This window comes from Piliocolobus tephrosceles, chromosome 21, assembly GCF_002776525.5.
Source record: "Piliocolobus tephrosceles isolate RC106 chromosome 21, ASM277652v3, whole genome shotgun sequence".
NCBI classification, from domain to species: domain Eukaryota; kingdom Metazoa; phylum Chordata; class Mammalia; order Primates; family Cercopithecidae; genus Piliocolobus; species Piliocolobus tephrosceles.
In genome coordinates, this window is record NC_045454.1 from 1,825,471 (window position 1) to 1,876,228 (window position 50,758).

A 50,758-nucleotide genomic window follows, 5' to 3' on the forward strand; every position below is an offset into this window, starting at 1 on the left:
GGGTAGGGGGGGGTAGAGCGAGACCACGAAAAAGATGAAAAAACCCACTCCCAAAAAAAAAAAAAAAAAAAGCCGAGTGTGGTAGTGCATGCCTGTAATGTCAGCTACTTGGGAGGCTGAGGCAAAAGAATCGTTTGAACCTGGGAAGCGGAGACTGCAGTGAGCCGAGATCACTCCACTGCACTCCAGCCTGGGCAACAGAGCGATACTCTGTCTCAAACACACACACACACACCCCCCTCAAAAAACAGCACCTACTCTGTGCCATGTATTGTTTTAAGGGCCCACTATTTTTTTGTGTGTTTGTTTGTTTTTGTTTTTGTTTTTTTGAGACGGAGTCTCGCTCTGCCGCCCAGGCTGGAGTGCAGTGGCCGGATCTCAGCTCACTGCAAGCTCTGCCTCCCGGGTTTACGCCATTCTCCTGCCTCAGCCTCCAGAGTAGCTGGGACTACAGGCGCCGGCCACCTCGCCCGGCTAGTTTTTTGTATTTTTTTAGTAGAGACGGGGGTTTCACCGTGTTAGCCAGGATGGTCTTGATCTCCTGACCTCGTGATCCGCCCGTCTCGGCCTCCCAAAGTGCTGGGATTACAGGCCTGAGCCACCGGGCCCGGCCAAGGGCCCACTATTTATAGTTATACAGGTGAACCGCATGTCTGACAGTGATCCTATAAAACTGAAATACCGAATTTTTACGGTACCTTTTCTATGAGTAGACACACAAGCGCCTACATTGTGTTACCGGACAGTAACCTGCCGCACAGCTGTGTGGCCCAGGAGCCGCCGGCCACCTTACAGCCCAGGTGCCCGCAGCCCTGCCACGTAGGTGTGAGTGATGTTGCTCTAGGATGTTGGCAGGATGACGACATCGCCTGAACACGCACTGCCCAGATGGTATCAGCGTCGTTAAGCGAAGGATGGCTGTGGCGAAACAAACAAACAAGCAAACAAAGACCGCCTGTTCTGAGTGTGGGGCTTATTACTCTGGGCGTAACTATGATGAATTGTTAGTTACGTTTGCCTCCAGGATTGAGGTAGGGGGTGATCCCAATTAGGGGGTGCCCCAGGGGAGCGCCCCAGGAGTCAGGACTTGTCTCTAAAGTCCCCACTCCTCCCTCAGCCTCCCCTCCATCCGACCCCGTTCATATCGCGGGAAGGTCCCACAGAATGGCTGTGGATACTCCCGAAACGCAGCGGTGTAAACGGGGAGGGAGGGAGAGAGACGGTGGTCTGGGAGGGAGAGAGACTGAAGAGCCCTTTGTAGCCAGGCAGAGCTGTCAATAAAGTTTCGTCGCCTTAGTAACCGCAGGCTTCGCCGGGCGGGAGGGGAGAAGGATGGCGGTGCGCGCACATTCACCGCCTTCCTCCCGCCCGCTCTGGCTTTCTCCCTCCTGCGGCTGAAGCTTTCCTCGGAGAAAGAGAATAGGGAGGCCGCAACTCTATGGTGATGGACGGATGCCTTACCCAATGGAAAGAGGAGCTGTCCCAAGGCCAGCCAGTCATATACGACTACTGGTGCTGGCAGAGCCCGCCCTCTTTCCACTTGGACCTGAATAACCCGACCCAACCCAAGTTTCGCCCCGAGCGACTGCGCTTTCGGCCAATGAGTGCGTCGATTTCAGGCCGCAGTGGGAGAAGAGGCGGGACATGTCTCTATGGCAGAGACTGAGGGACAGCAATGTGAACCACTGACAACAATTCGCGGCGTTTGACGGCGGCGGGGGCGTGGCGGGGTTTTATCTGGGTACTGACGAGGACTGGGCGGGGAAAGAGTGGGGCTTGACCAATGGGAGCGCCGGAGCTTCGTAGCAACGGAGGAGTGGCGGTAGCCGTGACCAATAGAAAGCCTCAGTGGCCTTGGCGGGGCGGGCCTGGCGAGCAGATGGGAGGTGCGGCGACAGTGTTTGACGAGAGCTGAAGGAGGCAGTGGGAGGTGTTGGCGGCGGCGGCGCGGGCGCCGGAGGAGGAGGAGGAGGAGGAGGAGAAGCGGGTGAGGGGCGGCGCGGGGCCCGATCTCTGAGCCCCTTCACGGCCCCAGCCCTGCGCCGCCTTGGCTCCCAGTCGTCCCCTGCCCCGACTGCCCCCCACCCCGCCCGGCCCCTCCTCGTGTCCAGGCACCCAAGTCTCCCGTCCCCTCGCCGGGCCTCGGGCTTCGCGGCACCGCAGCCTCCTTCCTGTGCTTCCTCACCCGGGCCCTGACCCCCTTCTTACGTCCACGGCCCTCCCTGCGTCCTCAGGGCCTCTCCCTGACCTCCTGTCACTCTCCAGGCCTCCCCCTGCACCCCCAGGCCTCCTCCTGCACCCCCCAGGGCCTTTCCCCGACCTCACCCTCCAGGCTTCTCCCTGCACCCCCAGGCCTCTTCCTGCACCCTCAGAACCTCTCCCTGACCCCTCTCTCACCCCTGGGCCCTCCCTGCACCCCCAGGGCCAATCCCTGATCTCCTCTCACCCTCCAGGCCTCCTCCTGGACCTTCTAGGTCTCTCTGTGCCCTAGAGCCTCTCCCTGACCCCTCTGCCCCTCTCCTGGCTCTCCCTGGACCCTGAGGTTGGCCTCTGACCCTCCAGGTCCCTTGCCCTGGGCTCTCACCGCCTACCCAGGCCCCTCCCTGGGCCCCCAGGCCCTTCCCTAGGGTCTCCCTTTCCTGGATTCCCCAGGACCCCACCAAGCCCCGTGTGGATCCCTAGGCCCTTGTCGGCCCTCTCAGGCCCCTCACTCACTGGACACCCAGGATCCTCTCCACCGTCCCTGGGTCGCCCCCCGACCCACGTCTCCCGTCTGGCTCCTCCCGGGGTCCCTAGGCCTTTCCCCGCTCTCTGCCCTCCCTGGCACCCCCTTCCCTTCCTCACACCCCTCTGAGCACCCCCAGGCCCGGCTGCAGCGTTCTCCCCCGCACGGCCCCCTGCCGTGCCCACCGCTGTGCGTTTCTGTCCTTGCCCCCAGCCCCCTCTCCAGCTTCCCCGCCGTCCCTGGCGCCCTCCCGTAGCGCCCCCTCTTTCTCTTCCGCAACCTCCCAGTCTGTCCCCGACCCCTCTACAGCCGTCTCTGGAGCTCCCGCTCCTTGCCCTGCCCCATCTCCTCCCCTCCCAGGCGCAGATGAGCCTGGGGCGCCCTGGTGCGGGGACGAGGCTGGCCCTCCGTCTGGGTTAGGGGTTTGGATGGTTTCCTTCATCTCTCCATTCTCTCCTGGCTCCGCTTTAAAAACATGTTTTTGTCAATGTTGACCTGTGCTGCCTCCCCATAGTCTTCCTTTGCTCCCCACCCCACCCCTGCTTTTGTCCTCTGAGGCCCCCTCCCCTGGAATCCTTGGAGAGGGAGCAGGTGCTGGGATCCCTCCCCTGCCCTCCCTCCCCTCACCCGCCTCCAGGCTGCCTGGGGCTTCACCCAAAGCCTCCTGACCACTCCCGAAGGCTGCTGGGGAGGCAGGGGGCGGAGACCGAGGCTGGGTCGTGGTGGGGGTGGAGGGCGGGACCTCGGGCTGGCGGGAAGCTTTGACTTTTCCTCCTTGAGGGCTAGACGTGAAGCAGCTCCCCACCTTGCTAAGCCTTTGGGGTGATCCCGGCTGCCACTCAGTCAGCCTTCCCCGGGCCCACAGAGATGTGGTGGGGGGGGGGGGGGGAGTCTGTGCACATGGGCAGGGGACTCTGCGTGTGTCAGTCTGAATGTGCATGGGTGTGCCTGGTGCCCGTGTGCGTGTGCACGTGGGGGTTGTGTGTTTACCGGGCCTGTGTCTGCCCTGCAGAGCAAGAAGGGATAGAGATGCTAAGGTGATGGCTGACATGGCCTGGGTTTCCCTACTCTCAGAAGTACTTGTTGAGTTCCATCTTCGCCAGCAGCCCGGTGAAGTCAGCACTGCTTTTCTCCCCATTTTGCAGATGAGATTGTGGGGCTCACCAGCATCCCCCACAGCTTCTGAGTAGCGCAGGAGTGGAGTCAGCACCACGCCAGGCTCCCCGCGCCTGCCTTGCCCCCACCTGTTCCTGCTCTCTGCCAGAGGCAGCATGGTCCGCAGGGCACCATGGGGCCGGACAGAGTGACAGCACGAGAACTGTGCGAGAACGATGACCTGGCCACCAGCCTCGTCCTGGACCCCTACCTCGGTTTCCGAACCCATAAGATGAACGTCAGGTGAGGCGGCCTGGGGGCGAGGGTGGGCCCGAGGGGTCAGGACCCCTCCCCTTGCACCACTGCCGCCCCTCAGCCCTCTCCTCAGCCTGGTCCTCCCCTCAGCTCCAAGTGGGGGTTGGGGCCGGGGCCCTGGAAGGCCCTGGGACCCAGGCATGCCCTCTCCCCCAGCCCTGTGCCCCCACTGCGGCGACAGCAGCACCTGCGCTCAGCGCTGGAAACTTTCCTGAGGCAGCGGGACCTGGAGGCTGCGTACCGGGCCCTGACGCTGGGAGGCTGGACGGCCCACTACTTCCAGAGCCGGGGCCCGCGGCAGGAGGCTGCCCTCAAGACCCACGTGAGGGCGCCCTCCCCTCCCCCGTCCTCACCGCGTGTCCTCCCTGCTCACCGGGCTCGGTCCTGCCTGGCAGACGCTCTAGAGTCCCTCAGCGCAGCCCCTGGGGCCCCCTGACTTCCTAGCCCTTGGGACCATCTGAGGCAAGGCTCAGAGAATCCTAGGAGAGGAGAGTTGGGGGGGCCCTCTGAGATGTACTCCAACCTCTTCATTTGACGGATGAGGAAACTGAGGCCCCGAGAGGGAACACGAGGCCCCCAAGACCACACAGTGAGTCAGTGGCAGAGCAGGCCTAGATTCCTGGAGAGAGAGGGCCAAAGATGCCCCTGCCCGCCTCCTCACCCCCACCCTCACCCTCACCAGGTCTATCGCTACCTCCGTGCCTTCCTGCCGGAAAGTGGCTTTACCATCCTGCCCTGCACGCGCTACTCCATGGAGACCAACGGGGCCAAGATCGTGTCCACTCGTGCTTGGTAAGAGGGCAGGACTCCCTCCGGGTCTCCTTGGAAGAGACAGGGCTCAGAGGGCACCAGAGAGACCCTCTGTTCACGGACTGGCCGACCGGGGAAAAGAGAGGTGCCTGGTCCTCCGGGCATCCTGGGAAGGTAGTGGGGCTAATCCTGGAAGACCTCTGTGGCTACCAGGGTGCTGCTGGAGCAGGAGACCCCAGATGTGACCCCAGGGTTCTTGGGGCTTCCAGGAAAGAACTAGGCTTCTGCTTAGGGGTACGCTGTCCTTACCTCATTGTGACCTGAGCCCCCACCACATGTTAAACACCCCTGAGTGCAGTGAGGAGACCCTGCCCCTGCGGGGTTCACAGTCTGGTGAGGAGGCGGGTGGCAGACAAGTCAACATGCAGTCACTGGTCCCGGCTGGTACACGCTGCAGGGGAGCTGCGAGGAATGAGCAAGCGCTCCCAGGGCGAGGCTCACACTGAGAGGGGAAGCACCAGCCTGAGGGTCTGGTGGGGCGAGTAGCGGGGAGTCCACACAGGAGGGAATTGGGAGCAGGTGCTATGAGAGTGAGGGGAGGGAATGGGGGCTGTATCTGCTGTGTGATGCTGTCCCGAAGGCTTTCAGTAGCAGGGTCCTGTGAGGCTGGGGGCTGGAGCAGGGAAGCCCACCCAGGCGGGAGGGGAAGAGGAAGATGTGGAAGACGGATCGCCAGTAGCCAGCACCAGCGCACAGGAGTCCCTGCTTCCTGGGTGCCTCTGTGCCGGAGGCCCGAGTCCCCTGAGCAACTGCAGGAGGCCAGGCATTGCCCACAGCCCCGCCCCCTGGCCTCTTGGCAGGAAAAAGAATGAGAAGCTGGAGCTGCTGGTGGGCTGCATCGCAGAGCTGCGGGAGGCGGATGAGGGGCTGCTGAGGGCCGGTGAGAATGACTTCAGCATCATGTACTCAACCCGCAAGCGAAGTGCTCAGCTGTGGCTGGGCCCAGCCGCCTTCATCAACCATGGTGAGGGTGGGATGGGATGGAGCCAGGCGGAGCTGGAGGGAGGTAGTGGGAGGGTTTGGCGACTGAGCTCTGAGCTCACCCACCTCTCTTCTCTCTCCTGCCCCAACTGGCTCCAGACTGCAAGCCCAACTGCAAGGTAAGGCCCTGGGACCCGGGGCCACGTGGGAAGAAAGGGTGCCTGTGGCCTGGGGAAAGGGTTTTTGGTTCAGTAAAGAGCCAAACGCTGGCCAGGCGTGGTGGCTCACGCCCGTAATCCCAGCACTTTGGGAGGCCGAGGCAGGCGGATCACGAGGTCAGGAGATCGAGAGCACGGTGAAACCCCATGTCTACTAAAAATACGAAAAATTAGCCAGGCGTGTTGGCGGCACCTGTAGTCCCAGCTACTCGGGAGGCTGAGGCAGGAGAATGGCGTGAACCTGCGAGGCGGAGCTTGCAGTGAGCCGAGATCGCACCACTGCCCTCCAGCCTGGGCGACAGAGCGAGACTCTGTCTCAAAAATAAAAACAAAAAAAGAGCCAAATGCTGCCCCCTGTCTCCATGGCTTCCCACGGGTCCTGGAAGGAGCAGAGTGGGTATTTGGTCACAAGGCTACCAAAAACGAGGAAGGGGCTCCAGCTTGGCCAGTGTTGCCTGGCTGTTTGTGCAGTTGCGCTGGAACCCTGGTTGCCAGCTGCTGGCCATCTTTCTTCTCTGAAAACTGAGCTGGGAGCCGTGCCAGTTTGGGCAGGGAGTGTGGCAGTGAGGCAGGGCCCTGTGGTGGGAGCTCCCAGCCTTGCAGGGAGCAACACAGGCAGCTGTGGTGTCAGGAGCAGGGAGGCCAGAGAGCCCCAGGGCTCAGGGGTCAGGACTCAGGATGCTGTCCAGACGTACTGAGGAGAGGCCGCCGGTTGTCCTATAGCCGGGAAGCGGAAGGAATGAGGAGGGTCGGCTCCAGGAAGGCATTGAGGGTGCACCCTCTGGAGCACAGACCTCGGAGGGGCGCCCCGGGAGGCATGACAAACGGGTCCAGATCTTCAGCTCCAGGGTCAGAACTGAGTTGGGGTCCTGGCTATGCTACCCCTGGCCTTTGGTTTTTCATCTCAGATGGGGTTGGTTGCCCAGGAGCTCTGCAGGCTGGTCAGGTGTGCCAGAGGGTTTTGGACAGCGAATGCGCGGCCCTGATCTGGCACCACACACAGACGCTGGGCGGGATGGAAATGAAAGGCGGTACCTGGAGAGGCTGTGCAGGGCGAGTGTGCGCTAGCCACCCTGAGCACGGGAGAGGGCGGCCAGCTCGCCGGCCATCGGGGACCATCTGGCTTCACACAAGCGATGCCATGCTGGGCATCGACAGAGAGGCAGAGTTTCCCTAGGTGTTAAAGGAAATCAGGGGCAAAGGAGGGCGTCTAGCAGGACACGGCACACCGGCGGGCTGGGGGTGCCCAATGACGGCTTTGGTCGGGCAGCAAGGCCTTGTGGCCCGGGCCAGGGAGCCACGGAAGCTCCCCCCAGGATGTATAATGAGAAGCTTGGTTTTTAGGTCACCCTGGAGGCCCATGTGCAAGAGGCTTGGCAGGAAGGGGAGAGGCTGGAGGCAGGGTGGCCACAGAGAGCTGATGAGGGGCTGACTCCAGTAGGGGTTTCAGGGAGGCAAGGAGGACGAAGATGTGGGAGGTGGCGCACTTAGGAGGTACTGGCCGGTTGGTCTGGGGGCCGTCAGGCAGGCAGGTGGCGAGGGCTACTCCCAGGCAAATGTCAGTCATGAGTGGATGGATCAATGGACAGTTGGGTGGACAGTGGTCATGCCCCTTCTAGACGGGGAACAGGGAGGGAGGCACAGCTGTGTGGGGCCCGGGAGGAGCCTGCGGGGCAGCTCCTGGGTGAATGATCCCAAAGGCAGGGCCAGAGCACACACGGATTGGGCTGTGGAGTGGAGGCGGGCCTCAGAGAAGCGGGGGCAGCCCATGGCAGGCAGAGCTCAGACCTCAGCTGCCTAGGAACAGTTTGTTGGGGGGCAGGCAGCTCAGGAGGGGATGGGCTTGGGTGTGGCAGAAGAGGTGGGGCTTGGCACAAGGCCACAGAGGCTGGAGGGAGCGGTCACCACCGCTGGCACTGCATGCTGCCAGAAGGTCAGGTTAGATCATCGTCCTGCAGGGAGGGGTGGAAACCAGCCAGTGGGTGGATTGTCCAGGGGCTACAGGCAAAGGACAGGCCCTGGGCAAGGCAGCCGCCTCAGAATGCCACTTTTCGGGGCTCGGCTGTTGCCCCATTCCAGAAGAGGATGCTCAGGGCCAGGGTGTCCGGCCAGGCGTGGGGATGGGTGAGCCCTCCCCTGTGCCCTGGGCCAGGGCGCTGAGCGGGCTTTGCCCTCAGTTTGTGCCTGCAGATGGGAACGCCGCCTGTGTCAAGGTGCTCCGGGACATCGAGCCTGGGGACGAGGTGACGTGCTTCTACGGTGAGGGCTTCTTCGGCGAGAAGAATGAGCACTGTGAATGCTACACCTGTGAGAGGTGGGGACCAGGCAAGAGGCGGGTGGGGTCAGGCCAGGCTGGCTGCCCCGGGGATCTGGGCTTCTTGAGCCCAGAAATGCACCCTCGGGGCCCATCCCTGAGCGTGTCCGACCCCAGCCTCTCATCTCCCCTCCACCCGATCTCCCAGGAGAGGCGAAGGAGCTTTCCGAACGAGACCTAGGGAGCCTGCATTGCCACCGCGGCCCCTGGACAAGTACCAGCTACGTGAGACCAAGCGGCGGCTGCAAGGCCTGGACAGCGGCGGCCGACAGGGCCTGCTGGGCCCTCGGGTCTGCGTGCACCCGTCCCCACTGCGCCGGGACCCGTTCTGTGGTGAGCACCCCTCCCTGCCATCCTGGCAGCCCCTACCCTGTGTGCTCCTGGTCATCTGTCTCCTTTCTTCTGAGCTCTCTGCCTAGCCTGGCACCCTCTCTCCCACCCTCAGCCCCTGGCAGGCCTCGCTGTTGAGCAGTTCTGCCTACATCGTTCCTCTGGGGAGTGCAGGGCAGAGCCGCCTCCTTGTCCAGAGGAGGACCGGCCCAGCTTGCACTGACTTCACCTCTCCTTTGTTCCTCCTCTCCCTGCCACCTGGACCTTCACAGCCGCCTGCCAACCCCTGCGCCTGCCAGCCTGTAGTGCCCGCCCAGACACCTCACCCCTCTGGCTCCAGTGGCTGCCTCAGCCCCAGCCCCGAGTGCGGTCCCGGAAGCGCCGACGCCCCCGGCCCCGGAGGCCCCCAGCGCTCTCCACCCACCACGCCGCCCGCATCTCCCTGCACCGGTGGGGAGGCTGTGGCCCCCACTGCCGCCTGCGAGGAGAGGCCCTGGTGGCCCTGGGCCAGCCCCCCCGCGCCCGCTGGGTCCCCCAGCAGGACTGGCACTGGGCCCGGCGCTATGGGCTGCCTTACGTGGTGCGGGTGGACCTTCGGCGCCTGGCCCCAGCCCCACCAGCCACCCCAGCCCCTGCTGGGACCCCAGGCCCCATCCTGATCCCGAAGCAGGCCCTCGCCTTTGCCCCCTTCTCCCCACCCAAGCGCCTACGGCTGGTGGTCAGCCACGGTTCCATCGACCTAGATGTCGGCGGTGAAGAGCTGTGACAGGCCAGACGGGGAGGCCCAGCAGGGAGAGGGGGTCTCTCTCCTGGCTACTCCCCAGGACCTCTAGAAGGAGTCCTTGGACCTCTGGGAGGGAGCTGACCCTTGACTCCAGCATAGCTCCGACCCTGGAACGGGGTTGGTTTGGACACCCCCAGGGATCTGACCCCTGACCCTTTGTGACTGCTGACCCCTGAGCCACCCCCACTCCCACAGGGAGCCCTGGCCATTTGCTGCCCTTCCCAGCCCCGCCCCAGCCTCAGGACTGCAGGAGCCTCCCTCAGCCCCTTCCTCCCCAGGGAGCAGAGCCATAAGGGGCAGGGGCCAGGCCTCGGCATCTCCCCGGAAGTGCAGGCCTCAGGAGGAGGGGGACTGACGGGGGGTGGCGCTCACAGAGACTGCCCTCACGAGGGGACTGGGTTTGCTCTCAGCTCTGCAGCTGTCTACGGTGGGGGGAAGGTTGGGGGTGTCTGGGGGCATGTTCCTCTCACCACCCCCTGTGGGTCTCAGGGAGGCCGGGTGCGACCTCATCGTTCTCATGGTGCTATCCTGGTGCTATTGGGGTGGGGGGCTCCCTCCCCTCCCCCACACCAGAAAGGGGTATGTTGGGGGATTGGAAGCACTTGAACTTTTTATTTTATTAAAACCTTGTTATAAGCAGCACCCTTGGCGGTTTTTTGTTTTGGCTTATGTTTTGAAGGGATATAGGGAGGTTGAGACCTCAGCTGTGCTGGTGAGAAGGGGAAGAGGCAACCCAGGCCTGCGGCCCTGAGAGCTGTCGGGAGAGGGATTTGGGAGGGTGACGGACTAGGGGGACTGAGGCTGGAGCCCCATCCCCACTCGGGCTGTGCTTATAAAAATGCCTTCAGACCCATCCTCTCCTAGGAGCGGGTCCTCCCATTTTCCAGGCGAGGTCAACAAGGTTTAGCAAGCAGAGCGACTTGCCAAGGCCACATGGGGACTTGAGGGCCCTTCTTTCTCCCTTCTGGCACTTCTCAGTGAGAGGCCCCTCCCACATCTCAGTCCAAACAGAGAGAGACTGGTGGCGGCTGGCTGAGTGGGGGTGTGGGGGCTGCCCAGGACACCAGAGCCAGGCCTGGGGGAGGCGGCGCTGACGGGGCCTTCCTCAGCTGTGGCATCTTGGACTTTGCTGTGTCTGAGACCAGGATGATGAATCTTGTTTCTTCAGGTCCAATCCAGGATCTGGATTTTGCCAGGGCGTCTTAACTCTCCCTGCAATCTTGTTTTGCAAAAGGACTAACAGCGGCTGACCGTGAGCACTCCCTGATCCCAGGTACCTCCAGCTTCTCACAGACGCTTTTCTCATTGGGGCCACTGAGCCCGTCTTACTTGGGCAGCTACAGGTCACCTGCTGGCTCCAGGACCCCCCTGTGCACCTCCACATCTGCCAGCCTTGAACAAGCTTACTGTGGAGGTGGACGAGGCCAGGCCGCAGGTATCAGGAAACTCTCCTTGGCCCTGGTGGAGAGGGAGCAACGGGGGAGGAGAGGCCACAGCGAGACCCATATGAGCACCTCAGCAGTGGTCCTGGGAGCTGGGGACAAGGGGGCAGTTGAGAACGGGTCAAACCTTGTTTACTTTAAAACTCGTTTAGATACATTGGATAATATGGCCTGTTCTATTTCTTTTGCAGGGAGAAAATTCCTCTTTCTTATAGTGCAAATCCTGCTAAACCCTGTTTGTTTTCTTTCTCATGTTAAAAATAAGGATGGAGAGAGCTCCAGGTCATCAAACGGCAGAGAGATGGCTCCAGTGGCAGTCCCCAAGGATTTGTCTCTGAATAATGAACTGAAGCCATGCCGTTCATTTCTTTCCTTTTTTTTTTTTTTTTTTTGAGACAGGGTCTCACTCTGTGACCGAGGCTGGAATGCAGTGGCGCCGTCTCGGCTCACTGCAACCTTCGTCTCCTGGATTCAAGCAATTCTGCGGCCTCAGCCTCCCGAGTGGCTGGGATCATAGGCGCACACCACCCGTCAAGCTGATTTTTAAAATTTTTTGTGGCGATTGTGTCTCACTGTGTTGCTCAGGCTGGTCTCAAACTCCTGAGCTCAAGCAATTCTCCTGCCTCCGCCTCCCAAAGTGCTAGGATTACAGGTGTGAGCCACCGCGCCCGGCCTTTTGTTTCTGAAATTCAGGTGCTGTTGCAACAGCTCTTAGAAAAAGAGGACAGCAGAGCAGGGGGTCTTTGCTGAGGACTCATGGGTGGACATTGGAACTTCCAGGAACCTTCTGAAATCTTCAGTGTTGAGAGTACATACTCATATGCACGTTTTTTACTTTACAGGGGGTTCAGAGTGTTCATCACATTCTCACAAGTTTCTATATCCGCCCCACCCCACCCCACCCCCAACAAAAAGGGCTAAAACCCAGGGGCAAGCCGGGTGCAGTGGCTCACACCTGTAATCCCAGCACTTTGGGAGGCCAAGGCGGGTGGATTGCCTGAGATTGGGAGTTTGAGACCAGCCTGACCCACATGGAGAAACCTCATCTCTACTAAAAATGCAAACTGAGGTGGGCGTGGTGGCGGAGGCCTGTAATCCCAGCTACTCGGGAGGCTGAGGCAGGAGAATCGTTTGAACCCTGGAGGTGGAGGGCATTGAGAAACTGGCGATCAGGGTTTCCCGGCCTCCACGCTGCTGCCGTGCTGAGCTGGTGTTTCTGGGCAGGGCGTGTCCTCTGCATTGCAGGATGTTGGGCAGCTTCCCTAGTCTTCACCCACTAGATGCCAGGAACATCCCTCCGTCCCAACCAAAAATGTCTCCAGACCTTGCCTGATGTCCCCGTGGGGGCCAAAGTCAGCTTCTGGTGTGAGCTGGGCAGCAGCTCAAGGGGTGCTTGGGGAGTGGTGGGGGAGGGGAGACGCCAGGGCCATCGTGATCATTCCCTATCCTTGTTGCAGCGTGGATGGTCAGGACAGCCTTAGGGGCTTGGGTGCTCTGAGTCATGTTGCCCATACAGACAGGAGCTGGCCTGGGGAGGGTAGGTGTTCTGCTTGGGGTCCCTCAGCTGTGGGGGACCCTGGCTTCCACGAAGTTTGAGGAATTCATGCTGGCACTTCCCAGCTGGCAGGACCTGGGGGCATCCTGGTGGAGCCGGGGCCTGGGGTCATGAGTTCACCAAGGTAGCTCAAGGACGGGAAGAAACGGTGGTGGCGGAGGGTCCTCTGGTTGAAGCCTGGGCCTGAGAACCCCATCATACACTTGGAGGCCAGAGCAAGGGAAACAAGGAACTCGGAGGCTGGTGGCTGTAGGTGAAGGTGGAAGGAAGTCTAATGAAACAGGAAACACAACCAGGGCTGACCTGGGTATGTGGCACTAGAACTGCTCTCAGCGTTTGGCTGGTAGGCAGGCAGGGCCCTAGCCAAGGACTCCCCACCCTGACCCCATGTCTCCCTGTGCGGGCGGGCGCTCTCTGACTGCAAGCTAGTCAACCAGACGCCTCCAAGAGCTCCAGCACTGGTTTCTGGGGTCATCCCTGGGCTGTCTGTCCGTTCGATCAGTCCCTCTGTCCAGTACAAGATGGGGCATCAGAATTGAGCCGACATGCTCATTTGAGTGACTCAAATCGTCTCTCTGGCTAGAGACCCCACACACTGAGAAGAGCAGGGCCAGACACTGTTCTGCTTTGTATGTTTTCATGTCGCCATCCTCCCCACAACCCTAGGAAGTGGAGGTGTCATTATTGTGTCATCGTTACCGTATTTCAGATGAAAAGACCACAGTGCGGAGGGGCTAGCGAACTTGTCCCAGGCCACGTGGTTAGTAAGCTTCAGGGCCTAGACCGAACTCATTTTCAGAACCGTTCGGGCTCTGCCACCTTCAGGATGGGGAAGAGGGAAACCCAGAGAGAGGAGGCAAAGCTGTGCCCCTAGGAGCCAAGGGACAGTGAGTAGGAGAGGCAGAGCAGGTGGCCTTCAGGATCCTTGATCTGGAGGCTGGGAGGATGGATCAGGTTCTGAGGGAAGAACTGCAGAGGGAGGGGAAAGTGGATGATGGAAGGATTGAGGAGATGGGGCTGGAGGAGGAGAAGGAAGTGGGGAGGAGGAGGTTGAGCCAACAAGGATGCAGGTGTTCTGGGTGGGGGCAGGAATAAGTGGAGTGGCCTCAGTTTTCTGTGACCTGGGAGGTTGCCGAGACTGTGAGGCTGGCACTGGGGGTCTCAGGACGCGGCTACTAGACACCAGGGAAAGCCAGCCAGAGCACAGGTGTTCAGCGTTTGCACATGTGATGGTCCACCAGGCTGTAGGCCAGGCCGGGCAGGTCTGCCCCTGCCCCTGGCTCAGGCATCAGTGGGGCAGTGGCAGCCGCAGAAGGGGTCGGGAGTGTGAGAACGTGCTGAGTGAGATGAGGTCTGGAAGCAGTGAAGAGAACATGGGAGGAGGAGGAAGGAGGAAGGCTGGCCAACAGCGCAAAAATGGGTTCTAGACACGGCTCTGGGGAGGTCACAAGGCTGTTGGGGCTGCACAGGTGTGGTGCCCTGTGCTTGGGATGTTACCTGGGTGACCTCACAAACTTAGTTCCATTCTGTGACTCAGAGAGGGGTCCTGCCCCTGTGGTTCTACCAGCGCCTCTGTGCCTGCGGCAAGGCTCTGGGCACGTTGCATGAACAAGAAGCCCTCCTGTAGCTGAGTCCACACCCTGTACCCTCACCCCGTTCTCGGGTTGTGGTCAGAGACGGAGTCAGGAGGCCAAGATCTCAGAGGTGGCGTCATCCTGGGGGATGGCCCGCCTAGGGTGTGTCCTGGGCAGTGTGGAGGGCAGGTGATGGATAGGTCATCACGGAGCAGGGAGCAGGATGGAGTCAGTCCTCTGAGCTCACCCAGCTCCATCTCCTCTGATAATGGGGCCCTGAGCCATCTTAGTTTGCCTTGGGGAACCTTGGGTTCACACAGGTCAAGAAGCTTGTCTAGGGTCACCCTGCAAGTTGTCATGATTAGTTGTAGTCACCTTTGAACCCTGGGGTTGAACAGGGCCTCAGAGGACCGCTTCAGTCAGAGGTTGGGACTTCCCCCTCCTAAGAGCCCCTTTGGGAGGCTGATAGTTCAGGGAGCACCAGTTGGGAAAACCAGCACCCCAGGCTGACTGGTCTCACGGCTCCCTCAGCAGGACCAGGCTAGAACCCTAGGGCTCTGTGCCAGGATGGGGAAGGAGTAGAGAATGATTCCGAGGGAGCTCTGAGCATCCTCTGGGTGCTGGCAGTCTGGCGGGGGTCACGGGAGAAATTGCGGTGATATGTGTGGTCGGAGAGACCAACAGCGGCCTCTGTGTGATGGGGGTGCGGGGTGAGCCTGAAGCACTGGAGAACTGAGCAGGCTGCTACTCCTGGCTGTGGGTGTGGGTGCCAAAAGGGTGGACACCAGGGGACTCTGTTGGGAATAAGCTGGCTCACGTGATGGGGATCTCGATGTTCTGGTAGGGGAAATGAGCCAGGTGGGAAGGGAGTCGTGATGGAGAGTGGTGGAGAGTACAGAGAGTGGGGGAGGGAGGGATGGAGTCAGCTTTGGGTGGTACAAAGAAGACCCGTCAGGACCCCAGATGGGATGCATGGGGGTGGGATGGGGAAGGAGCCTGGGGAGATGGGGCAGGCAGGAAGGGAGTGGGGGAAAGACTGAGGTGAGAGGTAGGTGTGGTGATTGAGAGGCAGGCACACCTTGGAGCCATCTAGATGGGACAGTGTTGAGAACTGGGGACCCTGAGCTGCCTCATAGCTGTCAACATGAGGCATCTACCTGCTGGAATGGAGAGGGAGAAGGACAGGAGGCACTCGGCTTCCTATCTTAGGGCCCTGACTGCCGTCCCTGCCTGACAGAGCAGCAGTCCTTCACCTGCCCCTTATTAGAAAAAGCAGTGTTAGCCCGGACACAGGCACAGGGAGGATCCCCACCACCACCACGACGCACCGCTGGCTGGGCATGAAGAAGAAACATCAGCAACAGCATAACATTATTCGTGGCTTAGACACTGGGAGGTAGGGGTGGATAACCAAGGCCAGCCCTCCACGAGACAAAAAGATGCAGGGTCACTGCATCTTCAGAGGAAGCCGCGCTGGGGCAGTCAGATTTTGCCCGCGAAAGTCCCGTTCTTGATCTGCTCATTCCAGCTCTCCACCTGGGTAGCAGAAAGGCAGGGAGCGGGACACCGGCTCAGCCTCAGCCGAGCTCTCCCCACGCCTGGCCCGGCGCCCCCTCTGCCGACTCACCCAGCTGGTGGGGCACAGCGAGTGGTACACGCGGTAATAGTACTCGCAGGGCTGCGTGCTCTTCCCACGGCGGGTCCTGGTCTTGAGGCAGCGGTGGTAGTCTGTGGGGGGCAGGGTCACGCGACAAGCCACGCCCATTCCAGGACAGGACCCGCCCTTCCACTACTCGGTTCCTCCCAGTTCTTCCCTGCTTCGCCCCGCCTCCCTCTACCCCCGCGGCCTCCGTCCCGCCCCCCCCCGCCCCCCCCCCCCCCCCCCCGCCCCCCCCGGCTCAGCTCCGCCTTTTTCCGGCCCGGCCCCGCCCCTACCAACCTCTCCCCGCCCCTCCCAGCTCAGCCCCGCCGTTTCTCGGCCAGGCCCCGCCCCCACCAACCCAGGCCCGCCCTGCCTCCCACCCTAACGGTCTCCACGGGACTTCGGGTGGGAGTGCCCCTCCCCGCCTTCCCTCGTCACACCCTGCTCCCCTCATAACCTGGCTGAGCAGGTCTCACCCAGGAAGTTCTGGTAGCAGTTACGGGTCTGGTTCTGGTTGGGGAAGCGCGGGTCGAAGGGCGGCGTCGACCACTTCCCCTTGGGGGGCTCCTGGGCTTCCACATCCAACATCCTAGAAGGAGGCAACTTCTGCGGGACGCGACAAGGACTCCGTGGGGCCGAGGGGGCGCCCTCGCTCCGACCCGTCCCCCCAGCCTGATCCCCGCCCCTCAACCCCACCCGTCGTGCCCTCACCTGCCTGACGTCGGCGACCACTGGATCTGCAGTACGACGGTCCGCGGGGTGCCGTCCCACCCGGCTCAGGAGTAACGCCCCCGCGGCCAGATCGGCTTGGACGCCCGAGCCCCAGCCAATGGGAGCAGCCGTGCGCCGCGGGGCTGGTAGGGACGCCCCCACCCACCCCTCGCTCCCTGACGCCCCCTCGGGGACCCGCGCGCGCACAGGCACTGAGGTGCGACTTGCTGAGTCTCAGACTCAAGCTTTAATCTCTGCGAAGTTGGGCGGCTCCACGGGCTCGCCCCGCCCCCGCCCCCCAATATATAAAGGCATATCGATAGTTCTGGTATCTACCAAACGGGGCGAATCCCCCCAAGCGGCCTTTCAACATTCCGCTTCTTACAGTCGGTGCGCACAGAACCCTGGGGGCCTGTGGAGTTAAGAGGAAAGAGTGGCGGTGGGGTCAGGGCTCCTGAGACTCCCCGCACCCCCCCTCGTCCTCCCCCTGTTCCTCCCCTCCGCCCTCCCCCCAGCCCCCCCCCCCCCTCCTCCTCTGGGTTCCCCCCTTCCCCCCCCACCTCCAGGGTCTTAAAGGGTACCTGGCAGCGCTGGGCTCGTCTGGACAGTTTCCCACTGGGGTTGAGTCCCCCCGCATCCGGCTACTCAAAGTGCTGGGAGTGCTGCAGGCTGCAGGGAGAAAGCAACCAGAGAGAACTTTGGGGGACAGGGTAGGGAGAGAGTGGTACCCAGGGCTTTAAGAGCTGCAGATGCCTGGCTTAGGAGAGCGTCCCCCAGGGCGGGTTTTGCTGTGTGTTTGGTTCACTGTTGTATCTGCCTGGGGCAGAGCCTGGCAGTAGTAAATGCACAATAAATCCGAGGTGGAATCAGTGAGTCCTGGCTCTAGGGGCAGGCAAGTAACTGGAATCTGGGCAGGTGGTTTCACCTCCAGAACCCTGCTAAGCTTCTCTCCCTCCTGCCTGGTTAATATCAGGCCTGACTCAGGATTGGTCACACTGACAGCCAAATGTAGGAATTAAGAATCCCGGCCAGGTGCAGTGGCTCATCCCTGTAATCCTAGCAGTATGTGGGGCGGAGGCGGGAGGATTGCTTGAGCCCAGGAGTTTGAGACTAGCCTGGACAACATGGTGAAACCCCATCTCTACAAAAAATACCAAAGTTAGCCAGGCGTGTTGGCGCGTGCCCGTGGTTCCAGCTGCTCAGGAGGCTGAGGCAGGAGAATCACCTGAGCCTCGGTAGGTTGAGGCTGCAGTGAGCTGTGATGGCATCACTGCACTTCAGCCTGGGCAACATGTGAGACCTCAGGGTTTTTTTGTTTTTTTTCGGTTCTTTTGAGACCGAGTCTCACTCTTTCTCCCAGTCTGGAGTGCAGTGGCACCATCTCCGCTCACTGCAAGCTCTGCCTCCAGTTCACGCCATTCTCCTGCCTCAGCCTCCCGAGTAGCTGGGACTACAGGCGTCCGACACCATGCCCGGCTAATATTTTGTATTTTTAGTAGAGACGGGGTTTCACCGTGTTAGCCAGGATGGTCTCGATCTCCTGACCTTGTGATCCGCCCACCTCAGCCTCCTAAAGTGCTGGGATTACAGGCTTGAGCCACCGCGCCCGGTCCCAGAGACTTCTTTTCTACAAAAAATCAAAAACTTGGCTGGGCTTTTGGAGGCTGAGGCAGGAGGATCACTTGAGCCCAGGAAGATCGAGGCTGCCATGAGCCATGATCCCACCACTGCACTCTAGCCTGGGAGAGAGAGCGAGAGACCGTCTCTAGAGAGACTGCACTCTAGCCTGGCGATACAGCTCGCCTCCAACCCATGAGTAGCCACGCCCCTTCCTCCACACCAGTCCCCTGGCCTCCAACCATTCACTTTCTGTCTCTACGGGTTGGCCTGTTCTGGGCATTTCATGGAAATGGGGTCTCTGTGGCCTTTTGTGTCTGGCCCCTTTCACCTGGCGTGGTGTTTCTGAGGTGTTGCGGCCTAGAGACGCCCCTCTCTCGACACTCTCCTGACTGCTCCCATCAGGACTTCAACCCCAACCCCCACATCACTTCCACACTGGTAAATCCAGAGGTCTGACCCCAGGCCCCGCTTCCCTCACCTGACCACAGCGTTTGACACCAACGTTCCCTCCCCACCTTGTCGCTGTCTCCACATGGTGCTGACATGCCCCGGTCTCTGGCTGCTCTGCTCTCCCTGACTCTGGCTCCTCTTTGCCCAAACACCTCAGACTTTTCTCCATCTCCACTCACTCGGTGGTGAATTGCTCCAATCTCACAGCCTGAGCTAACCTGTCTGTGCACCAGTGACTCCCCAAATTGCTTCCCCTGAGCCCCAGACTCGTGTCCAACTGCTTACCCTGCATCTTCCCTGACACCTCAGAATCAAGGTGTCTGAAAGAGAGGTTTTCCTGAGCGCCTTCCAGAACCTGCTCCCCTGCACTGCCGCCGCCTCCTCCGGGCATCTCGAACCCACATCCTCCCAGCCATCTTCAAGTCAGCCTCTCACAGCACCAACCCCAATCCGTGAAGCAATCTATTGTCTCACTCTTCAAAGCATCTCCAGAGTCCCCCGCTTCTGCACACCCCCATCACCTCCCCTCTTGTGCAAGCCACCATCATCTCCTACCTGGGTTCCTGCAGCCGCCTCCACCCTGTCCTCCAGGCGCCCACTCTTGCCCCCTCTACATCCTCCACGCCCCAGCCAGAGGTAGCCTCTTCACACAGAAATCAGTCCCCATTATGCTTCTGCTCCAAACCCTCCAGCTCGCTCAGAGTCAAAGTTCCTAAAATTGTCTGCAAAGTCCTCCATGAGGGGCGTCCCCCCACTGCACCTCTGACCGAGTTTCCCACCCTGGGATCCCCGTGGTCCAGCACATTACAAACACTCCTGCCTCAGGGACTTTGCAGTGGCCATTCCCTCCGCTGGGATGCTTTCCCTGCAGATGGCCTCATGGCTTCCTCCATCCTCTCCTCCAGGTCTTCACACAAAACATTCCAGCTCAATGAGGCCTCCCTAGACCACCTGGGCTGTGGTGGGGGCTGTCCTCTGCACTATAGGATGCTGAGCGGCATCCCTGGTCTCTACCTGCTAGAAGCCAGGAGCACATCCCACCACCACCAGCCCCATGGTCGGACGCTGTATCCCCACTGCCTAGAACAATGCCTGGCACAGAGTCGGCACTCACTATATATCAGAGTGAAAGGGGGCCTGGTGTGGTGGCTCACGCCTGTAATCCCAGCACTTTGGGAGGCCAAGGCGGGCAGATCACTTGAGGTCAGGAGTTCAAGACCAGCCTGGCCAACATGGTGAAACCCCGTCTCTACTAAAAATACAAAAGTTAGCCGGGCATGGTGACACACGCCTATAATCCCAGCTACGCAGGATGCCAGGAGGCGGAGGTTGCAGTGAGCCAAGATCATACCACTGCACTCCAGCCTGGGTGACAGAGTGAGAACCTGTCAAAAAAAAAAAAAAAAAAAAGTGAAAGGAGGGAATGATCGTCTCTATCTCATAAATAGCAGAGGTCACAGTAAATGCTAGCTGCTAACCCTCGCTACCTGGGTGGAAGGTTTAAGACACCCGATTCCTCCTGTATTTCCTCTGCCTTGGTGGTCGTGTTCCTCACAGTTTCAAGTTCTAAGAGCATGGGCAAAAGAATTTCTGAAGACGACCCCACAGTGGCCAGGGGGTGCTGGGCTGGCATCTTCACGGGCTCCTGCGACAGTCTCTTGGGCTGCTGGGACGCCTTGGCTGTGGCCTCCGTCTTTGAGATGGGGGTCTCTGAGAGGGGGGATGGCAGTAAGCCCTCCCACCGTGAGGCGGGCAGGGGGATAGGCGCCTGGGAGATTCCTTCCCTCTTCGGACTGGCAGAGGTGGGCTTGGAGCGAAGGGGCACCTTGGGCGGCCCCTCGGGGTCCCAGGGTGACCCTTTACTCTCGCCCCATTGCCGCTTGCCCTCCTTCACCCAAGTGTGCGACTCTGGCTGTTCTCTGACCACCACTGGCTTCCCCTCCGGTGAGGACAGCTGGCCTGGGTGGAAGGGCATGGAAGCCATCATTGACGTGGCAGATGCCTGCGAAGTCGCCAAGAGCCAGGAGGGAAGTGAGACCAGAGCGGGTTTCACGCGCTGGTCTTTGGAGTTGGCCATGATCGTGAGTTTGGCGAGGCTGAGCGCTTCCACGGAGAAGGGCCTGCTGTGCTCCTGGGAGGGGCCCTCGACGGCCAGCTCCTTCGCCTTGACCCATCTCTTCCGCTGCTCCAACTCCTTGGATCTCACGCCAGGCAGGTCCAGGGACCTCTCTTCAAGCTTCGCCAAGTGGGCCGGGTCCTCCAACTTCCCCTGGCCCCTGAAGGCCTCCAGGGTCACCTCCTGGGTTTTGCTAATCAGGATGTCCTTGGACTCCTTCTTGGTCATGGTGAAGGGCGACTCCAGGGACTTGACCTGACTCGTCATCTCCACCACGTCTGTCTCCTGGGTGCCCACCGTCACCGCTGGCTCCGGTTTCCCTCCAGACTGGCTTCTCTCCAGCACAGCTCTTCCAGGACTTCCTGCTGGCAACACGTCAAAGTCACCAGGGAGCCTCCCCCGTGAGGCAGGCGAGCCCAGCGCCATCTGGTATTGGGGAGGCGAGGTCGGCAGAGCCTTTTGGGATGGGGCAGGGAGAAGCAGAGATTTCCTCTTTGGAGCAGTGGGGGACACAGCCTTCTGGGGACTGGTAGGTACAGCTGAGGCCTTCCAGGGAGGAGCTGATGCAGCTGGGGCCTTCTGGGATGCAGCAGGTACAGCTGGGGCCTTCCAGGGAGGAGCTGATGCAGCTGGGACCTTCTGGGGAGGAGCCAATCCAGGTAGGGGCTTCCACGATGAAGCAGGTGCAGCTGGGAGCTTCTGGGACTGGTCAACGAGGAATGGTGCCTTGCAAGATGTGAAAGGGCCAGCTGGGGCCTTCTGGCAGGGTGGTGGCCCCGGCCCCTGGCGGGAGCCCATAGGCCTGGCCTTTTCCCTGCCCCTGGGGATGGAAGAGTAGGGTGTGGAGAGGCAGGCAGCCAGGGGATAGGGAGCCAGGCCAGAGGCAGCAGATGACAAAGTGCTGCTCTCAGAATCCATGAGGTCTTCCATGTCCGGATGCCACAGGCACGGGTCCAGGGAGCTGCAGGAGCCCAGAAAGAAGCAATCAGGGCTGTCAGCTGAGACACAGTACGAAGGACTCTCAACCACATGTCCCTGGCCTGTGGCCTCATCAGATGCAGATGTGCAGGCCTGTAGATGGACAGAGGGGAGAGGATGCACGGTCAGGATGCATGGAGACCCCAGACCTGGGAGGGCAGACCCCTGCTCCCTCCTCCCTCAGACTCAGGAGTCCGGGCCCCCAGCCCCTCCTCCCTCAGACCCAGGAGTCCAGGCCCCAGCCCCTCCTCCCTCAGACCCAGGAGTCCAGGCCCCTCCTCCCTCAGACCCAGGAGTCCAGGCCCCAGCCCCTCCTCCCTCAGACCCAGGAGTCCAGGCCCCTCCTCCCTCAGACCCAGGAGTCCAGGCCCCCAGCCCCTCCTCCCTCAGATCCAGGAGTCCAGGCCCCAGCCCCTCCTCCCTCAGACTCAGGAGTCCAGGCCCCCAGCCCCTCCTCCCTCAGCTCTGGGGCCTGGGCCCCGCCCCGGGTATAAGGCTGGCCTTTGGAGACGACTGTGCCTGGTTGGCTGTGCTGGAAATGATGCTGAAGATGGTCCAGATGGTGATGCTGGTCTTCTCTGGATGGGGGAGCAGTCTGAGCCCTTTGGGGCGGGAACCAGAGCCACGCAGTGTGGCAGGGGGTGGGGTGGGTTGATCTTACCAGAAAAGTGGACTTGGGTGTGAGTTCTGTCGGGGCGGGAGTCTGGGTGGGACCTGCAGGAGCAATACCGTGGCACTTTGGTGGCATCTGGGCTGGGGTCTCCCACCTTCTCCCACCCCCCACCCACCGGCAACAAGACCCCACGCCCACTTCTTTTCTGCAGGTTTCTTCCTGACGTCGGCATGCTCCAGCTGCGACCAGATGAGGGGCAGGGAGTCGCCCACAGCCTGAGACTTGAAACTGCGCTTGAGTGCCTGGCATGGGTAAGGAAGCGACGGTTAGACAGGGGCAGCCCCTAGAGCCCGCACCGCCCCGCCAGCTCACCTTGGCCTTCTTCTGTCTCCGAGTGGCCACCGGAGACTTCTTATAAGGAGAGGTGTGCTCAGCAACCCTGACTGGGAAGAGAGGAAACATCCTGGATCAGGGACCCCAGGGGAGGGCACCAGGACCTACCCCAGGAGCTTGTGGAGGGCCCGACAGGGAGGGGGAAGAGCCAAACGGTGCAGCTCTGTGCCTGCTGGGGGAGAACCCGACACCCAGAGGTCCTGAAAAACAGCAGGGCCTGCTCACCTGCATGTCTGCTGACAGGCTGGTCCTGCGGAGACAGAAGGAGGCAGGAGGGGCCCGGGCTTCCACACCTCCACAACCTACCCAGCCAGAGGTCTAGGCCCCCTCCTGCTCCCAGGACCTGGCGATCCAGCTCCTCCTCCCTTAGACCCAGGAGTCCAGGCCCAGCTCCTCCTCCCTCGGACCCAGGAGTCCGGGGTTCCAGCCCCTCCTCCCTCGACTCAGGGGTCCATGCCCCCAGTCCCTCCTCCCTCAGATCCAGGATTCAAGGACCCCAGCCACTCCTCCCTCAGACCCAGGAGTCCCCCAGCCCCTCTTCCCTCAGACCCAAGAGTCCAGACCCCCAGCCCCTCCTCCCTTGACTCAGGGGTCCAGGGTTCCAGCCCCTCCTCCCTCAGACCCAGGAGTCCAGACCCCCAAGCCCCTCCTCCCTTGACTCAGGGGTCCAGGACCCCCAGGCCCTCCTCCCTCAGACCCAGGAGTCCAGACCCCCAGACCCTCCTCCCTCGACTCAGGGGTCCAGACCCAGCCCCTCCTCCCTTGACTCAGGGGTCCAGGCCCCCGACCTAGACTTTGGGCTCTTGGTCCCAGTCCCCTCTGGATCTGGCCGGGGAGTTCCTAGGGCCTGCCACGCCCTGGTCTGTGGAGCTGGGGTCCCACCTGCAGGTGCCAGGTGGAGGCAGGCGCTTTGGCCAGGGGCACATCCAGGGAGGCCGTGCGCACAGTCCTGGGGGCCCAGGTGGGAGGCGGTTCCTGAAGCAGGTCGATGAGGCGGATCCAACAGTGGAACAGGAAGGCCGCCTCGGTGTCGGGGGCTTCCAGGGCCAGGTAGTACTGGCGGCCCGAGACCAGGCGCAGCTTCAGGCACCAGGAAGAGAGGTCATGGACGCAGAGGTGGACGAGGTCCAGGGGGAGCATCCTGGGAGAGGGGAAGGGAGCGTCTAGAGCAGGAGGGGCGGAGGGGGCAGCTAAGGGGTTGGGGGATGCGGCACCTGGTCAGCACGAGGCCTGAGCAGTCCCTGTCCTCGGCGGGCTGGCCGATCAGCAAGATGTCAGGCAACAGCAGGCCTGGCAGGGAGGCGGCCACGCCCATGGCCAGCCGGTTGGTTCTGTGATTCACGAACACGGGGCCCCCTTGATGGGTCACCTGGGGCAGTCAGGGAGAGGCGCTGGAACCACGCCTCCCTCCAGCACCCGCGGCCTGAGCCTCCCTCCTGATCGTCCCCTACACAGAGACGGCTAAATCCCATTCCCTCTCAAAATCCCCCAGCCCGGGTGGCCTCGCTTCCCCTCTGCCCCCCTCAGCCCCGGGGCCTTGGGAGCTGGAGACCTGAACAAAGTTACTCTCGAACATGGGCAGTGGACGGAGGGGCAGGTATTCGCCCTTCTGAAGAGTCTTTTGCAGCTCCCCTTGAACAGGGACCCACTTCGGGGTGCCCTGGAGCGGCTCAAGGCGCCTCCTGTTTCGAAGCCAGATCATGGTGGCGGTGGTGGATGGGTACTGGTTTAGGGACCCAGAACCCAGGTGTGCAGGCCTCCCAGCCCCGGCCCACCAGCCTGGGCCCCTGGGGTTTCACGGGTGCCTGGAGCTCAGAGTTACAGAGCGTGGAGATGCCCCAGGCTGGGAGACTCGGCCCTCGGCCATGGCCCTGCCAGGGTGGACAGCAGGGGCCCGGGGGAGGAGCCTCTGGTGGAGGGGCTTTGTGACCTCATCGGACACACAGGGGCCTCTTCCAGGAACTCTCCGGGACCGTGGGCTCTCTTCTCCTCAGGGATACAGCCTGGAGTTTTTTTTGTTCGTTTGTTTTTTGTTTTTTGAGAGGGAGTTTCACTCTTGTTGCCCAGGGCGGAGTGCAATGGCGCGATCTCGGCTCACCGCAGCCCCTGCCTCCTGGGTTCAAGCGATTCTCCTGCCTCAGCCTTCCCAGTAGCTGGATTGTATTTTTAGTAGAGACAGCGTTTCTCCATGTTGGTCAGGCTGGCCTTGAACTCCCGACCTTAAGTGATCCACCTGCCTCAGCCTCCCAAAGTGCTGGGATTACAGGCGTGAGCCACCGCACCTGGCCAGCCTGGAGTCTTGAGGGCTGAGATGGGTGAATCAGAACTCCCAGCCCAGGATGGGCCCCCGCAACCGCAGACCCAAACTAGGGACAACACGGGGCCCCTGGAAGTCTGTCTGGGTTGTTGTAAAGGGAAAATTAACTAAAGGGTTTGAATTACCGTCCCTACTCTGCCGTTGACCCTTCTCTAGGCCCTGGGTAAGACCCAAATCCCTACTGAACCTGTTTTTCCGTATCTCGTGTGTGTGCCTGTAGCAAGGGTTCCTCAACACCAGGTTGCAAAGAGAGCTTTGGGAAACAGCCAGACATGGCTCAGAATCCCACTTCCACCTCTCCCTAGCTGTGTGACTGTGCAACAGAGTCCCTACTCCTTGTCTGACACTCAGTTTCCCTCGCCTGTAAAACAGGGCGTATTCAAGGGTCCGGGAGATTTGTGTAAGTAAAAAGCCCACACTTAGTGCACAGCCCTGAGAGGCCCAATCAGCGGTCAACTTTGTCCCCTCCTGAGGGCTTATTTTTGGAGGGGAGGAGGCTGCTATTCTGTTCTTCTAAAAAGAGCGTTTATTATTTTTAAAATGTGTCATGCAAAATACACAGTCATGGCAGAAATTCTGTAAAATACAGACAATCATAAACATCAAAAGTCACCCACAGTCCCACTTCTCTCCTTTGACCTGGAGACAGTCATTGTCAACATTTGGCTTATTTCCCTTTAGGTTTTTTTTTTTTTTTTAATCCATAAATAGACAGAAAAACACAAAAATTGAGATCGCATCATGCAGTGGTTTTGTAGCTGTTTCATGTCAGGACATCATTTTTTCTTTCTTGAGACAGGGTTTTGCCATGTCTCCCAGGTTGGTCTCGAACTCTTGGACTTCAGTGTTCCACTCACTTCGTCCTCCCAGAGTGCTAGGATTACAGGCGTGACCACCATGCCTGGCCAATGTCAGGATATCTTTCTATATCCTAAGCAGGCCTCTCTCCTTAGCCTCCCTGAATGCTAGTCCCTGCTCTGGGTGGCCGGGTGGCCGGGTGGCATTCCAGCCACCGATGCACCATGTTGCTTAACCCTCACCTGTTGGATCTCTGGATTGTTTCCAATGTGCTATGGTACGCACAGCCATAATGAACCATCTTGACCTTGCAGCTTTGTCACATACGGGTACTGTTAATCACAGGTTGACTTCTGGAACCTTCCATTAAATATTTATTGAAAACCTATATAGGTCAGGTGTGGTGGCTAACACCTGTAATCCCAGCACTTTGGGAAGCCAAGGCAGGAGGATCACCTGAGGTCAGGAGTTCGAAACCAGCCTGGTCAACATGCTGAAACCCTGTCTCTACTAAAAATACAAAAGAAATAAATAATTAGCCGGGCATGGTGGTGCACGCCTGTGATCCCAGCTAATCAGGAGGCTGAGGCAGGAGAATCGATTAAACCTGGGAGGTGGAGGTTGCAGTGAGCTTAGATTGTGCCACTGCACTCCAACCTAGGCAACAGAGCGAGTCTCCATCTCAAAAACAAAGAGCCCTATGCAGTGCAGGGCCCGAGGCGAGGCTCATACTCTGCCTCCACAGAGCTGTCTGGGTGACTGACCGGTCTCCCAGTCCCTGCCCCGCCCACTCGGGACCTCCACCTGCCCTGCCCCAGTTACCTGAGCATCCAGCCCCAGCTCTCAGACAAAGCGCCCTCAAGTGGATATGTATGACACATTTAATTCCTTGTTCTCCGTCTCACAAAGGTTTCTCACATTTTTGTACAAAAACCCTGGCTTCCCTTTCCCCTCCCTCTCCACCCCAACATGAAAAGTAATTGCTTAAATAAATAGTATGTATTCCTGCCCAGGCCTCGAGGGGGAGGAGCCAGGGCAGAAGTCTGTGGGCAGACTTCTCCGAGACACAAGAATCTGGGACCCCAGCTCCCTCCTCCTCAGGGACCCAGGAGTCTACCTGCCTCCCACCCCCGCTCCTGAAATAAATAAGTATAAATAAGGCACAGATGCCCCCCAGGCCTCATGGAAGGACTGTCTCTAACTAGGGGGAGATAAAGGCAGGGGGATCACCTGGCTGTTTCGCCCCCAGTACCAAAATAAATAAATAAATAAGATGTGGCTTTGGAAGGACGGTGGTGGCTTTGGGCCTCGGGTCACAGCCGAGTCTTCAGCAGCAGTAGCCCCCTCACGGCCCAGTCAAGTGTCAGGTGCAGCCCCCCCAGGATGGCGTAGGCGGCCCTGACGCCCCCCCAGGTTGAGGAGGGGGGCGCCAGCGGGGGCACCGGCGGGTCTGGGGGCAGCTGGGGCAGGGCCAGGCGGGACATCTGTGAGGAGAGGAGAGAAGGTGAGCCACAGGTAGACGGTGCAGCGCGGGTGCAGGGCAGGGGCGATGTGGAGCTGCAGCTTCATCGGGGCTGGGGGACGTCCAGGCTGCATATTCACAGGGGGACCGCGGTGTGTGGGGTGAAGTGTTTAGGCTGGGAGCTCTTCAGGGTGTGGGGGTCAGAAAATTGAGGCTGGGGTCATGATGGGCTTCCAGAGCTAAGTGTGGGGGCTGGGGGTGAAGTCCGTGGAGTCAGGGCTGGCATCTTAGTTGCAGGTGAGGGGTCAGGCCTGGGGGTTGTGAGGGTTGCCGGGGCTAGAATCTCAGCGCTGGGTTTTTGTTGTTGTTGGTTTTAAAAAAATTAACCTTCACGCCTGTAATCCTAGTACTTTGGGAGGCCGAGGCGGGCAGATTGCCTAAGCTCAGGCAATCCGGTCTCTACTAAAATAGAAAAAGAATTAGCTGGGCATGGCAGCATGGGCCTGTAGTCCCAGCTACTCAGGAGGCTGAGGCAGGAGAATCGCTTGAGCCCGGGAGGCGGAGGTTGCAGTGAGCCGAAATGGTGCCATTGCACTCCAGCCTAAGCAACAGAGCGTGAGACTCTGTCTCCAAAAAAAAAAAAATAATAATAATAATTCACGCCTGTAATCCCAGCACTTTGGGAGGCCGAGGCGGGCGGATCACAAGGTCAGGAGATCGAGACCACAGTGAAACCCCATCTCTACTAAAAATACAAAAAATTAGCCGGGCGCAGTGGCGGGCGCCTGTAGTCCCAGCTACTCAGGAGGCTGAGGCAGGAGAATGGCGTGAACCCAGGAGGCGGAGCTTGCAGTGAGCCGAGATCCTGCCACTGCACTCCAGCCAGGGGGACAGAGCGAGATTCCGTCTCAAAATAATAATAATAATAATAATAATAATAATAATAATAATAATAATAATAATGAGACAGAGTCTTGCTATGTTGCCCAGGCTGTCTCAAACTCATGGCCTCAAGAGGTCCTTCTGCCTTGGCCTCCCATGCCTTGGGATTACAGGAGTGAGCCACTGCGCCCGGCCAGGGCTGGGGTTTTAGAGGGTGTCTGGGGTCTGTGGGCTCTAGTGTAGGGTCAGGCCCTGGATCTCAGGGCTGAAGTCTTAGAGGTGGGGTCTCTGGTTTCCAGTTCAGGAACTCACGGGTGAGGGCTGGAGTCTCAGAGCTAGAAGTTGGAATTTGAGATCCAGGGTATTTGGAGCTAGGCCCAGGAACCAGGGTTTGAAGGCTTCTGGGTTCAGGGCTTTGGGGCTGGCTTTGGAAGTGAGGGTCTTGGGGTTGTACAGGCACAGGTTCAGGATCCGGGGTCTCAGGGTTTTAGATGTTGGGAGTGAGACATAGGGCCTCAGGGCTCAGGGTCTAGGGCCTTGAGGTCTTGTAGGTTTGTAGAGCCAGGGTCCCAAGGCTGGCTTTGGGTCAGGGTCTTTTATCTTAGGGTCTGGGATCTTTAAGGTGTCAGGATCTCAGGGCCAGGGCCTGGGGTCTCAGGGTCTGGAGGTCCATGGTTTTCTTTTCTTTCTTTCTTTCTTTCTTCTTTTTTTTCTTCTTTTTTTGAGAGGGGGAGTTTCACTCTTGTCGCCCAGGCTGGAGTGCAATGGTGTGATCTCAGCTCACTGCAACCTCTGCCTCCCAAGTTCAAGCAATTCTCCTGCCTCAGCCTCCCAAGTAGCAGGGACTACAGGCACACATCACCACACCTGGCTAATTTTGTGTTTTTAGTAGAGACAGGGTTTCGCCATGTTGGTCTGGCTGGTCTTGAACTCCCGACCTAGGGTGATCCACCCGCCTCGGCCTCCCCCAAAGTGCTGGGATTATAGGCATGAGCCACCGTGCCCGGCCAGGTCAGTGGTTTTCAACGCCATGGGGCCAGGGTCTCCAAGTCTTGAGTTGAGGATTTGAATTCCCAAGTCTTTGGGCTTCAGGGTGGGGTCTTGGGTCTTAGGGGCTGGGATATGGGGACTTTGAGGTCATGGATGATGCAGTCTCAGGGTCTTGGGGTGAGGATTTGGAGTTGCTGGGTGGGATTTGGGGGTCTAGGGCCTCAAGGTCTCAGGGCCACAGGATCTTGGGGCTGTAGGGGCAGGGTCTCAGAGCAGGGCTGTTGCACTTAGGTCTGGGGTCTCAGGCTTCAAGGACTCAGGCCACAGGATCTTGGGGCCGGGGTGGGGGTCTGGGGTGTCAGGTCTTGGGAGCAGGACATACCAGGAGCTGCAGCCGGCGCAGCAGCCGGTCCAGCCGGGTCTGCAGGGTGCCCAGCTCGGGTTCCAGGGCCTTCAGGGAAGAGCCCATTGCCCGGCGCAGCCACTGCACATGCCGCAGGTAGGACAGTAAGTCCGCTCGCAGCCTTGTCAGCACACTCGGGAGCTGGGGACAGAGCCAGGACATCAGAGAACACCCGGCCAGTGCCCGCTGTGCCCCTCATCCTCCCCACCCCCTTTACTGCCTGCCTCCCGCCTTGTCCCCAGCCCACTCCCCTGCCCTTACCTGTAGAGCTCCCAGTGCCCCCGCACTCATGGCCAGGGTGGGCAGGGAATCCAGGTTGTGGTCCCCGTCAGCTGGGAAATTGTCCTTCTGGCAGGGAAAAAAGGCTGTGAGGGGACCCCTGCCCAGCCTAGGGGCTCCCTCCATCCCCCACGCCAGGCCCCCAACTCTTCCTCTCCCTCACTCTGCCACCCGAGAGCCCAGAACCCTTCAAGTGGCCTGCCCACAGACACCTCTCCCTTCCTGTCTGCCTCCCTCCTGTGCTGGCCCCAGCCCAGTCTCTCCTACCAGCTGTATAGTCAGCTGCCGCGTGTCCTCCAGGAGAGAGCGGGTCAGGAGCACGGTGCTGTCCAGCTCGGCCCGAGGGTCTGGGGAAGCTCGAGGGGAGCCAGGTGGTGGCCCAGGGGCAACAGCTGTATCTGGCCACAGGCTCAGCACGACCAGGACCAGGCGGCAAACACCTGAGGGCAGGATAAGACAGAGAGCTCAGGCTGGACTCCGGGTCTGAGGGAGGAGGAGCTGGGGCCTAGACTCCTGGGTTTGAAGGAGGAGGGGCTGGGACCTGGACTCCTGGGTCTAAGGGAGCCTCGAGGGGCTGGGGGTCCCGGACTCCTGGGTCTTAAGGAGGAGGGGCTGGGGACCTGGACTCCTGGGTCTGAGGGAGGAGGGGCTGGGGCCTGGACTCCTGGGACCGAGGGAGGGGGAGGCTGGGGTCTGGACTCCTGGGTCTGAGCGAGGAGAGGCTGGGCCTGGACTCCTGGGACTAAGGGAGGAAGAGGCTGGGGCCTGGACTCCCGGCCTTAAGGAGGAGGGAGCTGGAGGTCTTAAGTCCCAGGGTGGAACGCCCGCGGGCAGGTCGCAGGGCCGGGCGGGCTTCCCTCTCCCTCCCTGGCTCTGGCTGCCCCGCCCGTCGGAGCAGACGCGGCCCGGGGCGGGTAGACGGGCCGGGCGTCTCCCGTCCGCCCCCGGACGCCGGAATCTGGGCCCCGGGGCGGGGCATGGGGGGGGAGGCACAGGCCAGAACCTGCCCCCTCCCCGGGCCGCGGGAGCCCGAGCTGGCTGGGAGCAGGGGAAGGAGCCAGAGGCCAGGACGGAGCCCCGGAGACACGGACCTCTCCCACGGGAGACCCCTTAGACGCCCTCCCAGGAGCCCCGCCGGGTGGGCCGCACGAAGCCGGGCCGCAGCGCACCTGGGCGGAGAGGAGCAGAGCCACGGGCCCGGCCGGGCCGCGGGAGTGGGAGACCTGGCGGCGGGGAGCCCGGGGGTCCGGGGCTCGCTCCCCGCAGCCCACCCCGGCCGCCCCGCCCACCCGGCCACTCGCCAGCCAATCAGCGCTCCCCAGCCGCCCGCGCCTCGCACACCCCCTGCCCGCCCCCTGGCCCTGCCAGCCGTCGGTCTGTCGGTGCGTCCGTCGGCCGCATCTGCCCGGCTCGCCTCGCTTTCCGCCCGCGCCCAGTCTCTCTCCTCCCCCTGCCTGGGGTCGCTGCTCCCTGGCTTGCTGTGGTCTCCACGGACCCTGCCTCAGTTTCCCTCCGGAGCCTCTCTGCCGGGATCCCAGGGAGTCTGCGTCTCCCGGTCCCCGCGGGCTCCCTGGGGCCTGGGCCGATGGGGGTCACCTCCCTCCCGGCACCAGTCCCTCCGTCCCTGCCCCTGCTCGGTCTCCGCGTCTCGCTCCCTCTCGGGGCCCTGTCTGGCCCGTCCCTCCCGCGGCGCCTCTGATTGGCTGCCTCCATCCGCGCCTGTCTGTGTCTCTCTCTGCCCATCTCCTCTCGGCCTCCTCCTGTCTCCGAAGCTGCTCTCCTCCCCGTGTCTGACTCCCCGGCTGCCTCTCTCCGGGTCCCTCTCCGTGCGACTCAGCGGGGTCTGCCCCCACCCCCGCCGTGGGTCCCTCTCTTCCCTGCCTCCCTGTCCCCTCCACCCACCCCATGAACCAACTTACAGTTCATGTCCCCGCAGGGCCAAGGGTTCCCCAGGGCAGGGGGCAGGGAGCTGGGGGGCCTTTAACCCTTCCCTGTCCGCTGCCGGGGGAGCCCCGTGGGTCAGCTGGGCCGCGGCCTGGGGAGGGGAGGCATGTGCCTGTCAGCAGCAGGGCCGAGGCAGTGAGGAGTGTGGACGCCTGGGGGGTTATATAGGGGGCTGGGGCGGGCGGGCGGGGGGCAGGCGGCAGGGGAGGGCGGCCTGACACATCCTGACTCACCCTCCCGGCCTGCCTTTTCCATTCAGACGGAGCGGCTGCCTTGCAGGGCTCACGCCGCCGCGCTCGGAGGAGGGCACGGAAGGAAAAGTTGGAAAAGTTGAAAAGGGAAAGGGGGGGGTGGTCGGAGAGGGGCTGGTGAGGTCATTGGCGTCCCCTCCCTCCACCTCCACGGGCCAGAGCAGACACTCAGGCTCAAGCGCTGGGGCCCGACTGTGGGTGGGGGTCCAGCTGGACCAGGACTGGCAGAGAGAGATGGGGAGGCAGGAGGATGGAAAGGCAGAGAGAGGCCGGACGGAGGGACAGGACAGGGGCCTGGAGAGGTGGAGGCAGGAGGAAGAGGGAGTCGAAGGGACGGAGAGACAGAGACACACACACAGAGTGAAGGAGAGACTGAGACAGAGACGGGGAGACCCAGATCCACGGAGATGGAGGCAGCCAGAGAGACACACCAGAGAAGCAGAGAGGATCAGAGGGCCAGTCCTGGAGACAAAGGGAGAGGTTCTGGGAGTCCGAGATCAGACAGCGGGAGGCAGACAGCAGGAGGGACTTGGGGAGACTGGGGAAACCCCGAGGGGAAAGGAACAGAGACACCAAGACTCTGAGAGAAAGGATGCAGCAGCTGAAGGCACCAGGCCAAGAGATATGGGGCAGAGTGACAGGGACGGAGAGGCCCCATTCACAGAGATGGGGAGACAGATATTAGAAAGACAGAGACGCTGAGATGTTGGGGACTCAGCAATGGGGGCAGAGAGTAAAAGCCTTTCTCATTTTCGTGTTTGTTTTTTGGGACTGAATCTCGCTCTGTTGCCCAGGCTGGAGTGCAGTGGTGTGATCAATGGCGCAATCTCAGCTCATTGCAACCTGTGCCTCCCGGGTTCAAGTGATTCTCCTGCCTCAGCCTCCCGAGTAGCTGGGATTACAGGTGTGCGCCACCACACCCGGCTAATTTTGTATTTTTAGTAGAGATGGGGTTTCACCATGTTGGCCAGGCTGGTCTCAATCTCCTGACCTCATGATCCACCTGCCTCGGCCTCCCAAAGTGCTGGGATTACAGGTGTGAGCCACGGTGTCTGGCCTCGTTTTTGTTTTTTTTTGAGACAGAGTCTCGCTCTGTTGCCCAGGCTGGGGTACAATGGTGTGATCTCAGCTCACTGTAACCTCTGCCTCCCAGGTTCAAGTGATTCTCATGCCTCAGCCTCCTGAGTAGCTGGGATTACAGGCACCCGCCACCACTCCTGGCTAATTTTTGTATTTTTAATAGAGATAGGGTTTTGCCATGTTGCCCAGGCTGGTCTCAAACTCCTGAGCTCAGGTCATCCGCCCACCTCAGCCTCCCAAAGTGCTGGGATTACGGGTGTGAAGCAACACGGCCGGCCAGAAAAGCCTTTCTCGAAGAGGCAGGTGGAGACAGGAAGGAAGAAGAGAGACGGAGATGGAGGCCAAGAGAAAGAGGCGCTGAGACACTCCGTAGAGGCGAGACCTCCATGTGCGACTCTCCCCCTCTGTGCCTTAGTTTCCTCATCTGTGAAGAGGGGGTTAATGAGCACCCCCAGCCCTCTAAACGCCACGATGTGGATAAAGTGAGCTCATTCACGTGAAGCACAAAGTCAGTGCTAACCATCCTTATTCCCCTCGTTCGTTTTTATGAACACATCAGGGACACAGAGAAAATGATGTTGCCTTCGAGAGAGACAGGGAGGATGAGGGAGAGGCAGGAGCAAGGTGGGGTGAAGACGGGACAGTGGGGACACTGAGACAGTGGCCAGAACTGGGGCCAGGGGCCAGAGCCCTGGACGTCACTGCACAGAGGTGGAGGCGAGAGAGGTGTGCGGGGGGGAGGGGACCCGCAGGCCAGGGTGGAGGCAGCAATGCCACCACAGTGGAGGCATGACCTCATCGCCTCAGGTAAGAGCTCTCTTTCCCTCTCTCTGGCCTGTCACAGCCACCCCTTCCAGGGCCCCCCAGGGGCCCTCCCCAGCACCGGCTCCTGCTGGGACCCAGGCCTCTGACCACTGGGTCTCCGCCCCTCAGGGGGCCTGCTTCCGGCTGAGTCAGTGTGGGGGGCCCAAGTCTGCGTCAGTGAGGGGAGAGCTGACGTAGACCCCCCCCTCAGACCGGCGGGGCCAGCCAAGGTGACTCAGGCCACCAGCTTGGGGGATGGACTAGCCCGAGGGGATAGGGGACTGGCTTGGGGCCAGCTGGGGAGCAAGAACAGGGCTCTGGTAATGCCAGCCCCGTCCCCCTACAGGGACCAGAGCCCCTGCCCCTCCTCCCTCAGACCCCAGAGTCCAGGCTCCCAGGCCCTCCTCCCTCAGACCCAGGAGTCCAGGCCCCAGCCCCTCCTCCCTCAGACCCAGGAGTCTAGACCCCCAGCCCCTCCTCCCTCAGACCCAGGAGTCCAGGTCCCCAAACCCTCCTCCTTCAGACCCTGGAGTCCAGGCCCCCAGCCCCTCCTCCCTCAGACCCAGGAGTCCAGGCCCCAGCCCCTCCTCCCTCAGACCCAGGAGTCCGGGCCCTAATTTCTAGTTCAAGAAAGGTAGAGGAGAATCTTGTGGCCCTTCTACACTGCGGGGAGCATGTATGGGGAAGGTCATGGGTCTGCGACAAATCCGGGGTCCCAGCTGCTGCCAGTTTCCTGTCTCGTCTGGGTCCCCAGCCCTGGGTTGTGGGCTCAGGCTCCATCCCCACAGTGTGGCTGCAGGAGGTACAGGTAGACGGGGCGGGTGCAGAGTGGCAGGGCTGGGAGTTATTGGCACCTCCTGGGTCTGCCCAGGTCAGGGTGGGACACATTGGGCTACTTCTGTGAAAACAAGAGAAACAGAAAGAGAAAGAGATGAAGATCAGAAAAGACCCAGAAGCGGGACTAGGGAATCCCAAGAAAGTGACAGATGACAGAGACAAACAGAGCTGGAGAAACTGGGGCAACAAAGGCCCCGGGAAGCAGCCAGGGCTGTGGAACCCAGGGGAAGCTAGAGACCAGCTTGGAGGCTGGGAAACAGACTGGGCAGCCAGGGCACAAACCCTGGGGTGGTCAGAGCCACTGGGGAGAAGCCACGGGGACGTGGGGGATGACCAGGGAGTCCTGGCTCCCGCGCTGCCCCGGGGGGAAGCTGAGCCGGCAGGGTGTGAGGTCAGCAGGTCCCAGGCTGTGTGTGTGTCCGTCTGTCAGTCCCTGGGGGGTCCTGTCTGGCCTCTGGGGGGTGACGGGGCAGGCCGGCCACAGAGGCAGCCCAAACCTGTCATTAGCGGTGAGGGCCGTGACGGCGGGGCCCCCCCAGTCCCAAGCCACGGTCCAAGGCCAGGCGGCCCCACCCCCCACCCCCTCCTTGATCCCTGAGGAATCCCGGGAATTGGGAAGTGGGCCCAGATGACACAGGAAACGGTCAGCAGCTGCCGGGCCTCAGCCCCACAACCCCTCTGACCCCCACCCCCGGCCCCCTGCAGAGACCCCTCTAACCTGTGTCATCTCTGACGAAGGCAGCCCGGGGCCTACTCAGTACCCACCAGGATGTTTACAGGAGAGATGGGTAACACAGGGAGTCACCCCACGGGGCTTTCTGAGAAATGGGTCTGGTTCCTGGACCATCTGCACAGACCCACAAGTTCAGGCCCCCAGCCCCTCCTCCCTCAGACCCAGGAGTCCAGGTCCCCAGGCCTTCCTCCCTCAGACCCAATTCTGGCTCCCAGCCCCATCCTTCAGACCTGGGAGTCCAGCGCTCAGCCCCTCCTACTTCAGACCCAGAAGTCTGGGACCCCCAACCCCTCCTCCCTCAGACCAGGAGTCCAGACCCTCAGCCCCTCCTCCTTAAGACCCAGGAATCTGGGACCTGCCAGCCCCTCGAGGCTCCCTCAGACCCAGGAGTCCAGGCCCCCAGCCCCTCCTCCCTCAGACCCAGGAGTCCAGGCCCCAGCCCCTCCTCCCTCAGACCCAGGAGTCCAGGCCCAGCCCCTCCTTCCTCAGACCCAGGAGTCCAGGCTCCAGCCCCTCCTCCCTTTAATGCAGGTGTCTGAGTTTCCAACCCCCTTTTCCCTCAGATGCAGGAGTTCTAGCCCAGAGACTGTCCCAGGGGAGCTGAGACTCCCTCCTCACTGTGCTGCAAAGCTGACTGCATGATTTGGGGTGCACTAGGGATTATGGTCCCAACCCAGTCCCTCAGTCCGGCTTCCTCCTCTTGGAAGCCAAGGTTCCTCCCAGTCACTGGGGAGCAGAGGGTGGGAATCAATGTGGAAGCTTCAGGATCTCCATTTGGCTGACTCCCTCCCTCCACTCTCTAACCTCTGTTCACAGATGGGGAAACAGATCTAGGAGGGACATAGAGGCTCCCTGCCCAGGAGCCACCATCACAGTCTCCGAGCAGCTCCAGCCCACCAGGCCCTCAAATCTCAGCAGGGGCCACATGGCCTGTCCCCTTCCCTGTTTTTGTGTGTGTGTGTGTGTGTGTGTGTGTGTGTGTGTGTGTGTTTTGGATTTTTTGGATACAGAGTCTCACTCCTTCGCTGCAACCTCCACCTCCTGGGTTCAAGCAATTCTCCTGCCTCAGTCACCCAAGCAGCTGGGATTATAGGCAAGTAACCACCACGCCCAGCTAATTTTTGTATTTTTAGTAGGGACAGGGTTTCCCTATGTTGGCCAGGTTGGTCTCGAACTCCTGACCTCAGGTGATCCGCCTGCCTCGGCCTCCCAAAATGCTGGGGTTATAGGCATGAGCCACCACGCCCAGCCCTACCGCCTTCCCTGCTAAACATTCCCTAGACAGCAGGCCTCTCGGGGTCCCCTGGACTTAGGCTCCGGCCCCCATTGTCTCATCCCCTTCCAAGGTCTCCTCGTTGCTGGGGTGGGGGGGACCTTCCCCAACAATGGGGCTCAGTGAGGCCTCCCAGCCCCCCTTCCCCTGGTTGCTAAGGCAAAAGACTCCCTAGCAACTGGGTTTCCTGAGCCTTCGGGCCACCCGAATCCACCTTCTCAGGTATCACTTTCCTAAGGAAAGGAATTCCCTAGCAAGACCTCCCAGTTCCCCACCCCACAGGGCACCCTGGATAATATGGAGACACACCCCAGATCCCCACGCCCTCCCAGACTTCTCTTTCCCGCCATAAGTTGCCAAGGAAGCTCTTCTAAACCTGAGATGCCCCCCGTCTCCCACCAGGTACCTAAAGAATCAACACCCTAGACCAGGCATGGCCAGGCTGGTGTGAAGCCCCCCCACCCCCCTTCATTCCCGCTGCTGCGGGGCCTCCCTAGCAACAGAACTCAGAATCCTGGGGCCTGGCGGGCAGGCGGGCGGGGCCGGTTGCTGGGGTGATGTCCTGTAAGGCCTCTTCCCACAGCGGCCCCAGGGGTCTGGGGAGGCGACATGTTGGGCTCTGGGATCCCAGCGCTGGGTCTGCTTCTGCTCCTGCAGGGCTCAGCAGGTGAGGGGTTGGTGAGGCTGGGAGCTGAGGAGGGGCGCCCGGCCCTACACAGCCCTAACGCTGCCCTTCCTCTCACAGACGGAAATGGAATCCAGGGATTCTTCTATCCATGGAGTGAGCAGCGGCTGAAATACGGGGTCACCCAGGGGGAGGAGCCCAGATCAGATCCCTGGATCTGAGGGAGGAGGGGCTGGGCCTGGACTCCTGGGTCTGAGGGAGGAGGGGCTGGGCCTGGACTCTGAGGCCTGGACCCACTCCACTGAGGGAGTGGGTCTGGACTCCTAGGTCTAAGGGAGCCTCAAGGGTCTGGGGGGTCCCGGAGTCCTGGGTCTGAGGGAGGAGGGCTGGACCTGGACCCCTGGGTCTGAGGGATTCCTGGGTCTGAGGGAGGAGGGGCTGGACGTGGACCCCTGGGTCTGAGGGAGGAGGGGCTGGGCCTGGACCCCCGGGTCTGAGAAAGGAGGGTCTGGACTCCTGGGTCTGAGGGAGGAGGGGCTGGGGTCCTGGACCCCTGGGTCTGAGGGATTCCTGGGTCTGAGGGAGGAGGGCTGGGCCTGGACCCCTGGGGTCCTGCACAGAGTAAGCACCAGGAAGGCGCCCAGGAGCATGGCCTGGGCATCCCGTGTGTGAGGGCTTTGGCGCGGAGCACGGTGATGAAGCCACTGGCGGTTGGTCCCCAGGCTGTGAGGGTGACATATGGGACCGGGAGAGCTGTGGGGGCCAGGCGGCCATCGAGAGCCCCAACCTCTGCCTGCGCCTCCGGTGCTGCTACCGTGATGGGGTCTGCTACCACCAGCGTCCCGACGGTGAGGGCTCCTGGTCCCAGGTCCTTGGGGCGTGGGTGTGGTGGCCGGGAGCCCCGGGTCTTAACCCTGCCTCCCTTGTCCAGAAAACATGCGGAGGAAGCACATGTGGGCGCTGGGCTGGGCCTGCGGCGGTCTCCTCCTCCTGAGCTGCAGCATCTGCTTGTTCTGGCGAGTGGGCCTGGGATGGGGCGGGTGCCTGCACCCCCAAGGGGAGGGTCCGGCCACGGGCAGGGGCTGAGCCGTCCGCTCCCTGCAGGTGGGCCAAGCGCCGGGACGTGCTGCATATGCCTGGCTTCCTGGCGGGTCAGTGCGACCTGTCCAAGTCAGTCTCGCTGCTCTCCAAGCACCGAGGGACCAAGAAGACGCCGTCGGTGGGCAGCGCGCCGGTCGCCCTGTCCAAAGAGTCCAAGGATGCGGAGGGGGCCACCGAGGGGGAAGGGACAGAAGAGGGTGAGGAGACGGAGGGCGAGGAAGACGAGGATTAGGGGCGTCCCCGGGGGACTGCTCAATACAGTTATGGTGGACGGATGCGTGTTCTCTTCTCTGAGAGCTGTGGGGAGCAGGGGGCATGGTGCACACAGAGGCGAGGGTAACAGGTGGGGGCTGGAGGGGGTTTGGGGATGGAAGCTCAGGGGGCCCCAGGCTGTGGCCATGGGGGTGTGAGCTGAGGGGGACCCTGGAATGAGAGAGATCTGGGAGGTAAGTGGGGAGGATCTGAGCTGAGGGGGATCTGCGCTCATGGGGGTGTCCTGGGCTGTGATCATGGGAGCCCTGGACTGAGGGGATAGAGGTGTACGAGTGCTGGAGTGCGGGTCTGAAATGAGGGAATTGGGGATATGTGGGGGTGGCGGGGTCTGAGAGGTGCCTGGACTGGGCGGGGGCAGGAGCATGCCACAGCCATGGAAACGTGCCCCTCAGTCTCCTCCATGGAGTGCCAGTGACCGACAGTACCCCCCGGCCGCCACCCCAGATGCACCTAGATTACCATGGGCTGCTCTCCACCAGTAACAGCATGGCGAGGCAAGGGGTGGGGGTTCCGGGCACAGGCGCCTTCTCAAAGGGCAAGGGCCTCCCTCATGGACGATGACTTCAGCTCCCAACTCCCCAGTGGCCAGTGGCAATTTTCCTGGAGGTGCGCTACAGTCTAACACTCGTCCTACCCATTGCTCCCTCCCTGTCCCTGCACCAAGCTACCCTTCAAAAGTGTTTCCCCAATAAATATCTTGCAAGTCCAATTTGTCTCCGTGTCTGCTTCTCAGAGAACCCAAACTCACACAGCGATGTCGGGGTAGAGTGGAGGGGTCTGGGCTGAGATCCTTATCCCCCGGGTCCCTCCCTGGTCCCCTCTGAGAAGGGGCCAGTATAAGGCTGGGCTCCTACATCCCCAGGGCTCCTGGTCTCCCCAGGGCAGGGGCAGCCTCACCTCAGGTGTGGCCAGGCCCACCTGGGTGCTAGAAGGAAGCAAGCCCTCTTGTCTCCGTTCCCACCCCAGCAGGGTCCCTCTCCCAGACAAACATGCAGCGTGGAGGCAAATCTGCTTTTTATCCAAGTGAGAAGGGAGGGGGGACAGGGAGCATCCTGCTGGCCACGGATGTAGAGGCAGCTGCACACTGCAGTCCGGTCCTGACAGCTGGAGCCGAGGGGTTGTCTGCAGGAGGGAGGGTGGAGTGAGTGATGGCTCAGGAACCCCTCCCTTCCCTGTGTTCCGGGCTCTCTGCCTGGGGGGCAGAGGCAGGGAGCCCCGTCCACCCACCCTTGCCCCTCACATGGACTCAACACTTGTTCCTTCGTCCCTGCATGCCCCCATTTGCTAAGAGTGTGCATGCGTGTGTGCCTTTAACGCACTGGAATCCATGGGTAGAGGACTGGGAATGCAAGCCAGGGAGAGGCAGAAACGGGGAGATGCAAAAGAGAGAGGGAGACGCAGACATGCAGAAGGGGAAAGACAGAAGCACAGGGACAAAGAAAGAGACCTGGGAGACAGAGACACAGAGACAGAGTGAGAGAGAGGGACACAGGCAGACACAGAGAGGACAGAGGCAGAGGGAGGCCAGGCATGGTGGCCCTCATCTCAGACCCTCACCCCAGCACTTTGGTTGCAGGCAGGAGGATCACTTGAGCCCAGGAGTTTGACACCAGCCTGGGTAACATAGGAAGACCCCGTCTCCGGTACCTGTAGTCCCAGCTCCTTGGGAGGCTGAGGTGGGAGGATCGCTTGAGCCCAGGAGGTCGAGGCTGCAGTGAGCTGTGATTGTACCACTGCGCTCCAGCCTGGACAACAGAGCGATGGGGGTGGCTCTGCCTGGCTACTCATGGTGGTCTCAGAGGTTGTGGGGGCTGCCAGAGCTAGAACCTGTGGGTCCCTCTGCTCAAATTCAGATTCTCTGTCTTTCATGTGCTGGAAGCTGCTTGTTCTCCCCAGTAAGCAAGTTTTGGTTTTCAATAGGCCCATTTTCCTCGTAAGTGGGGCCTACGTTCAAGTCAGTGTGGTCTGAGTCTTTGGTGGAGGCTCCAAGAGTGGAGGCCTGTGCAGCTGTGCTAGATGTTTAAGTTGCGTAAAGGATTTTCTTTTCTCTTTTTTTGAGATGGAGTCTCGCTCCGTTGCCCAGGCTGGAATGCAGTGGCACGATCTTGGTTCACTGCAACCCCTGCCTCCCAGGTTCAAGTGATACTCCTGCCTCAGCCTCCCTAGTAGCTGGGATTACAGGTGTCCGCCACCACGCCTGGCTAATTTTTGTATTTTTAGTAGAGATGGGGTTTCGCCATGGTTGCCAGGTTGGTCTCGAACTCCTGACCTCAGGTGATCCACCTGCCTCGACCTCCTAAAGTGCTGGAATTACAGGTGTGAGCCACCGTGCCTGACCTCATAAAGGATTTTCTTTTCTTTTTTTTTTTTTTTTGAGATGGGGTCTCGCTCTGCTGCTCAGGCTGGAGTGCAGTGGTGTGATCTTGGCTCCCTGCAGCCTCTGCCTCCCAGGTTCAAGCAATTCTCCCACCTCAGCCTCCCAAAGTGCTGGGATTACAGACATGAGCCACTGTGCTCAGCCAGGATTTCCAAAGGTAACAGTATCTACAGGTGCTTACTTTTGCATTTTATGCCAAGCTTCATGTTAGCTTACGCTTCACCCGTGCAAATAGATGTTCATGCTTTCTTATACCAGTTCCTCCACTGAACCACAGCATGTAGCATATGACTGGGGCGACTACTTCTTCAAATCTCACAAAGAATAATATATAACTGGAAGCATTCTGGATGCATAGGAGAAAAGTTAATTCTAGCTGGGTGTGGTGGTTCATGCCTGTAATCCCAGCACTTTTGGTGGCTGAAGCTGGCGGATCACCTGAGGTTGGGAGTTCAAGACCAACCTGACCAACATGGAGAAACCCCATCTCTACTAAAAATACAAAATTAGCCAAGTGTGGTGGCGCATGCCTGTAATCCCAGCTACTTGGGAGGCTGAGGCAAGAGAATTGCTTGAACTCGGGAGGCAGAGGTTGCAGTGAGCCGAGATTGTGCCATTGCACTCCAGCCTGGGTAACAAGAGTGAAACTCCGTCTCAAAAAAAAAAAAAAGTTAATTATTTACCTACATAAAATGTCCTAAGATAGTAGAGTTTAATTATTTTACCAAACCCCTATTTGAGAGATGGATTCAGTCACCCATCCATCCATGTGCCAATAAATGCATCCATCCACTCACCTGTGTACCTATCACTCAGCCTCAACCATCTGTCCAACCACCCATTCACCATCTTCCTATCTATCCAGAGAGCACGCACAAGCTGGGCGAACCCCGACTGTCCTATGGATAGTCCTATGGACCAGCCGACACCCCTGCCCCAAGGAGTTCCCAAGTGTAACCACAAGTTAAGGTGCCCCGGGGAAGTGACACAGGCACCCTCATTCCTTTTGTTCAGTAGGAGTCTCTGAGACCTCCCTAGTACCATGCTGCATGGGTGAGGCCGAAGACACAGAAATAACAGGAAAGGCTCTTGTCCCTTTATCAGGCAAGGCTCCCTCCCCAACCATATCCATTCATGGTCCATTCACCAATCCACCACCTAACCACATCTACCCATTAAACAACCCATCCAGCCATCAATCCAACCACAGCTCAGCATCAACTAACCCATGCATTCACCCATCCACTGCCCACCCATCTATCCATTCACCCATCCATCCATCAAACAACTCATCCATCCGTCCATCCACCCATCCATCTACCCATCCAGCCATCCAGCCATCCATTCTTCCATCCATGTATCCAGCCATCCTTCCACCTCCCTACCCAACCATCAACCTTCCCTGATTTCACACTTTTTGCTGGGCAACGCTAGGAACAAGGACACTAGGGACCTAGGTCTTACCCTCAAGGCACTCCCTGTCAGGTGGGAGAGACAGTAACCACGTAGACACAGCACATGGTCATACAAGCAGCAAGAGAGGTCGCTCAGACAACATGAAGACCCAGAGAAGGCCAGAGAAATTGAATTAAATCTTAAACACATGAGAAGTTTTCTGGGCGGTGTGGAGACAGCCAAGGGCACTCCTGGTAAAGAGAAGAGCAGGAACAGGGACCAACTGGCCATCTGTGGACTGAGAGACACCATTAGTGCAGAGAGGCAGGAGAAATAGGGCCAAAATATGGGGGGTCCACAGGCCAGTGAGTGCTTCAGTTTAACCGAAAGTGAAGAGGGAGCCACGGTAGGTCTTTGAGCAGAGGCAGGCTAACTGGAAAGGTGCGTTTAGGAAAGAGATAGAAGGTAGAGGGGAAAGGTGAGTGAATGTGTTGTGGCTTCACTTCTCCTGTCTCAGTTGGTCCTTCTGACTCCTCCTTTCCTAGGACTACAGGTCAGGAGAATCCCAGCTCCTCTACCTACATGTTGTGTGGCCTTGGGCAAAAGTGGAGCCTTTCTGAGCTTCAGTTTCCTCCACTGCAGAATGGGGATGGTAATAGCAGTGACCTTGGAGACCCAGTTACATCGAGAGGATTAAATCGGGCCTGGGCTGGGCTCGGTGGCTCACGCCTGTAATCCCAGCACTTTGGGAGGCTAAGGAGAACAGATTGCATGAGTTCAGGAGTTCGAGACCAGCCTGGCCCACATGGTAAAACCCCATCTCTTCTAAAAATACAAAAATTAGCCCGGCAAGGTGGTGCACACCTGTACTCCCAGCTATTTGGGAGGCTGAGGTGGGAGGATTGCTTGAGCCTAGGAGGTCGAGGCTGCCGTGAGCTGAGATCACACCACTGCACTCCAGCCTGAGTGACAGTAAGAGATCCTGTCTCAAAACAACCCCAAACGACAACAACAAAACAGAACAAAAAAATGGGGCCTGGTGCACCTGGAGGCTGGGGCAAGTGTGGCTCTCCCCGTGCGGGGGGCCTGTGTGACTCGGCCCCCACACTTCCCATCTCCAGGGGCAGGGTCTCACACCCTTCCCCACGTCTGCACCTGTGCCTGCTGTCTCTGCGGTTCTCCGCCAGAGTCTGCCCGTCCCGGTCTCCACCCCGCCCTGGGACTCTACTTCCCCATGGCCGCTCTCTGTCTCCATTTGTCCATCGCTCCCCGGTCTGTCTCCGCTCCCGTCCCTCCCTCGGTCCCTCCGTCTCCCCGCACTGCCCCGCCCGCCCCTCACCTGGGCCTCACTCGCTGCCCGCGCCCGCCGCCCCGGGCCCGGCCTCGAGCGTGGCGAGCTGCAGGCGCACGCGGCGGGAGCCTGCGGGCGGCGGGGGCGCGCGGGCTGCTCGGCGCACTCTCCGGGAGCCGGGCGCGGGGCGCTGGCCCGCGGCGGCGGGCGCCGACCAGCGGCGGGAGAGCTTGCGCGCCAGGCGGGCGAGCGCCGAGGGCCGCAGGCCGTAGTCGCGCTCCAGCTCCTGGCGCGAGATCTCGATGTTGCCGGTGTACCAGAGGATCCAGCCCAGCAGGCTCAGGAACACCAGCAGCGCGCCCGAGTAGATGAGCAGGTCCCCGAAGTCGCGGCCGCGCACCTGCAGCTGCGCGAACACGCCAGTCAACAGCGCCGCCATGCCTGCCACGTCCAGCGCCACGGCCAGCAGCAGCGCCATCCGGCAGCGGCCCAGGCCAGCCGCGGGTGCGGGCGCGACCGCCGGCGCGGACGGTGCACCCGGCGGGGTCCCCTGCGAGGTGCACACCGCTGGCGCCGCCGCCATGGCCCTGCACCGCCGCTGCTGGCGTCCAGAGAGAGCGTTCTGGGGTGCGGCCCGGCCCGGGGCGGGGTCAGGGGATGGCGCCAGGTGTGCCAAGCTCCCGCCTGGTCACCTGAGCCCGGTTGGGCGCAAACCGGCCCGGCCGGGGTTACCCCGGCCGTGGTTTCCGTGCAGGGGCTATTGCTGAGAGGCCTGCGCCGGTGGTAGCCAGGCGCACAGCCAAGGGTGCCTCAGGGGCCGTGCCACCCAGGGAGGTCACACATGGCCAAAAATCAGGGCATTTCCGTGGTGGCAGCGTGGGACACTCGGAGCCGGGCGTGGCGTTGTTTCTGCTCAGTGTCCGCCTCCCGAAGCCAGTGCAGATCAGACAGTGCAGATCAGACAAGGCCCTTAGACGCCAAGGAGCTCTGGGACGCGAGAACCAGCAGTCGGGATGGTCTAAGAGGGGAAGCTCGGGGCTCAGCGGAAGCTGAGTTTCCTTTACTCGGAGAGTGTCTTCTGGAGTCTCCTGTGTGCCCAGCGAATGAAGCCAAGAGCACAAAGACGGACGAGACCCATCAGGTCCAGAGCGCACCCGTGGAGGAGGCTGGGCGAACCCCGACTGTCCTATGGATAGTCCTATGGACCAGACAAGGCCCCTGCCCCAAAGAGTTCCCAGGTGTAACCACAAATTAAGGAGCCCTGGGGAGGTGACACAGGCACCCTCATTACTTTTGTTCAGCAGGAGTCTCTGAGGCCTCCCCAGCACCATGCCGCGTGGGTGAGGTCGAGGACACAGAGAGAGAGCAGGCGAGGCTCCTGCCCCTTTAGGGTGGCCCTGACAACGGATCATAACCTCCTAGAGAGCTGACGGGGTGTGACAGGCTCACTGCAGGCTGGAGGCACAGGTGGAGGGCAGGGAAGAGGACTGGCAAATCTATAGAATCCTAAGGGGCGCCAACAGCAGCCACATACAAATCTCCCTCCCTGCAAACAACTCTCCCTTAGAGGGCATCCGCGCTCCCCTGGGGTGGCAGTCTGCGAGAAGTTTCGTGTAGGTTCTCCCCAGGCTTAAACAGTTTAAAAGTTTTATTTCAAGAAAACTCTGGGGAGGGCGAACTGCAAGGGGCCTGCCGAGATTAGCCGAGGGATTCCGAATGAAGACGGAGTGTTTCCGAAGAGACATACTTCTCCGAAGAGCGTTTCCGGAGGGTTCCGAAAATGCCCGAGCGGGCCTCGGCGCCCTCATTGGCCATCACCGCGAGGGCTTACGAAGACCCGAAATATGCAAAGGCGCCGGGGCTAGGCTTTAATAGTTCACGCATTCACCAGTTCGTTCATAAAACAAACGTTTGTTGAGCGCCCATCATATGCCAATCACAGTGACAAGAGCTGGGTGAGCAATACCGGAGAGACAAAGATGAGGCATGGGTCCCAGGGCCTCTCGAATTGGAGCCACTCAGAAATCCAGCGGTGGAGTTCCGAAAACTTCCGAACGGTCCTCGGATCACGCTCTCGGCTAACCGAAGAGTTCCGAATATTCCCGAGCGTTGAGCGATTGGTGGGCGGAAGTAGCCGAACATCATCGAGCCTCCTCGGAGGTGGGGACCGACAACTCCCGTTGCGCCCGCCCAGAGAGGAAGCGGAAATGCGTGTGCGGTATTAAAGGCGTCGTCCCGCCCCCTCCCAACTTCTTTAGGTCTCAGGTCGCCGCTGCGAGAAGAGGTGAGCGTCCGTCCTGTTAGTGTGGCCGCCATCTCGCGCCCGCCGCCCACTCCCTCGCAGCCCTGTGCCTGCCTTCTCCCCTTGCGCCTCGAGGGTCCTTGGCGGACCCCAGCCCCACCCCCTGAAGTCGTTGTGAATTCTCAAGTTATTTTCCCCTCACTCTCCCGGAAGTTAGTCTCGGCTGCCTCAGTTCGGTCCCGCCGCCTTAGGTCACTTAGTCCCGCCTGACAGAGTTCTAGGTCGCTGTCTGCCTTCAGGGGCCTCCCATTCACCCAAGTTCCCAGTCGCTGTCTTCCTCTGCTGTCCTAGCGGGGCCCCAGGCCCAACGCCGGTTTAGTTCTCAGCATCTGACGCTTTCCACGTGCCCGTTTCCCCGCAGCCGCCGCCATGTCTGCGCATCTGCAATGGATGGTCGTGCGGAACTGCTCCAGTTTCCTGATCAAGAGGAATAAGCAGACCTACAGTACGGTAAGTGGGGCCCGGATGCGTGGCTCCTGCGGGAGGAGGGTCCTGGGTCCCTGACCCTGGGTCAGCGGGCGGGACCTTCGTATGTCTCCGGGTCCCATCTTCACGATTCCTTGTGCCGCCTCCTTCCCAGGAGCCCAATAACTTGAAGGCCCGCAATTCCTTCCGCTACAACGGGCTGATTCACCGCAAGACCGTGGGCGTGGAGCCGGCAGCCGACGGCAAAGGGGTCGTGGTGGTCATTAAGCGGAGATCCGGTGAGTTTTGTCTGGTTTGGGCCGGAGAGCGGCCCCTTTCCCGGGGCAGGGAGCTGTGATTTTTTACTGTCAGGCAGGAAGAGTGATAACTGCCATTGCGGCGGGCGTCCCTGGCGCCAGGGTGTTGGTCTGGGAACCGGCTTCCCTCTCGGGCCGACTCATTGTGAGCCGCGCGCGTCCTTACCTGTAAAGTGGAGAAACGAAAACGGACCTGAACTTCCCCGGTGGTGGTTGAGAGTGAAGGCACGGGGTTGATGTTTTCAGATGAAATCCTCAAAGCAAGTCAGGGTGGCGGTGGATGGCTTCATCCCACAGGTGGGAAAAGTGAGGCACAATAGGGGAGGGGCCCTCGCTACCACACCTAGAAGGGGACAGGCTGGGTTGGTCGCAGCCATTGGACCCATTCCGCCTGTGTAGGTCAGAGGCCTTGAGGAGCCCACTCCATACGTTCTGCTGTCAGGTGCAGGCCTTTTTGGGGGATTCCCTGAGTGTTCATGGGAGTTGGGGGCGACTGAAGGAGGAGTCCAACTTCACATGTGTTCTTGCCAGGGCTGTGTTTTCTTCTTTTAGGGTGAGTTTTTTTCAGGTCTTTGATTGGAACTGCTTCAGAGCCAAGGGTCCATTGATTCAATGGCAGCAGCAGTCTTGGCTAGTGATCCTCCTGCCTCAGGGACACGTAGTCCAGGCAGCAGGCAGTTGCTGGGGACCCCGTTTTGGGGTGTCCTGAAAGCTTTCCCCTCTTGGATTGCTGAATACATGGGTGGCCCTTCCTAGACGAAGGGACTGGATTGAGGGAGGCTGGGCCTCTCGGCCAAGCTGATGTTTAGCCACTGCTGTGGGGACGGGCCTGGGGGTCTTGGGAAGTTGTTCATACCCATTGCCAGGAGCGTGGGCTCTGGCCAGACCTGGATCAGACCCTAACTGAAGCAGCAGCTCCCTGGCATGGGAAAGGAGTGTTTTCGTGGTGGACAGAATTGGGCTACGAGTGTGACAAGCTGTGTCCTCAGTACTCTGTGATGAGTGAGCCTCTGTTAAATGGACAGGTGGGGAAACAGCCACCTGCTGGCCTGCCCAGGGTGCTCAGCTTCTCAGTGTGAGACTGTCCACACCTGCGAGTTGCGCTAAAGGTGCAGGTTAGGTGGACTGACCCCAGGACCTCCCTGACCCCCAACCAGGCCAGCGGAAGCCTGCCACCTCCTATGTGCGGACCACCATCAACAAGAACGCTCGCGCCACGCTCAGCAGCATCAGACACATGATCCGCAAGAACAAGTACCGCCCCGACCTGCGCATGGTGAGCTGGGGTTTGGGGGTCAGGCTGGGGGGTGCCCCGTGCTGTGGGGGAGGGCCTCCTACTACTGGTTGCATATGGGCTGGAGAGGGATGGATTCTTGCTTTCATCCTACTCCCCACCCCCAGCATGGGCCTAGGGGACAGCTTGCGGAGTGTGTGAGCTGAGCCTTGCTCTGCCCCCGCCCCGACCCCCTCCAGGCAGCCATCCGCAGGGCCAGCGCCATCCTGCGCAGCCAGAAGCCTGTGATGGTGAAGAGGAAGCGGACCCGCCCCACCAAGAGCTCCTGAGCCCCCTGCCCCCAAAGCAATAAAGAGTCAGCTGGCTTTCTCACCTACCTGGCCTGGGCCTCCCTTTGTGAAGCGCTCTGGGGAGCTCTGGCCCTGTGTGTTGTCATTCAGGCCATGTCATCAAAACTCTGCGTGTCACCTTGTCCATGTGGAGGTGATGTCAATGGCTGGCCATGGAGGAGAGGCGGGGTAGCTGCCTTGGCCCTGGTTGGGTCAAGGGTCATTGTCTTCATGGAAAAAGCTTGCTGACTTGTGATCGAGACCTACTGTCCCATTGTGAGGTGGCCTGAAGAATCCCAGCTGGGGCAGTGGCTTCCATTCAGAAGAAGAAAGGCGTTTTCTAACCCAGAAGGGTGCGGGCTGAGGGCTGGGCCCTGGTGCTGCAGCAGGGTTTGGGGACTTGGGGTGTTCCCAAGACCTGGGGGACGACAGGCATCACGTGAGGAAGGTGACTTTCACATGCAGAGAGTGGGCATAGCCACGCTTGGAGGGGATGAGCTTTACTTGATGGCAGCCTCGTCTCTGAGATGGGCAGCTTGCTGGGTATTGGCAACCCCAGGGTACAGCCAGTGGACATTGAACAGCCTTAGCGTCGTCCCCCTACTCCCAGCCCTCCAGCTGTCCCCATCCCTCCCCAGTCTCTCTGAGCTGGCTCTTGTCACTCAGGTATCAGCTCTGGCTGCTCCTGGGCTGCTGTGTCACCCAAGCTTTCCTGATTGCCCGGCCCTCCTGTTTCCTTTGGCCTGTTTGACAGGCTCCCTACCGTTTATAACAGCTTGTGAGGCCAGGAGTTTGAGACCATCCTAGACAACATAGTGAGACAGTCTCTCAAATAAAACTACCTGGGTGCGCTGGTGTGCTGCCTGTGGTCCCAGCTCCTCAGAGGCTGAGGTGGGCGGGGCACCTGAGCCCATGAGCCCATTACTGCACTCCAGCCTGGAAGACAGCATGACACTCAGGAGAGTGAGGCTTGGATGGGGAAAGAGTCATGCTGTTGATCCTGACATGTTTTCTAGGCACCTGTAAGCCACTGCCAGGGACCGAGGATCCAGGACACCCCTGGTTCTGGCCATCCTGGGGTACCCGATTCAGAGAAGGACTCCACTCCGTGTCTGAGACTACCCACGGCCTTGTGACTGAGAGTAAAGGGACTGTCGGCCTTGACTTGCCATTGGTTGGGGTCGTAGAGGGCTGGGAGCCCTGCCTTTTGGGGCAGACAACTGCCCTTCCGACCGACCTCAGCCCTGTCTGCTCCAGCCTTGCCCAGCTTGAAGGAGAGCAAATCTGACCACTTCTTGCCAGCCCCTGTCTGCTGTGGATTACCATATCCTCTGTCCTCCTCTTGAGTTGGGTCTGTTAACTCAGACTGAGGGGTTGCTGTAGAACTGAGTTGGGTGACTTGGTACCTGCTCAGGACCCCTGCTGTCCCAGTCCCACTCAGGCCCACCTATGGCTTGCCTCACTCCACTGGGACTCCACCTTCATAAGGAGCGCTCACTGCTCACTTTAGTAGATGGCACCTTCTTGTGAGGCCCGCCCCTCGCACGTGCTTCACTTGTCCTCCACAGCACTGATTTCCAGCAAACAAGCTGGCAGGTGTGTCTGTCGTGTTTTTTGTGTGTTGGTGGGCAAGGGGTTTGTCTAGCACACCGGCATACAATAGACACTGAATGAATGGGGGATATTGAATAAGGGCTGAGGCCCACCAGTCCTGAGAGTTTGCTCGCTGGAGACTCTTTTGGAAATGGAGTCTCACTGCGTTGGCGAGGCTGGAGTGCAGTGGCACGATCTCGGCTTACTACAACCTCCACCTCCTGGGTTCAAGCGATTCTCCTGCCTCAGCCTCCTGAGTAGTTGGGACTACGGGTGGGTGTCACCACACCCAGTTCAGTATTGTATTTTTACTAGAGACGATTTCACCGTTTTGCCCGGGCTGGTTTGGAACTTCTGACTTCAAATGACCCACCTGCCTCGGCCTCCCAAAGTGCTGGGATTACAGGTGCCCGAGGCTTTCTGATGTGGCTGCTGCTGCTCAGGTGGTCTTGTCCTTGAACTGCCTCCTTGTCTGCCCTGGAGCCTTGCCCCTCTAGGCCCAGCCCCCCGTGGAGTCCTGCTGGCTGCCTCCGTCCCTGTCTGAATCCTCCCTGCTGTGTGGCCTCCCCTGGTCTCATCCCTAACACAGCCCAGCTTAGTGGGCCTCTGTTCCTGCGGGTGGCCAGTCCGTCTGTGTGGCTGGGCCGGGGAGGCTATGTCTGGTGCCTGAATGCTACTGGTGGGTTGGGGTGGAGGAACCAGGAGAGGGCTGGAGGGACAGAGTTGGTCTCAGCCGCAGGGAGTTTGGAGTCCCCAGTGTGCTGAGCAAACATGGATGCACCGTTTCCCTCCTCTGAGCAAAAGTGGATGGCGCCGTTTCCCTCTGAGCAAACGTGGACGCGCCGTTTCCCTCTGAG

At 60.4% G+C, this 50,758-nt stretch overlaps 7 protein-coding genes across 10 annotated transcripts; 3 read left to right on the forward strand and 4 right to left on the reverse strand.

The window, feature by feature from the left end:
- Positions 1-1,873: 1,873 nt before the first annotated feature.
- On the forward strand, positions 1,874-10,154 carry KMT5C (lysine methyltransferase 5C). Of its 2 annotated transcripts, XM_023184386.2 has the most exons (9): positions 1,874-1,987; positions 3,871-4,123; positions 4,292-4,457; positions 4,818-4,927; positions 5,746-5,909; positions 6,026-6,045; positions 8,262-8,398; positions 8,547-8,731; positions 9,001-10,154. In XM_023184386.2, the coding sequence occupies exons 2-9, from the start codon at positions 4,014-4,016 to the stop codon at positions 9,492-9,494; spliced, it is 1,386 nt and encodes a 461-aa protein (XP_023040154.1). In that variant the 5' UTR covers positions 1,874-1,987; positions 3,871-4,013; the 3' UTR covers positions 9,495-10,154. The 2 variants fall into 2 exon arrangements, with proteins under 2 accessions (XP_023040154.1, XP_023040155.1); XM_023184387.2 differs by lacking the exons at positions 1,874-1,987; positions 3,871-4,123 and having other exon boundaries at positions 4,321-4,724.
- A 1,847-nt stretch (positions 10,155-12,001) lies between these two features.
- Positions 12,002-16,660, reverse strand: LOC111521110 (cytochrome c oxidase subunit 6B2). Of its 2 annotated transcripts, none has more exons than XM_023184264.3 (4): positions 16,437-16,660; positions 16,202-16,314; positions 15,711-15,811; positions 12,002-12,756 (listed from the first exon to the last, which is right to left on the reverse strand). In XM_023184264.3, the coding sequence occupies exons 2-4, from the start codon at positions 16,311-16,313 to the stop codon at positions 12,556-12,558; spliced, it is 414 nt and encodes a 137-aa protein (XP_023040032.1). In that variant the 5' UTR covers position 16,314; positions 16,437-16,660; the 3' UTR covers positions 12,002-12,555. The 2 variants fall into 2 exon arrangements, with proteins under 2 accessions (XP_023040032.1, XP_023040033.1); XM_023184265.2 differs by lacking the exon at positions 12,002-12,756 and adding an exon at positions 15,443-15,619 and having other exon boundaries at positions 16,437-16,656.
- Positions 16,661-17,077: 417 nt separating this feature from the next.
- Positions 17,078-24,308, reverse strand: FAM71E2 (family with sequence similarity 71 member E2). Its single transcript, XM_023184261.1, has 10 exons — positions 24,159-24,308; positions 23,821-23,975; positions 23,489-23,747; positions 22,832-22,856; positions 22,586-22,656; positions 22,412-22,515; positions 22,262-22,314; positions 22,102-22,178; positions 19,994-21,693; positions 17,078-17,105 (listed from the first exon to the last, which is right to left on the reverse strand). Exons 1-10 carry the CDS (start codon positions 24,306-24,308, stop codon positions 17,078-17,080), a joined length of 2,622 nt encoding a protein of 873 aa, XP_023040029.1.
- Positions 24,309-25,426: 1,118 nt separating this feature from the next.
- IL11 (interleukin 11) lies at positions 25,427-31,818 on the reverse strand. Of its 2 annotated transcripts, XM_023184262.1 has the most exons (5): positions 31,657-31,818; positions 30,005-30,177; positions 29,720-29,806; positions 29,438-29,599; positions 26,585-27,205 (listed from the first exon to the last, which is right to left on the reverse strand). In XM_023184262.1, the coding sequence occupies exons 1-5, from the start codon at positions 31,661-31,663 to the stop codon at positions 27,035-27,037; spliced, it is 600 nt and encodes a 199-aa protein (XP_023040030.1). In that variant the 5' UTR covers positions 31,664-31,818; the 3' UTR covers positions 26,585-27,034. The 2 variants fall into 2 exon arrangements, with proteins under 2 accessions (XP_023040031.1, XP_023040030.1); XM_023184263.1 differs by lacking the exon at positions 30,005-30,177 and having other exon boundaries at positions 25,427-27,205.
- A 5,428-nt stretch (positions 31,819-37,246) lies between these two features.
- On the forward strand, positions 37,247-38,660 carry TMEM190 (transmembrane protein 190). Its single transcript, XM_023184260.1, has 5 exons — positions 37,247-37,326; positions 37,405-37,440; positions 38,007-38,132; positions 38,216-38,300; positions 38,389-38,660. Exons 1-5 carry the CDS (start codon positions 37,269-37,271, stop codon positions 38,615-38,617), a joined length of 534 nt encoding a protein of 177 aa, XP_023040028.1. The 5' UTR covers positions 37,247-37,268; the 3' UTR covers positions 38,618-38,660.
- A 998-nt stretch (positions 38,661-39,658) lies between these two features.
- TMEM238 (transmembrane protein 238) lies at positions 39,659-44,701 on the reverse strand. The gene is made up of 2 exons (XM_023184258.2): positions 43,770-44,701; positions 39,659-39,780 (listed from the first exon to the last, which is right to left on the reverse strand). Exon 1 carries the CDS (start codon positions 44,302-44,304, stop codon positions 43,777-43,779), a length of 528 nt encoding a protein of 175 aa, XP_023040026.1. The 5' UTR covers positions 44,305-44,701; the 3' UTR covers positions 39,659-39,780; positions 43,770-43,776.
- A 1,218-nt stretch (positions 44,702-45,919) lies between these two features.
- Positions 45,920-48,355, forward strand: RPL28 (ribosomal protein L28). Its single transcript, XM_023184256.1, has 5 exons — positions 45,920-46,005; positions 46,385-46,473; positions 46,604-46,727; positions 47,903-48,021; positions 48,219-48,355. Exons 2-5 carry the CDS (start codon positions 46,393-46,395, stop codon positions 48,306-48,308), a joined length of 414 nt encoding a protein of 137 aa, XP_023040024.1. The 5' UTR covers positions 45,920-46,005; positions 46,385-46,392; the 3' UTR covers positions 48,309-48,355.
- Positions 48,356-50,758: the final 2,403 nt, after the last annotated feature.

Coding starts and splice junctions, on each gene's coding strand:
- FAM71E2 (XM_023184261.1), bottom strand. CDS start 24,308: ATGATCTGGCTTCGAAACAGGAGGCGCCTTGAGCCGCTCCAGGGCACC. Junction 22,857..23,488: donor CCTCCACCTGGCACCTGCAG/GTGGGACCCCAG, acceptor CTGTCTCCGCAG/GACCAGCCTGTCAGCAGACA. Junction 21,694..22,101: donor AGGCACAGTCGTCTCCAAAG/GCCAGCCTTATA, acceptor GTCCATCTACAG/GCCTGCACATCTGCATCTGA.
- IL11 (XM_023184262.1), bottom strand. Junction 29,807..30,004: donor GGCAGCTGACTATACAGCTG/GTAGGAGAGACT, acceptor TTTCCCTGCCAG/AAGGACAATTTCCCAGCTGA. Junction 27,206..29,437: donor TGCGCCGGCTGCAGCTCCTG/GTATGTCCTGCT, acceptor CTCTCCTCACAG/ATGTCCCGCCTGGCCCTGCC.
- LOC111521110 (XM_023184264.3), bottom strand. CDS start 16,313: ATGTTGGATGTGGAAGCCCAGGAGCCCCCCAAGGGGAAGTGGTCGACG. Junction 15,812..16,201: donor CTGCTACCAGAACTTCCTGG/GTGAGACCTGCT, acceptor TGCCCCCCACAG/ACTACCACCGCTGCCTCAAG. Junction 12,757..15,710: donor CGCTGTGCCCCACCAGCTGG/GTGAGTCGGCAG, acceptor CTTCACCTACAG/CCACCAGCCTCCGAGTTCCT.
- KMT5C (XM_023184386.2), top strand. CDS start 4,014: ATGGGGCCGGACAGAGTGACAGCACGAGAACTGTGCGAGAACGATGAC. Junction 4,458..4,817: donor AGGCTGCCCTCAAGACCCAC/GTGAGGGCGCCC, acceptor CACCCTCACCAG/GTCTATCGCTACCTCCGTGC. Junction 4,928..5,745: donor ATCGTGTCCACTCGTGCTTG/GTAAGAGGGCAG, acceptor GCCTCTTGGCAG/GAAAAAGAATGAGAAGCTGG.
- TMEM190 (XM_023184260.1), top strand. CDS start 37,269: ATGTTGGGCTCTGGGATCCCAGCGCTGGGTCTGCTTCTGCTCCTGCAG. Junction 37,327..37,404: donor GCTCCTGCAGGGCTCAGCAG/GTGAGGGGTTGG, acceptor TTCCTCTCACAG/ACGGAAATGGAATCCAGGGA. Junction 37,441..38,006: donor GGGATTCTTCTATCCATGGA/GTGAGCAGCGGC, acceptor GTTGGTCCCCAG/GCTGTGAGGGTGACATATGG.
- TMEM238 (XM_023184258.2), bottom strand. CDS start 44,304: ATGGCGGCGGCGCCAGCGGTGTGCACCTCGCAGGGGACCCCGCCGGGT.
- RPL28 (XM_023184256.1), top strand. CDS start 46,393: ATGTCTGCGCATCTGCAATGGATGGTCGTGCGGAACTGCTCCAGTTTC. Junction 46,474..46,603: donor ATAAGCAGACCTACAGTACG/GTAAGTGGGGCC, acceptor CCTCCTTCCCAG/GAGCCCAATAACTTGAAGGC. Junction 48,022..48,218: donor ACCGCCCCGACCTGCGCATG/GTGAGCTGGGGT, acceptor GACCCCCTCCAG/GCAGCCATCCGCAGGGCCAG.